Source organism: Myotis lucifugus, unplaced genomic scaffold, assembly GCF_000147115.1.
Source record: "Myotis lucifugus unplaced genomic scaffold, Myoluc2.0 scaffold_33, whole genome shotgun sequence".
NCBI lineage: Eukaryota > Metazoa > Chordata > Mammalia > Chiroptera > Vespertilionidae > Myotis > Myotis lucifugus.
In genome coordinates, this window is record NW_005871081.1 from 883,750 (window position 1) to 955,838 (window position 72,089).

Genomic DNA, 72,089 nt, shown 5'->3' on the forward strand with positions numbered 1-72,089 from the left:
CTATCTACAGAAGAAGGCATAGGAAGCAACCTGCTATAAGTCAGACCTGCAGGAAGCCAGCCCGCTATCTGTAAGTCAGATGTGTTTCAGAAGAAAGTTGACCCTATCTCTGGTAACAATGCAGAAAGTCAAACAACAACCCTGTAACAATTGCCCCCAAATGGCCAGGGCTTGATCAGTAACTGGCAGCTTCCCTAATTTTTGTCACTGCTTTTAACCCAGAATCAATCTGAGAAAGCTGAATATGCTCCTGTAACCAGTTACATAGTTATTTCTAGTTACATGCCCATTTCTAGTTAGCTTCCCCAGGCCAGCACTCTCCATCAGGGCACACTTGAGATGCCCCCTTTTCACCATGTGCTTTCCTGCTCCTCTGCCTGCCCTGAGTCTCTACTAAACAAAAGTGGTGGTGGCCAACTCCCTGCTATAGCAAGCTCCGAATAGACTTTGCTTGCTTTCATTTGGGTGGTCTTTGTTTATTTCCACAATACCATCAGTTGGCATAAGTTCCTTCTGCAAACTGTGCCTTAGGAGGCCAAAGGCAGACTGCTGAAGGCACCTGGATCTGGGGTCCAGTACAGCTCTGCCTCTCACTCCATGTAGCTCTAGGTGAGCAGCTCCAAAGAGAACTGGTTATAAGAATCCTACATGCCCCCATTTCAATCACATTGCTGGACAGAAACTGATTTATTCACCACTTAAAGTTTACAAAAGAGAAAGCTACCAGGGCTCAGGCTATAATCATTACACTTTAAATTAACATTATAACTTGACTAATTTCACCAGATACACAGACCTTTCTCCAACTTCTTTCTAGCTGATGAAACATTTTAGGGACTTGGAGGTTCAAGGAAACAACAACAATCCCAACCCCATGATTTTGACCAACACAACTATTCACTCTGCATGACAAGTAGACTCTGGACTATGACATTGCAGGCTCACAACTGTCACGAATACAATTTTGACATTTCAGATTCCCTGGGAAAATAGCAGTTATACATGCAAATTCAAATCTGCCACATCTGGATGTCTTTTATACCAGTAGAACTCCTCAGTGTTCCACCCTCATGTCAACTTTAATGACTGTATTACTCTACATGCATAGTAATGAAGCTCAACTATGGAATCATTCCACTTCAGTCATAAGAATCTCAGTTTCAGAGTGGAATGGAATTCTAGAGATCATCTTATCCAACCCACTCACTTCAGACAAGAAAGCTGAAGCCCTGAGGAAACAGCTACTTGGTGTCAGATCTGTGATCAGAGTCCCACCCACAGCCCTCTCAGCACCACAATAGCCGCTCATGAGTTCATTCAAAGTATTTATTTGACATTTCCCACCATGAATGTTTTCCTCTATTCCTTATTGCAATATTATTGGCAATCAAGACTCTTCAGTCCTTAGAGAACTTTGCCGCTAGAGCACTCTTGAACTCAACAATCATACACTGGTGTTCCCTCTATTGCCTTGAGACTCAAAGTGAGGTCCCCGGGTCAATGGCATTCACATCACCTGGAAGCTTGTTAAAAACGCAGAATCTTGGGAATCATCCCAGACCCACTGACCCAGAATTTGCATATTAAAAAATGCAGGAATTTCATGTGTGTATTAAAGTTTGAAGATGTGCTGATCTACAATTCCTTTCTTCCTTTTCTATCAGGTTGTAGGATTTTTGTCTACTTTTCCAAGCTGCTTAATATCCAGAAAGTCAGAGGAGTCTTTTTTTTAAAATCCTCATCCAAGGATATATGTTTTTTAAAATTGTTATTGATTTTTGAGAGAGAGAGAGACAGACAGACAGACAGACAGAGACATTGATGGGTTGCCTCCATATGCACCCCGATTGGGGATCGAACCTGCAACCTAGGTATGTGCCCTGACTGGGAATTGAACCTGCAACTTTTTGGTGTATGGGATGATGCTCCAACCACCTGAGCCACTGGCCAGGGTTTGTAGCAGATGAAGATTGAGAGGTAGAGATGCTGTAGGAATCTCCACTCAAAGAACAGACTTGACCAAGCATAAACCACTCCATGTGGGGTGTGTCTCACTTGATCAGTTCAATCAGAACACAGCATCTTCCTTCCTTCCTTTGTAATGCTTGAAGTTATTATCATCATGAAGGATTAAAAAATACGGAAACCCATGAGTAAGATTGAAAGCCACTTAATCCTTAACCCTGTCTCAAGTACATCTCTGTCCACAAACACAGCAACGGTTAATAATTTGGTGTTTTGGGAACAATCTTCAGACATGCACTATGGTTAAAAGCACTGAACAATGACTTGGTGTTGATTCTGCCCATAGTTAGAGAGCAAGAATCTGTGAGAAGGACTTAAACCCCACAGTGGGAATGGTGGAGGAATCCCATTGCGGTGGCTAATTTTATGTGTCACCTTGACTGGACATGGGTGCTCAGATTAAACATTATTTCTAGGTGTGTCTTGGGTGTGTCAGTGAGTGTATTTGCAGATGAGATTAGCATTTGAATTGGTTGACTCACTAAAGTAGACTGCGATTCCTAATGTGGGTGGGCATCATCCATTCCATCAGGGCTTGAATAAAATAAAGGCAGAGGGTGGGAGAATTTACCCCTTTCTGCCTGACTACTTGAGCTGAGACATTGATCTTCTTCACTTGAACAAGAAATTACTTCATCAGCTTTCCTGGTTCTTAGGCTTTCAGATTCAGACTGAACTCTATCACCAGCTTTCCCGGATCTCAATCTTACAGATCATGTGACTTCTCAGCCTCCATAATCCAAAGGGCAATTCCTCATAATAAATCTCTATCTATCTATCTATCTATCTATCTATCTATCTATCTATCTATCATCTATGCATCCATTTAGCTATCCACCCATTTATCTCTATATCAATATCTACCTATAAGATCTATCTATTTATTTATCATCTATCTAAGAGCTTTAGGTCTGTTGCTCTGTGCGTATATTGGGCCATAGAAAATTGTATAATTTACCTACATTAAGCAAGTGGTCAGAAGGACCTCTTAAAGGCTTGATTTTGGCAATGTCATGGGGATTGCCTATCTCACGGGTATTCTAGCTTAGCTCCACACCGATAATTCTGGGATACCTTTAGAAAACCTATTCATTCTGGGAACCATGCATAACTTTCAATGAACAATGTCTAATGATAACAGCAAAGTCCATAAAGTGAGGCTATTTCAGTGGGTGCCAGAAGCACAGGTGGAAGCTGAGTTCCTTGAGGTTCTAGGACTGATGTTCCCCTTTCCTTCAGCCTGTGAGCTGGGGACTGCCCTCAGCTCCTGGAGGCTGCCCTTGATGCCAGCATCAGGCCTCCACAACACAGCTCACTTCTCAAGGCCAGCAGAGGATCTCTGCTCAGATGGGGTCTTGAGTAACACAGTTAAACAGGGTGTGTTCAATACAGGGAAGAGTTCTTAGATTGCTGCCTAACTCAAGGTGGAATGAATACAAAGTATAATATAAGGAGCTAAGTACAAATTCAAGTATATCAGAAATTACAATGAAATACCAATACATCTAACTATAAGACGACAAAAGAGAAGATGTATCCTTTTCAGCTCTTCCCTTTTGCAGAAATTACTTTTGCTTATATATGTAACCCAAGTGCACAATCCATGTCCATATCTTGCATTGGTCATTTTACATGGCCATTAGTAATTTCCACATTGTCAAAATTGTTTCAAAAAATTCCAACATATCTTGCATCATAATTTATAAAATGATTCCCCTATTTCCTTCTTACCAATGTTTCTCTATTAGTAAATAAATTATCACACATTTTCATGTATGTTATTTAGCATTTTTTCTTAGGAAAAATTTCTGAGCATGGAATTAGTGTAGCAAAGATTATTTTGGTGACAGTCATTTTGGTGACTGTTAAAACACATGGCAAAATTCCTTTCTAAAAATATTCATAGTTTCTCAAACTTAATTCATTCCAGAAGGCTATTTGAAAATCAAATCAGTTTTTTCCTATTAGAAATAATGTAAATATATATATATATGAAATAAATAATGTAAATTGAATTAACTCATTCCAGACCCCCAAATTACTCCCTGTTTTAACCTTTCTTATATACAGTACATGTCTATTGTGCTGTTTAATCTATAAATAAGCCCTTTAAAAACAAAAGGACATGAAATGTAAATGAAAATTTAACAAAAAGGGAATGTACAGTAAAAAATGAAAATTTAATAATAATTATAAGCTGCAACAAAAGCAAAAAAACATGAAAATATTCACAGCACAATATCCTGAGATTTTAACACTGGTAAACTGACTCATAGTCATGAATTCTCTTTGTCACCTGAGAGATGAGTGACTGATCATACAGGTATCAGCATGAAAGGATTGTCATGTTGAAAGCGAATTGTTCCAGATGGGAGATGTTCTAGAATGAGGTTCTACTGTACCACTGTTACTGCAACCTTGAGTGCATTGGGAATTATCACTTTTACCAGAAAATAACTGTCACATATTTAAAAACAATATTTTATCAACTGAACAGAAATTCATAGAACTAGAAATATAATAAACAGTTCTCAAGACATGGGAGGTTTTACTCTCACTTTTAACTTTGGGAAAGTTTGCTATGGTGAGAGCTCCCAGAAAAGGGTGTGTGTGTGTGTGTGTGTATGAAGCCTGCATTTTCATGCTCTTCACAACCAGATGACACTAGAGGAGCCATGAAAACCAGCTGGGGATGGGCCTCACCCACAGCATTCATCTTTTACAAGTAAAACCCATTGATTGGTTAAATCTGTCATCTTTCCCCCTCTCACTTTCGGGGATCTGTTTGACACATTACCCAAGGCTGTACTGGCCAGTCCATGGATTTCATCCCCCTCCCCCTCCTCCCCCGCTGAGGCACAGTTCCTCTTATCCATGTCATTATTCTTTCCCAGATCAAAAACAAACACACAAATAAACAAACCCGATTAAAGCTTTTCACCCTATAATGAGATACTTTCTAAAAATCACTAGATTCAATTTTTAACTTTTCTTTTTTATGACCCAATTTTGCTAATTCCAAGGGTTCTTTTACTCATTTATTTCCAGCCTCCTCCCCCTCCTTTTTCTCACGAAACAACAACAAAAATGAGATTGCTATTCTCTTCTAGCAATTTGATTGCATGAACCTGAGCAAATCCATTCTGGATCTAGGGCCCCTTGCCTGAAAAATTATGAGCTTTAAAAGAATAGAAATAGCAGTAACATTCCCTGAATACTGGACATGAGTCCCCCACCCACCATGAACACATCATGATTGTCTTTCTGGAAGCAAACATTTTACGGAACCGTTGCAGGCATCCTGATGAACGCCCCCTTGCTCAGCAGGGCTAGGAAGCATGCATTTGTACTTACATGTCCCAGGACAAATCATGCAGGCAGGGCTGTGGTTGTCTGTTAATCCTCAGCTGCAGAGTAAAAGTCTTCTGAAACAGACTCCATCGCTTCATCTCTCAGATGATTGTAATTTGTAATCCAAATCCAAATCGAATTTAATTGATATGTTGTTGATCCTGAGTTAATGGTTCCTGGATTAACAGGATGATAAGAAAACCAGCAAAATTCAGCTGTCTATAGTCACTGGGATGTTTCTATTTTTTTTCCTATTTCTTCTGGATTTTAGCAGGAGAGAAAATCTGGATTTGATCCTCAAGGATAAGATTGTCTGAGAACCAGTGATCAGATCAGACCTTCTTCTGGGAGTGCACCTCAGTGTGTTCCCAAACCTCAAACCTGAAGAAATTAGCCTAGATAATGGGAGAAGAAATGGATTGCAAAATATGGTAGTGAATTCCCCCTTAAGAAAACATGGGCTTATGCAAAGAGTTGATGAAAAAAAGGGGAAGAGCACAGGAGTCTAGCTGACCAGGCCTCCCTCGCACTCCAAAACTGGCTCGTTGTGGGTGGGCACCTGGTGTCTCTTCATCATGTCCTCTACATTTCCATCCTTTCCTCACACCTCTGACCACCTTAGCAATGGTCAACACATTTTGATGGCACTTGTTCCTTTGAACAACTGTCCTTCCATTTTGTGCAAATAGGCCTTTGATCTGTTGTTATACAGCTAGTTCCAACTTGGTGTATCCTTAATTCCCTCATGGTCACTGTTTTTGGACAATACAGATCCAGAATGTCAGAATGTTCCAGGCAGGGTCTGTCTTCCACATCTGTTGTGCACCCACCTGTTGCTGAAAACTTCCTCACTGCTGTTGAGGTGCTTTGACTTAGGATGACTATACATCAGGGCCATTCTTCTGTCTTCAGGTGAGCTCTCCTTCTGCTCCACAATGTGCCCGTCCTTCTCCTTCCCACAGGACTTGCCCTAACAGCATTTAGGTAAAGTCTTTTTCCTCAATCTCTGTTCCCATGTTTGTTACAGGTTTTGCTCTTCTGAAGACTAGAAATTACACTGGTGGGAGAACCACTTCCTTACTAAAAAAAAATGCCCCCTATCACCTAATTATTCATAAGCATATCATTTTGTCCTAAAAAATAATAGGCATTTGTGGACATGATTTTAGAACTGGCATTTCATCCTGAAGGAGGCCAGGATGTTTCAGCAAACTGAACAGTCAGATGGTGAGCTAATTCCTCTCTCCCCCTCATATTTCCCATCATGTAAACAATGTCATAGTCAAGGTGCCTTCGGATGGATTCTGGGCGTCTGGGGAAACATGTGCCTACGAACTGCTTGGGTTCTCCAGGGAGGTGTATAAGGCGAGTCTCCTTCAGTAGGTTGGATGGTATCCTCTCTGTGGTTGCCACCCTGCTGCCTACAAAGTGCTTACAAATATTGACTGGATGAGCCCTTTGATTTGGTTTTGCTCTTTACCTATGAATGCCTTGCACGGCTGTGTCTGATCAGTCTTGTCTGTGCATTCCTAAATAAGCAATTCAAGAGAAAAGAAAAACACACCAGAAACTAAAAGATGGAAATAACCAGCCAGTAGTTTGCACTTGCATCTCAGGATAGTGTCTGCATGGAGCCCAGTACAATGAAAGGCCTTCCTGGGGCACGTGATTCGGTGTAGTGAACTTGCCGTGAAAAGCGAAAGAAGGCAGGATTCTTGGACATGAGCAACCTCACACTAAAATTGGTTGGAACCAGTATGTGTTGGTTATGAAATACTGGAAGAACCATGTGAGCTTTCATGATGTAATTGATAGGGGAGGGGAGAGGTGTCCTAGGACATTGGCTCATAGCACCGGCATCGCGTGTGCACTGATGAGGACCAAAGGCATCCAGAGGAAATGCTTGCATGTCTTGATGACGAAGACCTGACAGGTGGTGCCTGGCCCCTCATGTCTCCAAGACTGCAGCTTGTGTGAGTGGCTGAGAGGGCGGCTGGGCTGTACCTAGTTCAGGCCCTCTGTGATCGGGCAGCGCTGTGGCAGATGGCAGGGCCTGCAGAGCAAAGATAAAAAATGCAGTAAGTGTCAGGAAGTCGTTTTTGGTAGGTAAATTCATGTTTCTTCTTTAAAAGGAGATTACGTTGATAGTAATATCTTGCCATCCCCTCTTCCCCCACCGCCCCAGAGAAGAGGCCTTACAGAATAAGAGTAACTACCTGAATATCATTTGCTCAGGCCTAATGATGCATAAACGAACAGAAATCATTGATGCTTTCAGAGCAGCCACAGCTCCTAGTTTTATCTTTGACAAAGATTAACACATTTCGGGCAGGGCTGCAGGAATCTACAGCCAGAGAGGGAAGGATTTTGCTTAGGATTTTGCAGGATGTCCCCCAATCTATGAAGAGCAACAAGATAAAAAGATCACATAATTATCATTGTTTTAAAAAGGTCTGGGATGACTACACCACCAGGCAGTGGCCTAGAAGCAGAACATAAAAACACGTGTTGGAAGAAATACCAAAGAAGAGGCTCCATTTAATGGAGAAACAAGAATGATAAAATACATAGAAATAATTTACAAGAAAACTGTTAAATGTTCTTGAAAGCATAAAGTAAGCATGAGCAAATGAACAGCAAAGTACATTGTTTTAAACAGGATGATGCATAAATCACAGAGATGCACGTTTTTTCTGTTAATCTATAAATTTAATGTGATCCCAATAAGAACACTAACGGGTTCTCTGGGGAGGGAGGGTGAGAACAAGATAAGCTGATTCAAGTCCTAGTAGATAGTCAAACATATAAAAATGATATAACTAAATATTGCAGCACTAGTACCTAAATAGACAGATTTATGACAGTTTTGAAAAATCTAGAAATAGGCCTAAATACATATTGAAATTTAGTATATGCAAAAGGTGACATTTCAAGTAAGTGAGGGAATTATAATTTATTTAAAAAGTAGTGTTAAAACAACTGGGTAACCAGTGATTCCATCTTTTACCAGCTTAAATTTTACATAATCAAAATTTTAGACATACTAAATAAAATTATGATAATAGAATAAATCATAGTATTTTTAAAGAAGATAATATTGAAGTAAGAAGATATTTGCCACGAAGGAAAATTGCTAAAAGAGAAGATTGATCAACCTGGCTTTACAAATATATAATACTATATTTGTGAATGAAGCTCCTTTGCACCTTACAAAAAAAAAGGAAAGACAGAGGACCATTTGGGAACAATATTTGCAACTTATATCACAAAACAGTTTCCTTAAGATATAAAGAGCTCTTACAAATTAATAAAAATTTCAACTCAATGGGAAATGTTCAGAGTCACTAGATCAGTGGTTCTCAACCTTCTGGCCCTTTAAATGGCCCTCATGTTGTGACTCAACCATAAAATTATTTTCGTTGCTACCTCATAACTGTAATGTTGCTGATATGCAGAATCGTAATGTGAATATCTGATATGCAGGATGGTCTTAGGCAACCCCTGTGAAAGGGTCGTTCGACCGCCAAAGGGGTCGCGACCCACAGGTTGAGAACCACTGCACTAGGTGGTTAAGTCATAAAAAGAAAACATACATGGATCTTCAACATTTGAAAAGGTGTGCAGCCTCTCTCAGACACTCAGAGAAATGCTAATTACAGCTAAAATGATGTATCATTTTCATCCCTTGGGTTGGAAATGCATTGACCAGGTATAAAGAGACAAAAACGTTCATGTAATCTGGTGGGAGTGTTAACCAGTGCACCTTCCTTGGAGAACAATTTGGCAATATACCTTAAGATTTAATTCAAATGCTTGCAAACTTCTAACATCAATCTCATTCTTAGAAACTTGTGCCTCGGGTAATCTTGTGCTTATTATTTATTTTTTGTTATTTCAAAATGTTAAAAAATACTAATTCAACAATTGAGAATTGGTTAAACAAATTATATTGGTAAGTAACCTAGGTCATCATGAAAGAAAATGAAGTCTCTTAATGGATCTTGATATGGCTAGACTCTGAAATAAAAATTCAGGCAAGACCTATTTTATATGTAATATGCTACCACTTGTCCATAAAAATGAAGGAAAGGGTAAAAATATATTTGCTTGTATATGTTGTATATTCGTGAAATATTTCTGAAGGTGTAACATTGGATCTATCCAGGGAGAAGTGGTGGCTAGAACAGAAATAAGATACAAGAGACTTGTTTTTACCATCTACCATTAAAAAATAAGATTTCAAAGTAATAAAGGTGGTATTTAATATAAAATTGATGTTTACTTTGGACCTTGAAACTAGGTACTTCAACCCTACTCCCTCAAGATCTTTGTCTTTCTTCTCTTTCCATTTTCTTGTATTTGTTGAGTCTTTCTCATTCCACAAAATTATTTTTTGAGGAATGGAAATAAGTCTTACTGACCTTTGTGTGATTCCCATTTCTACAATGCCTGGAATGCAGACAGGCAAGTAGTTGGCTGATATCTAGTGAAATATTACTAGAAACAGGATTTAACTCTTCTTTCATTTTCTTGTTTTAAATGGCTTTTCAACTCAAATGAGTGTTCACAAAGGAGATGCCACTGGTCAAGGCTAGTACTTGGCAATATATCCTGAGCTAATGTGCTCCCCACAGGCACAGTGAGTTGCCACACGGCACTGAAGGAGATGACCAGTTAATATTTCTTCACCTGAATTAACCTTCTATACAACCTTAGTGATGATTTTGCCTGTATGGGGATTTAAAAAAATTTGGCAAAGTTTGCTCAGCATGTCTGAGAGCTTGGCCTTCTGTCAACAGCTGAGAAGTCCCATGGCCTATTTGCTGTCTTCTCCTGGGAACCATCACTCAACAGATATTCACTGGAGGGACAATAATAGCATGGCCATCCAGCCTCCAGGATCTTTCATGACTAATGTCACAGCATTGAAGTCACTCTGAGGTTCAGGGCAGAGTCAGTATCTGCAGTGGAAAATATTTCTTTAGAAATGACTTTCATAGACAAAGCTTTCATCTTTGACCTTGGTCTTATTCTCTGGCTGAATCAGCAGCCCAGGCTCAGCACCTTGCAGTGGTCAGTAATGCCTTGGGTCACGTCCTCCTGGATCTCATCTGGAGGAGTTAGGTGTGTCCACCAGATGGACTTGGCCAATGAGATGTGATGAAGTGATGGGCGCCACTTCCGGTCTGTGGAGCTGCTATGAATCAGCCCCTTCTCCTCACAGAGTGAGCCAGCTATGGTGGCTACGGACATTTGGGGAGGACTCTGCTGACCAGGTCCCTGAGGGATGAGGAGGCGGAGCAGAGTCCCCCAATCCAGCTGGACATGTAGCATGAACAAAATACAAACTTTTCTTGTCAGAAGCCACTGCTGGTGAGGTGGTTATCACAGAATTGTGTGTCCAATCCCAAACAGATTAAAAAGTTGATACCTTGAAGTGAGAGCTGCTGTTAGAGTAACCTGAGACAAGTGACATCACGTGGTGGCCTGGTAGCCATTGGTGAAGAATCTCTTATTAGAAACCCACAAGAGGGAGACCCAGGCAAGGCAGTGGTAAAATAATGGATAGCAACTTGGCAGGCAAATGGCGGACTGAATGAACTTGTAGCTTTGGGAGAAAAGACCAGGAAGAAGAATGTAACTCGTGACTTCTGGCTGACCTTGGTTGCTTTGGGGAAGACCTGACAAAATTTCCATCAGGCTGATGGAAATCAAAAGAGAGGAAGCATCCCACACTGTGTATCTCTCCACCTCCATGTTCCTGGACATCATGCTGGCAGCATGAAACCCACCATGGTAGGAGTACTTATATCATGGAAATTGGCAAACACTACAAAGCAGTGATCCCAGTCCTGGCTGGATTTTAAACTTGGCCCAGCACAGCACTGATGTAAATCTAACTGGGTTCCTTGATTTGTTCTGTTTTTCCCCACTGTGGCTCACATGCTTTTTCCTCTAGAAGAAATCAGACGGAATAAACTACCAGGTATGAGACCCTCCTGTCCCCCTCAGCACTCTTCCCCTCTCCTCTTCACAGATGGTCTCTAGACCTTTTTCTTTCTCCTCCTGCTCCCAGACTTCAAGCTCTGAGAGAGGCTGTTTAGTGCAGCTCACATCAAAAGGTCTGCATCATTAAACCTCAGTGGGAGCACTGGGTGGTGACAGTGAAAAGACCCAGAATTGAATAGAGAGATTCATCCTACTAAATTTAGACACGGGCTCTCTATATTTAGTCTGGATCTTAAAATAGGAAAAATTTCAGCCCGAAAATTTGTAGATTCAATAAGAAGTAGAACTGTTTGCTTTGTCCTTGTACTGAATTCAGGCTTCATCAACAGTACTCTGTATATAGTCTTCAGTAAATGCCTATTTAGGAGTCTTGGGCACTGTAATTCATAATCCCACTCCTTTCAGTGGACTTAATGTTTACAGTGGATGGCAATAATAATGAAGTATCAGCAACAATAACAGCAACTAATGTTTACTGAAGTAAGCATGGACCAATATCACAAAACTGCTGTAGAACAGTATAACTCCCACTTTACAGATGAGAACACCAGAGCACAGAGAGGTTAAATGACTTTCCTAAGGTCATACAGCAGCAGTGACAGGGCCAGGGCTGGAATCAGCCTCATGTCCTAATTGCTCTGCTTGACTGCCTGCGTATGCAGAGAACTCTCTCTGAATCCCCAGGAATTACATACGCTGGATCCTCAGTACTCATGAAGTCCATATTTACAAATTCGCCCACTTATTACAATTTGTTTGTAACCCCTAGATCAGTGGTTGGCAAACTGCGGCTTGCGACCCACATGCGGCTCTTTGGCCCCTTGCGTGTGGCTCTTCCACAAAATACCGACTTCTGCGCATGGGCCACGAAGTTTCAATCGCAGTGTATGTGCGCGCCCGCACGTGGTATTTTGTGGAAGAGCCACACTCAAGGGGCCAAAGAGCTGCATGTGGCTCGCGAGCCGCAGTTTGCCAACCACTGCCCTAGATCATTCACCACCATGCCTTTGCAGTCATGCACGGACACGTGCAGAGTGATGAAAACTTGGGTCACCTGATGGGCATGTTCCTTCCCAGCTGAGGTCTAACAGGGCAACACTCTGCCTTCCTATTTCATTCAGTAAACAAGTGTCCTTTGTGCAGTCGATTTGGCCCCATGTTTTTCACAATTTGTGTTTTTTATTAGTGATTTCACCGTGTTTTTTAAAATGTGTTTTTAAATTACAGCTGACATACAATATTATACCAATTTTAGGTGTACAACATAGTGATTAGACATTTATGTACGTTGTGAAGTGATTTCACTGTTTTAAGTGGCCCCCAACCATGGTGCCGAAGTCTGTCTACTGTTCCTAAGTTCAAGAAGGCCGTAATGTGCCTTAGGAAGAAAGTACGTGTATTAGATGAGCTCCCTTCAGGCACAAGTTTTATGGTGCTGTTGGCTATGAGTTCCATGTTAGTGGATCAACAACATATATTAAATAAGGTGTCTTTAAATAGAAACACGCATGAAGTAATTCCGGGTTTGCAGTGACTTTACAGAATATAACTATTGCAAATGATGAGAACTGCAGGTACTTTGCAGCATGTTTGCAGGGAAGCTGAAACCTTATTCTACTTTTGATTTCTACCTGCTTTCTTATCTCCTCTGCCCACAGCATGCAGGAGTCCATGGAAAGCTCTGCTTTTCCTTATAGGGAGTTATGAGATGACTAGGGCTCAGTCCTCACCTTCCACCCTGGCCTGTGAGCTGTGACTCAGGACCCATGATCTTTCCCATTTGCCCCATTAAGGAGTAGAGAATAAAGGGGGCTCAAGCTGGAGAGCAGAGTGAGGAGGATAGTAGCCATGGTTTCCAGGTGGCCTTGTGATTTTCCTTTATGTGTTGGGACTTTGTGGGATAGGAGGGTATTTTATATTGGACTGTAAACCAGGAAAACAATTTCCGAGCTAATAAGCAGTAAACCATCCTGTCTAGAGCAAACAAAAAAGGCGAGTGCAGGTAAACCACTTGTCATATAAGTCAGGAGTTACTCTGGATGCCACACACAGATCATTCACTTCTGAAGATGCAGGATACAGGGAGGTGTAGGGAGTGCTGAGTTGTTAGTAAGTGGATGCAGCTGAATCTTCCATTGCCAGATTCAGGGCTTCATCCTACTAAATGTAGATGCAATACATGTAGTAGGTACAGATTACCAAAGTATCTGCTAATGCCAGGTCTTGATAGGCAGGGTTTTATTTATAAAGTACCCAGCTTTTGTGCCCTCTTCCCTTGCTCTATCATCACTCCATGGCACGTGGGGAAATAGTTAGAAAGCACTGGACCATTAAGTTGGGATGGTTCTATCTGCTTAAATGAAGAATTTTTAGGGTAAATCTTCATCATCATTTTTGCTTTTTCACAAGGGAAACCTATGGGTGTGAAGTGACTGCTGAGAATTGCAGAGTTAAAGAACCACAGAACCAGGACTAGACAGAACCCAGCATCAGGACCACGGCCAGCACTCCTGCTGCCCTGCCATGCCTTCACACAGGAGAGAAATGAGGCCATCTTCACTGGGACCTTCCATGACATATTAATATGTTTAGAATTATTACGTAGTTTATTAGGTTATTAAAACTTTGTCTTTTACAGGTGTGTATAAATCATCTTCTTAACATTCTAATTTAGTTCCCCAAATGCATCATTCTTTTAGAAAACTTTATCTCAAATAATGCTCAGCATTTTTGGTTGGGTTTTCATGGACTGAAACAAGGAATAGTAATTGCTTCCCCTCCCCGCTTCTTCTCCAGAGTAGTTTGCTAGCTCTTGAGGTCAATTGGAAAAAATTTATTCTATTTTTTTTGCAAAGTCCATAAAACACACACACACACACACACACACACACACACACACACTCATTGTAGCATGAAGTGATGAATGTCTTACCCAGGAGCCAGGGGAACTAATGCACTTGGGGCCTAGAGGAAGTGGTGCTGCATCTGGCTTGGATGGACAGTGGGAAGTCTGTCATAGACTGGGCTTGAGAGTGGTGCTGAGAGCCCGGGCTGGGGCAAATGGAATAAAAGCCTATAAATATCTGAGTCAGTACATTGGGATGGTTCAAATTTGCCAAGAATTTCCCATGGCATTTTGGGGAAATAGGACAAGACAAGGTTTTATTCAAAATGAGGTTTGGTTTTCACATAAAGACAATAAATAAGTCCTTGTATGTAACAGAAGCAAAACATGGCTTAGGTGGGAGGAGGGAAAATCTGATACAGGATTCAGTTCACAACAGGCTGTTGGACTGAGAGCCTCAGTCCCAGGTCTGCTCTTCACTCCTGGCCCCATGAGCTTCTCTGTAAAACAACTCATAGCATGGAAGCTCGATTCATTCTAGTGAGCAAGAGAGGGAGGGGACGATGGAAGCCACAGTGCTTTGTGACCTATCTTGGGTCAATAACTCCCAATGCCTGCTGCCCCTGAGCCCTAGACTGTATTTATAACTGACCACTGGAGAGATCTCCTTGAATTTCCAATGAATATTTTCAATTCAACATAGTCAAAGCAGAACTCCAAACACCAAAGAGACTTCTGATTAACCCCGGAAGCCCTGATTCCTACCTATTTCCTTATGTAATAAGTGGAAGTCGTGTATACCTATGTAACATATACGGACAGTCAAACTATAAAACAAAAGAGTGAGGCGGGCAAAACTTCTTCAATGCTGGTCCCTTCTTGAACAAGGAGCAGGTATTTTGGAGTCAGGTAAAATGGGTTCAGATCCACACCCTGCCCTTCCTAGTTGTGTGCCATTGTGCCATTTATCAATTTACTAGTTCTTCCAGCCTCGGTCCCCCATCATTAACATGGGGACCATAAAGACCCACCTCCTAGGGCTACAATAAGGGAGGGAGGTGGGGTCATAGGTGTGCCCAAGCTGTGCATCACAGGGCTCCCAGAAAACGTCAATCCCCACTCCTTCCCCACCTGAGTACTCTCTTGGCCTCCTTTCCTCTCCTAAAGCTGCTCCCTGAAACAACGTGGGGATCTTTGCTTTCCTCCCTAAGCCTCACTTGCTCATCTGCAAAAACTCACTCTGAATCACAGGTCCTGGAGCATCCTTGCCTCACCCAACCACATGACAGGGCTGTCCCTAGACCACCACCCAGTGCCAAGGGCCTCCAGAGGGGTGTGGCCACCCAGGCTGGGACCCTAACACCTAAATGGTCTCTCAAGTCCCTTTCAGGTCCCATGAATTAACCAAAATTACGCTACACTCACGGCTGCCATGCTGGATGCCAGAAGTCTACTAGAGGGGCTGAAGCAAAGGTGGCCACTCTAACACAGACACCTATGAAACACCATGTGAAGTTTATAGTTGTTGTCGCAAAACCCCCGGAGTTGGTCGGTGTTTTTATTTCCGTGTTATAAATAAGAAGCCTGAAGCTTTGGGATGATTTACCCAATTGGGCAGTAAGTTATTGATAGGCTGATGCTTTTCTTCAAACAACATTTATGTATTTTTTCAGGGCTCTTTTTGTCTCTCCCATTTATTACACCCCTGGCTACACAGAGGCAGATACCCTCCTATAATAGTGGCCCTGACCCTCCGGAGCTTCCTTCTCTACCCAGAGGCTGTGCTGTTCAGAAGGCTCCCCCACGAGGAAGAATGAGCCCATTTCAAGAAGCAGGTAATTGCCGAGGCTTATAATTTATGGAGACAGGAGGGCTCTTTGCCCCTGTGGGTAAGTTACGGTCGCTGGGCAGTCTGCATGGAGTTAGCCCCAAATGTAAACAGAAGATCCAGCACCTTACTAATTCCCAGAAATGCTCCCACTTCACAGCCTCCCTGGGCCAAGTTCAACACCCCTGTGTCTGGGCTCCATCTGTTCTCTGCTAATGGAAATTGGAGTGTGGGTAGTGAAGATGTTTTTGAAAACACGTTTTTTTCCGGTGGGGTTGCCATTGATTAACCCCGCTTTATGTCTCAGCCTCTCTCCCCGGAGCCAGGTTGTGTGACTCATACCTGGCTGCATTGTGCGTGATATCTGTGAGGGCTCAAGTGCTATTTGGGATATGGGGCCCTATACTGTGCGGCTGTTGCAGAGAATACAGGAGGCTGAGCGCCGCCAGGCTATTTGTAAAGATAATTGTTGCCCGCAAGAGTTCTAGACATCCACTTGTCCACACCCCAGGAGGAGCGGGGCTCTTTGTCATGTCTGGACTTAATAAAGGATAAATAATGTGCGCTATATAGCTGGCTACAATGTGTCTCCTCCAGTCATCCTCTGTTTCAATTTTCTGCTTTGTATTGTGCACACAGAAAACAACCTCACGAAACAGCCTCAGAAAATGCTGCTCCAGTTTCCCCCTCGTGAGGACACGAGGGAAGGTTCACAAAGACACCTTTGGCTTGAATAGGGTGCAGAATGGGGCTGGGTTGCACCGTCTTCATGGCCCTGAGGGTTCAATCGGTGTTTGGGGAAAAAATGCTAATTTTATCAACATAAAAAAGAATGTTTCAAATGGTTTTCCTTCCAGTGTTTAAATGGCAACATGCCACACACAGCAAGGAAAAGTTGTCTCTAGGGCGGGGGTGGGGAATGTCTGGCCCGTGGACCATATAAGACCCATGAAATCATTTGGTCTGGTTCTGCCAAGGTATTAGGGATGAGTTAATTAAATGTTTGACCAATTATAGAAGGCTAATTTTTAAGTTGAAAATTTTGTATGTCCTGAGAATTTACACTAATAAAAGAGAAAGGTGCAAATTGACTGTACCTTCATGATGCCCACCAGCCAATCAGGAGTGAGTATGCAAATCAACCCAACAAAGATGGTGGGTTAATTTGCATACACAGGAGTTGAGCAGCTGGGGGCAGGGTGGGACCTTGTGTCATCACCATGGTAACAATGCAGGCGTTCTTCACCGCCCCAGCCGCTCCGGGCCTCTGGGCAGCGTGGGAAGGCAGAAAGGCGGCTCTGGCCCATTCTTGCACGAATCTTCATGCATCGGGCCTCTAGTGATGTTATAAATACCCAAATGGCCCTTGGCAGAAAGAGGTTTCCCCACCCCTGCTCTAGGGGATCACAAAGAGCTGCTCAGTTCCGGGAGGCAAAGCATCACCTCTGAATACCACCAGAGGAAACGGAGGCACAGGTGACCTTGGCAGTGATGTGATCCTGCTCAGGGGAAGGCGGGGCCCTCATATGCCCATCCTCAGTGCTGCCTTCTCCCTGGATTTTGACAGAATCAGGGTCCTGACCAGGCTGGTAGACCACAGGGTTGACCTGGGGACATTTACAGTCTACACAGTATTGAACTGTTGCATGTCTGAATAAAAGCACAGCTTTAAGCCCAAAAGTTGTCATTTTATTTTTTCTTTCAGGCAACTTTATATTTCAAACATCCAAGGATGGGTGTTTATCCCAGATCTTCCCAATTCAAGGGTTCGGCACAGGTTTCCTGTTCTGGGACCTTTTCTTTGTCATGGTGGCATTTCTTTCTGTGCCCCCTGGTTGTCCTGTTTCATCTGTGCTTCCCAGGGAGGGGAAGGACGATTCCTGCCCCATGGGAACCCTGTCTTGCTCCAGTCGCTGAATCCATGAACTCATCACCTCCTTGGCTTGGCCCTGGCAATGGGAACACCACAGTCCTTTTCTCTAAGGATGCTGAATCTGCACAGAGAAGCCCTGAGAGCTGGTGTCGGTGGAGCAGGATAGCAAACCTGCTGACTGCCATTGCCTATGCTCCATTCACTGGGATGCAGCCAGCACCAGAGAGAGCGTTCCCTTCTGGGAGTACAGTAAAGTCTAGGTCCTGTGGGCCAGGTGGGTTGTAGTGATCCCAAAGAAAGCAGGAGCTAACTCCAGTTGACAATGGATTGGGGTCAGTGGAACTAGAAGGGGGTATAGGATGCAATCCATGAGGCATGGGGACGCCAGCATTGGGATGGGGGTTGAGGCAGGCCATGGTCAATATCCTGATTTTGATCAAATACCCAAGAGGAAGACAGGGTTCCATCTGGTCAGGACAAAGCATGGTGTCTACCCCACAGAGATAGGCGTCAAGAGCTTGTTAAAATGCCCAGCATAGAGTAGGAAATGTTAGCCCATTCTCTACTGCTGCTGTAATAAAATGGAAGACTTTTCAAGAATACCTCATGACAAGATCCAGGTTCCATGGTCAATGTTATCATCATGAAATCCTGGCACTAAGTTAAACATGTTTGTGCAAGATGCCAGGCTCAAAAAATAGATTATGTAAATGTAAGCCTGTTAGTTAGCAACTTGCAAACCACACCAGTGACATTGGTGTGCAAAATGTACCCAGGGTAAAAACAAAGAACAGAACTGTGTACCAAGCAACCCATGATTAAATATTGGCTATTCACTGGTGTGGGTGAGGGAGCTTTGGTGGCTGGAAGAGAGAAAAGGCTCCCGGGCAACCTCATTACGTTATCCAGAAAATAAATAGCAGAAGTGAGCTTGATGCATATTTTAATATCAGTTCCCAAGATACTAGACATATAAAGACCAGTGTTAAAGAAATTAGACAAATGTGACAAAGCCAAAGACGGGAGGGGGTGTCCGCCCTTCCTCAGCCCCACTTGCATTTAATAAATGGCTCTCGCTGCCCTTCGGGGCAGCTGGCCCGGACAACCTCGTGGATGGCCAGGGGAGGCAGCCCATTTCACCCCCTACAGAATCAGGCACTTAGGATCCGATTTTCAAATTGCCCTCCCTTTTGCATCTGCCTTGATGTTTTGCATTTGTTTGAGGCTTGCATCTGCTTCCAAACAATGCGCAGTAATTTTAAACCTGTTTAGCACGCATTTAACCCAGATACTTCTTTTGTGACCATTTCACTGGCATCTGGGGTTCAGTGCAAAGAGGTTGTGAGGAACAAAGCAAGAGCAAAATGGTATCAGCCAGCAGCTGCACGGGAGGGAGAGCAGCACACCCCCAGCGAACCCACGCACAGGGCACACTCTCTGGTCTCAAAGGCACCCCCATTGAGTAGCATGTTCCTGTACTGCAGGGTGAAGGCTGCTTCCTATGACTGATTCTTATGATTTGAGGTTGCAAGTAGGCCATGAATTCCACCACCACCACCAGACCGCCCCCTTCCCCCCCCCCCCACCCGGGGCTGCTGTGGCAGGAAGGAAATTGCCTCGATGAGTAAGTGGAGGAGACCTGCTTGCCTGCTGACTGCCCCCTGGTGATAGTAGGCACTTCTCACCAGTGTTGATGAATAACTTTCCTGGCAGGATAGATAAAGGCCTTCTGTGGCTGCCAACCAACGGCTCAGAGGCCTGCAGGTTAAATTAGAAACTTGGAGGTCCAAGAGGGAGCTGGCCATCTGTTGACTGGGACAATTCTTCATTTCTCACCCACTATCCTTAAACACACACACACACACACACACACACACACACACACACACACACATCTTCTTTAACCATTCATCCACCTGAGGAATGGATGTTTACATCTCTTGGTTATTGTAAATAATGATGCAATGAACATGGGAGTGCAGACAGCTTTTTGATACTCTATTTCTCTCTCCTTTGGATATATACCCAGAAATAGAATACTATTCAGCCACAAAAAAGGAAGTCCTGCCATTTATGACACCATGAAGGGAACTTGAGGGCATTATGCTAAATGAGATAAATCAGGCAAGAGAAAGATGAATACTGTATGATCTCACCTATGCATGGAATCTAACAAAGCTGAACTCACAGAAACAGAGTAGAATGGTGGTTACCAGGGGCTGGGCAGGGGGAATTGGGGAGACATTGGTGAAAGAGTACAAACTTGCAACTAGAAGATGAGTAAGTCCTGAAGAGCTAACACACAGCCTATGATTATAGTCAACAATACTGTATCATAAACCTCAAAGTTGCTAAGGGACTAGATCTTAAATGTTCTCACCACAAAATGAAATAATAATTCTCTGACCTGATGGAGGTGTTAGATGATGCTACGGTCACAATCATACATACATAAATGTATCCAATCAATGCATGGCACACCTTAAATTTAAACAATGTTATATGTCAATTATCTCAATTAAAAAAAGAAAGGGCAAAACACACACAATGCCAGGTCAACTTCTTGGTTTGTTATTAATCTTGGTGTTTCCTAAAAGAAGGGAACTGAAGGAAAACCTTGTAACTGAAGGAAAGTTTGGCTTTCTTGCTTTTGATTCTGTGTGCCATTCTAATGCGATCACACCGTAACCACCTGAGACAGCGGGGGGCCTCCGGATGGCCCACAGGATTTTGACTCACTTGAATGACAAAGTTTTTGGTTCTAAGCTTGTTGCAATGCCAGAGTTCAAGGAGGTAGGATCCTCATTAAGATCCCTCCCCTCACGGGGCTTGGGTCTGTCCAGCTCTGTGTACATGTCTTTATCCCATAGATACCACTTGGGAACTCCCTTTGATCCCAGAACACGTTCGTGAGGTCTGGGGACCTCTGAACATTTCCCAAAGTCAGAGTACTTTGTAAAGCCAGATTTGAAAACGTGTCCATATAAAATCTGATTGTTCTCTATCAAGGCATCAAAAATGACAAACTTTTTACAATCACAAAAATCATGTCACATTGTTTGATATGGCAATGTGCTCCTTACTCACAATGACTGACTAAATGAATGGTTAGAAATTTATAATGGACCCTTATTTTGTTGCTGGATGACAATTAGAAACATGGGGATTTATCATGATGCTGGCAACAGAATTCTATGTGATGATGGAATATACATCTGCCCTGTGCGATATTATGATGGTCACTAACCAGGCATGGTTACTGAATGCATGAAATGTTGTGAGTTCGAATGAAGAATTGAGTTTTTAATTTTATCTAATTAATAATTTATATCCAAATTTAAAGTTTAAAAGCTATACATGGCCAGTGGCTACCATATTGGATAGCATTGATTAGGTTCTTTTCTTTGTCATTTATTGTTCCATACATATCTCCTCACTTCATACTCATAAAAACATGTAGAAATAGCATGAAAACTAATCCTAGAAACTTGGAATAAAAGAAACAAAATTCATCATTATCAATTCACTACTTCTCCCTGAGGGAGGGTTTTAAATTTAGATGTTTCTCTTAAAATGCTATCCTTTAGGACAATTATACATGCCTCCATCCCCTGCTCTCAAAGCCACAGGTCAATATAAAGGCAATTAACAATATTTTTATCCTTTAAAAATGTAAAACATAAACTAGTTTTTTGAAAAAATAATTTTTGAAAAATAAACATTAAAATTAAAATAAATAAAATTTATTTGAATTTTGGCATATGTTAAAATAACCAAATACTATAGTAAATTGTGTTTATTATTAAAAAATCAGTGGTTTTGCTCACCACTTTATCCACAGCCCTTGACATGAAAACAACTCATAAATGTTTGCTGTGATCCTGTAGCATTGTTTGCATGTTGACGTTGACACTTTCATCTATTGCAATTGTTTGCTAATGTACCACTTCCTGCATCTGAAGAATGAAAGTTATCATAGGACTTTCTCATTGGGTGATTGCAAGATTAGATGAGTTAATAGATATAAAGCAAATGGATGCTGATATTGTGGATATTGCCTCCTTGCCTAGAATGCAGGATTCTCCAGGGCTGGGGTTGTGGGCTATTCATTTTTGAATTCTCATATATTTATTTGTAAATAACTAAATGGACGCAGGAACAAATGAGTGAGTAATGGGCAGATGAGGAGAAAGGTAATGAGTGGGATGTTACAGGGAAGGTTAGGTTTTGTGGAGGCCTTTGGACAGGAAGTGGTTAGGTCTGGATTTTTTTGGTCGGCAGTATATCCAGTTTGACTGGATAAGGCTTTGCTGTGGGGCTAGTCTATACATTGTGGGGTGTCGGCAGCACCTCTGGCCTCCACTCACTCAATGCCAGTAGCATCCTGAGTCCTAACAACCAAAAATATCTCCAGATATTGCTAAAGGTTCCAATCAGGAACGTTCAGATTATACCATTTTTGTTAAGGCCCTAGTTACAAAGTTCCATAGATTTTGAGAGTCTGCCCCAACCCATTTTTTATTTTGCCAAACTAAGCATTTTTAGGAGCTCTATGATGTTTATGGTAGAAATGTCTAATCTGATGACCACATTAACAAAGATTTCCATCAGGGAACGAGATTAAGGAAATTTCCTTTTTTTTCTCAGGGGTTTTATATATATTCCAAATGTTCTAAAAAAAAACACACAAAACTCCATAAAATTTTATTTAACTACCAAAAAATGTACATAAAATATGTTTAATTTATTTAAAAACTTACATTGAGAAATAATTCTCTTCTCCCTGTTCTAATGCTTTAAATATAGTCACTAACCCAGTCTGACCTAGTTCATGGGGTCATAAGGATGTCACTGTAAAGTGAAAATAATTATGCTATAAATATAAAAAATGGAAGCAAATGCCACCTGCTCATCTAAAATGATGCATCATTCCCCGGACTCTTCATCCTGCAGGAAATGGTTCTCCCACTAGACTCTGCTTTTGCTTTGGTGAAGTGCACTTCTATGTGGATGCCTCATTCCACATCCACAGGGTTTTTGCTTGTTTGTTTTTTTAATGTGGTTGTTGAATGAATGCATAATTTTGCCCGGTACTAGAGTGCAGAAGGGGGGGACCAGCTTCATGCTGGATTGCTCTGTGCTCATTGGAAGATTAGTAGATATTGATTAGTGTGAGATGAAGTTCAGGCTCATTCCCACACCTGTAGTGTGGAGTTGAAGCACAGTAGCCATGGACTTCATGGAATCAGGCAAATGTAAACGCTCATGCAATGTTGCGACATGCTTGGGAGCCAGAGGACACGCTCAGATTTTGACCCTTCTTCCAGTTTGTCAATGAGGATTATTTTAAGAGGCACAAGGATCGAACCCACCAAATATGAGGTTCCAACCATGTCACAGAAACCTGAGGACAGATCACACTGGAGAGTCACATTGGGCAAAGATGGAACCGGCTTTTAGCAGATCACATTCAGATCAACTATTTTAATATCCAAGATACTATTTTTTCCCTCGTGCTCTTAGACAACAATTATTCCTTAAAACTGAAGAATAGGTTTCTTAAGAACAGTGTACAAGACAAAGAGGCTCTTCTAGGAAACGTTGCTCAATAACAAGATAAGAAAATGCTTGAGTGCCAGTGTCATCTAAGGCTGATAATAACGTCTCTCGTACTTCCCTTATTTTATTTTCTTATAGGCCAGATCAATTAAATTAAACCAGCACTTTGCTCAACAGCTTGAGATGTGTTGTTAATAATAGCTCTGCTCTCCGTCAGTGGAATGACTGGCTCAAGAGTGAATGCGTGTGGAGTTTTCCTTCAGGAGTTGGGTGTGCGCCGTGGGAAAGAGCTAAGAAGAGATAGGTAGCATGGAGAAAAGAGGAGAAGCTGTTCATTTTGGAGGAATGTTGGGAATGCTGGCGATGCCTAAACAGTAAACAGCAAATGAGCCTGGAGTAAGGGTGCATATGACCCTGGACATGCCCGGGCCAGCTGGGCGTGATGCTGCAGCCAAGATGTCACAGCCCTGAGGATGCCTCTGTCCCCAATTTTAACACCAGCTACACAGCACTTGTGTGCAGCCCGGCCAAGACTTCAAGTTAACAAACTGTTTAAAAACATCCTCACTTCTCATTGGTAAACACCATGAGTACTAATATATATTGAGAAAATTAGTGTTTTCATGCAGTGTTTTCTGGTACATTACCTAAACTCAATGCACAACTCACACTTGGCGTTTCATTGCTAGCTAGCATTGGATCGCAATGTTTCACCACCAACTATGGGTGTCGCAGCAATAATTTGACAGGTGATAAAAAAAGAATAAGCTCTTTGGTGCAATTTTTATAGTCTATTCTCCACAGTCTCAGTCATTGGAGTGGAAGAAATGAAGACATACAATTTAACCAGTATGTTTACATGCATCCAATAGATACTTTTCTTTGGAGATTAATTGAATTACACCTATAAAATACTTATATTGTATACTGATCAGTCCTGAGATGGTTTTGAACAATTAGGGAAATATGTTTTCATTAGTAATAAAAAATAACTACACAGCTGAGCAACATTGAATGATATCCTGAACGCTCTCCAATAATTTTTGCAAACACACTCTTTTGTGAGACTTTATATAAATCATAACTTTACTGAAGTACTTAACTCTTAAAATCTCAAATTCTAAATGGAAAGCAATCTTGTCTCAAAACCATACACAGTATGTACAGCCATGGTAGGACATAAATATAGTAGAGAAAGCAGTGAATTTGGTAGGGTGAAATTGGCCTGGTTTTTTGTTGTTTGTTTTTTAGTTTTGTTGTTATAAGTTGTGTTATCAGTTCCTAGTCTCTCCAAATCTTAATTTCTCCATCTGTCACTTGTGTGTTAGGGTCAGAAAGGGACTGAACCTGAGCAGGGAATCCCCACAGAAAATAATACTTGGATGTAAATTTGGTTTAGGTGGAATTCAGGTGGAGGTGTGCTGGTTAAATGTTCAACAACTGGCTCCAAAAGAAAGGAAGAAAGAAGGAAGAAAGAAAGAAAGGAAGGAAGGAAGGAAGGAAGGAAGGAAGGAAGGAAGGAAGGAAGGAAAGAAGATAGGAAGGAAGGAAGGAAGGAAGGAAAGAAGGTAGGAAGGAAAGGAAGAGAAAAAGAAGTCCAGACTTGCAGTGTTTGTCAATTTCTCCAGTATAAATTCTCCCATGATGGCTGGTTTCAAGAAAGCAATGTGGCCCTAACCGGTTTGGCTCAGTGGATGGAGCGTTAGCCTGTGGACTGAAGGGTCCCAGGTTCGATTCCGGTCAAGGGCATGTACCTTGGTTGCGGGCACGTCCCCAGGGCGGGGTGTGCAGGAAGCAGCTGATCGATGTTTCTCTCTCATTGATGTTTCTAACTCTCTATCCCTCTCCCTTCCTCTCTGTAAAAAATCAATAAAAAATATATTAAAAAAAAAGAAAGCAAGCAATGTGACATCCTTGACCACGGAGCTGGGAAAAACACACAGGGCTGGATCTCCTGAACTAGTGCCCCCTGAGTGGAGTGTGGTGTTACAGCCCCACCCCACCATTAACAATGTTGGAGCAATTAATGCAGTTGGTGTTGTTTTTCATGTTCCAGTCAAATCAGGGACATTAATTGCACATAATATTATGGCTTAACATTGATTCACGTTTTACAGTATCATAGAAGTAACACATTAATATTTATAGCTATTAGTGCAATCATCACTTTGGCGTTTAGATCCACAAGCACTAGATTTACTCTCAATAGCACTTGTTTATGTCCCTTAAAAAGTATTTTTGTGAAAAGTGTTTTTTTGTTTTTATTGTGGTGCACTCATGATATATTGTCGTTGGGATATAATCTCAGGGAGTTGAGAAGCCCTAGACCAGAGATTCCTAAGTTTCCTTACATGACGAGTATTTATAGGTTAAATTTCATGAGTGATGCTGATATACACAGGCTACTTCTCCACTAAATGCCTAGCCACCCCAACCCCCAAGGCCAGCAGGGCCAGTCGTGACTCAGGGTACAGCTAGTGCCTGACCTTCCCCTGCTTTTTCTCACTCTTCCTGCCGCATGCACTAGGAATCAGCTGACTTGGTTTTAGGTTCTGTGGGTAGACATCCCCCCCCACTCCGCTCTCCCCACAACTGACACGGAGACAAACAGTGTTTCCTACCTGCTAATGTCAAACAACATCAATAGCACTAGCAACAGTATATGGTTAATAATTGTTATAGAAGTACATATATCAATATGTGGCACACATATATATAAATGCTGAGTTTATACTGACGGGTAACTGGTGAATTAAGTCTGAGAGTTGAAGCAATGTATCAGACAGGCTGTTGGTTAAGTATCTACTCTGTGTTGGAGTGGAAAGATAAATTCATTCACTGAGCACATCTCTGGAGACCTATGTGTGCCCCCATTTTGCAGGCCCTTGGTTTACAGATGCCTCACACGCTAGTGAGAGGGGACCGGCAGTGAGTCAGTCAATCAATGCTCAGGTCTATGTGCAGTACATCAAAAGGTGACAAGCACTCCAGAGAACCCTCCCGGCCCTTCATTTATGCATTCACCCAACAAATGCTAATTAAGCCTTCCCACATGCAGGAGGGAGAGAGGACAGTTCCTGCCCTTGGGTTGCTCACAACTTAGTGGCTGAGCCTAGTGACCCCACTGCATGGGAGAGCAGGTGCCGGCCCATGTGGCTACAACTCTAGTAGAGATGGAGATGGGGCCAAGCGCCTTCCCTGGGGAGGACACAGGTGGAGCCTGGAGGACTAGGAGTTCATGCTAGGAGATCCTGCTGGAGACAAGATGTCCAGAGTCTGAATTGAAAGTCTGAGATAGGGCACTTTACTCTGGAATAGCATGGCTCAACTGGGAATGGGTGTACTCTGCCACTGAGGGGAACCCTCCACCCCTTGGGGTGAAGATAGGTAGTAGGCAGGCTATGTGCTAGCCCTGACAATTGCCAGCCTGTGGTTGGGAAGCCTGAGTGAGTTGGCCCCAGCTTCCAGCAGCTCTCAGGTATCTCTGGGGGAGAGAAAGGAAATAAGGGGCAGCCTGGGTACATCTAACAGACTATCCTGGGGTGCAACAAACATCTATTGAGCACCTGCAGTATGCCAGGTTCTATTATAGGCCTTGGGAATATAATTGTGAATGAAATACAAATACCAAGTAAGTGGCCCTAAGTGACAGACATAATCCCCTTCAGACAGGAACCTGACATTCTTTGAGAAAAGTCGGGGAGGGGGTGGGGAGGCTCCTTGAGCACAATGGACTGATGTGGTTAGCCTCAGGGGACAAAACCTTGGAGGAGGCGGGCCTAGGCCAGCCCAAGACAGTCACACTTGGGGGATGGCTCCCGCTGCCTGTGACAGTCATCCAGGCTGATTCCCATGTTGGTCTGATTTCAACAGCCTGCAGCCCACCACAGGGCAAATCCTCACTGGGGTACCCCGGCCCTGCAACTGCTGGCTTTGGGGTTCTCACTCCCATGACCCGGAATGGCGGCCACACAGGATTTTCCAGCGGCAGCTGAGAAGTCAAGGTTTCCTTTGTGCCCAGGGCTCAGGGAAAGGCATTTGCTGTGAAGATGGTTTTATCTAATAATCACATGAAAACAGTCCACACCGTTTCTTCTAAATGCCTTTGCAGTCCCTTTCTCATTCTGAAGTGCCCTCACAGATCACTGAAATGGGTGAACCAGGAAGATGTCGGAAGGATGGGGAAGTCGAGCAATTTACTAGAAGTTCAGCTAAAACCTCCAGCAGCAAGACAGACACAAGTGTCACGGCAGTGGCTGGTCTTCCACCTCCCTCTTGGTGCTGAGGCTGGCCTTTCGAGCAGGAAGAGCCGAGCTGTGTTTCTTAGCAAAGAATGTGACCCTGCTCATTGAGATCATTCTCTGCAACACAAGGAGATGTTTATAAAGCATGTACAGTGAGCTGCCTGACGGTGAATTCCCAGGTCAAGAGCCCAATAAATGGGCAAATTCATGCACACGTGACCATGGGACTCAGACTCTGATGGCCAGGGAGGGAGGCCAGGGCCTCACTTAGGGTCAGGGGTGTGGGGTTCTCAGAGGGCTAGAGCCTGGGTTTTGAAGGGCTCTGAGGACTGCAAGGGGCCTGAAAACCCAGCAGGACATGCCCAACAGTGGCTTCCTCCAAAGAGAAAGGGCCACTGCGGGACCCACTTAAGCTGTGGCAGTTTTCAGAAGAAAAGGCTGTGGTGCAGACCTGGTCATGTCTGAGACAAAGCTCCAGGGTCTGTGGATGAGAGGTCAGAGCCAGGTACTTGGGCAGCATGGAGGGCCAGGGGGTCTGGGGCTCACGCATATATAACCTCAGGGAACTCAAGAAGCAGTGCCCCTTCCCTGAGGCCTCTTCCCAAAGTGGACAGATAGGAGCCAAACTGCAGGGAGCAGGCTGGAGTCACAGAGTCACGAGCTTTCATGGCCTCTGTATAAGACAGCGCAGATCCCCAGTGTGGAGGAAGGGGTTGGCTCAGGGAACACAGAACTCTTTAATCCACAAATTCCTTCGTCACTCTGGATGTATGGAAACTTTATTTTCCCAATTTTTTTTAAGATGCATGCATTTGTCTTCTCTTTAGTAAACTGGGGCTCCCAGGGGCATACTGTGACCCTAGAGTGAAGGTGTCTCCTCGGGCATTTCCCTTCAAGGTCAGGCCACAAAAACCACCCTATGTCCTTACAGGAAAACTGCCATGGTCCTTAATAAAACTTAGAGAATAAAGACAGGATCTGGCCATGGGGTGAGGCAGCACCTACACTTTCTCCCACTGCTCCCTAGGGCTGGGCTTAGAGAACATTGCCCAGTTCCTGCTTCAATCAGGGTGGGCGCAGGGCCTTTGCTCTATGGCTGTAGAAAGTGGAGGGGTGGGTGTTGCAGTGAGCAAGGCTCTCTCCCGTCTCTGCTGGCCTGATGCTGCTTTCCTTCAGGTTGCAACTAAAATGCCATTTGCCCAGGGAACCTCTCCTGGTTCCCCTGGACAGGGAGGGATCCACAGCACCCTGTGGCAGCATTGTAGTGCTGCGATTCTCAAGTCATCATTTGGGTAAACTAGAGGCCCAGTGCATGAATTTGTGCACAAGTGGGGTCCAGCTGGCCTGCCCCGATGGAAGCTGATCAGGCCAGGCCCCAGGGGGGCGGGGGGGGGGGCGGGGAGAGGACACAGGAGGTTGGCCAGCTAGTCCTGCCTCTGATTGGGGTGTGGTGGGAGCCGAACAGGGGCCGGGCCAGCCAGGAGGAGGGGCCGTCCCTCATCAGTTCATTGGCTGGCCACAGTGCGCATCATAGCAACCGGTTGTTCAGGTTGTTCCAGTTGTTCTGGTCGTTCTGGCATTCTGGTCACTTGGCTTTTATATATATAGATGTTTGTGTGATGAGTGAACCACTAAAGTGGAAATGCCGTGAGATAGAGAGACACCTTTCTCACTCATTGTTGCCTCTCTATGCTCACTGTGGTTAGTGCCAATAGCCGTGTGCAAGAAATAACTGCTGAGTGACTGCATGAGTGAATGTGGAAAAATGAAACATGGGCCAGAAAGGCAAGGCTTCAGTGTGAAACTTGCCTGTGAGCTTATGGGCATAGCTGTGACAATAGGAGGTCAGTATCTGGAGCGAGTGGTCACCAGCTCTGTGTGAGTATCTTTTTTAGGCTCTGGCCGGCGGAGCAGGTTCAGAATTATTCCTATAGTGACACATACCACTACTGTTGGACACAGCCACTGCAGAGACTGGTGATGCTGACATCTGGGTCCCTCACAGGAGCCCGGAGATGGGCCTCCCATGAGGCTGCCTGGGTGACTGCTCCTGCACAGAAAGCCTGGCTTTAATCGAAAACCACATTCTTTACAAAGGTCCAGATGACCCAATGCCAGGCCACTGAGGCTGCACATTCAGAGGACGGTGCAAGGGAGGGTCAAGCAGAGGCAAAGATTCTACTTTCTGACCATGTGGATGGGAGGGGTGGGGGGTGGGGGGCAGGGCCCAGGTTCTAACTCTGTTTACCATGAGGAGTGAAAATAAAAGCTAAAATGCTTTGAGGCCATTTATGAACACTGTGTCTCAGCCTCCTGTCCCCATCCCTGTGTAAGCAGAGACAGTATCTGTGATTTCCAGGGTTCCTTCCACCTGTAGCATCTATGACCTCCCACTACCCACCCTGTAGGCAGGGCTCTCTCTTCTGTCACCCCCAAGAATGTCTGGGGCCACATACTACCAGCAAAGCAGGGAGGGCCCAGGAAAAGGCCAGTCGGGACTGCCTGGGAAGGAAGCCCAGGTGTCCTGGGGTCCTGGTGACCCAGCTGACCCCCTGGAGAACCAAACCTCCAGATGGGGTAGGCTGGATCCCAAAGCCTCCCTGCACCGGTCACTGGATGCCTATCTATGTTCACCCAAGGTTGGGCCCGTGTAGACACTGGGAACAGAGAAGGTGAGCCCTTATCTCACTAATGAGACTGATTCAAGCCCCAGTCAGGCTAACGGATGCATGCAGCCCCCCACCCATTTTCCCTCAATAGAAGGCATAGGACAGGGTCAGGGTCCCCATTTGATTTTGAACCATGTCCAGCAGACATTGCAAATTCCACCCACACAGAATCCAAATATGTCTCTACATTAAAAACAAACACCGAGGACATGCAGCTAGTTTAACAACCACACCAGCAATAATAAAACCACAAGAAGGAGCTACGCATTGTCCCCTTTTGTGCCCGGCTGTTCTAAGGGCTTCACAGGACTGTTTCACCGAGTCCTTGCAGAAAACTAGCACAGTCACCCCTGGGAACATTCAAGGGGGCAGGTGAGGCACCACAAAGGTAACAGGGTGATCAGCACAGCCAGGATGGACCAAGAAGCACATACCTCACAGTCCCTGGGAAGAGGACTCCAACCCCCTATCAGTAAGAGCTGATACAAGGTTGGCCGTCCACCTTCCTCCCCCAACTTACTGTGTGAGCTGTTTGGCCACTGGTAAGAAGACAACTCAGAAAGGGCAAAGCACACAGCAAAATCTGCAACCAAACAAGATGATTTCTGTGGGGCGCCCACAATTCCCTGTGTTCTTTTGAGGCGGCAACTCTAGGATGAAGGACTCAAACACTGTCACTTTCTTTGCATGTGCGAAGATGAGGTAAAGGAAGGCAAAATCAACTTTCTTTCTGTTTAAATATATGTTCCACACAGCTTTAAATTGAGCGTGAATGCAATAAAACTATCCAAGTGGAACTTTACTTCGATATGTAGTTCAGAACACGGCTCAGAGAATGAAGTGCTTGCTCAGGGAAGACGCAGCTTTCCCCGTGGCCCGGTTAAAACCAGAAATAGCACTACTAACTGTTACGACTAAATCTTGACATTTTTCTATCTCATCTTTTGCCACTTCTCACAATTATTACAAATACCACACAGATAATTAAGGGATAGGGAATAATTAGATAATGAGGTGAAAAATCAATTATTTTTTTTCAGCTAATTGCAAAAATATAACCATTTCTGGTCCCGAATTATTCACACTAGCCAACTGCACGAATGCCAGGAAGTGCCAGAAACTCAGCAGTGATTGTATCGTGCTCACCAAACCACGTACAAGAACCCCGGTGTCCTCTCATTCTCCCTCTAAACTTCAAGAAAATATTTTTATCAATGACACATACATAGTCTGAAAACTCAATTTAGCTTATGACAAAAACAGTGTGTCCTGTGTCTAAGTTCCCTATCACCCATTACATTCCCCTGCTCATATTTATCTTCACATAAGAGGCCCAGTGCATGACATTTGTGCACTGGGGGGTGGGGGAGGAGGTGTCCCTCAGCCCGGCCTATGCCCTCTTGCAGTCTGGGACCCCTCAGGGGATGTCTGCCTGCTGAGGGGTCCTTAGCACTGCAGTCTGGGACCCCTCAGGGGATGTCTGCCTGCTGAGGGGTCCTTAGCACTGCTGCGGGGGCAGGAGAGGTGGCGAGTGCAGCTTCTGGCTGAGCGGCGCTCCCCATGTGGGAGTGCACTGATCACCAGGGAGGCAGCTCCTGCATTGAGTGTCTGCCCCCTGGTGGTCAGTGCACATCATAGTGACCGGTCATTCCACCGTTCAGTCGATTTGCATATTAGCCTTTTATTATATAGGATTTCTAAATAACATACTTTCACTAGTCTTTCTTGATTTTTTTAACTTGAGTTTTAGCTGACTTCCTATTATGGGGAATTATGGAGGATCTACTTCTTTCCATATTACCCCCCTTCACATACACACCTTATATAGGCCTTTCCTCCCCTTATAAACCCAATATGGTGCAGGACTTGAGCAGGTCAATATTTGAATAGAGGAAGTTACATTTCATGACACCGTAACTATCATTCACAGCAGAGCCATGTGGTACCAAGCCTTCTTTTCCTTCCTTATGCAACTTTTTTGTTTTTCCAGGCTTAATCTATTTGCTATTTCATTGCATTAGTTTTTGCATATGTATCACTAAGTTATTCCTAAACTCTGTGAGAAGTGGGAATCTCCTCTCATCATGCAAAAGGCATCAGGAGATCTGTCATTGTCCCCTTTTCTGGAAGACACCTGTTTTGCAGCCTTCCTTCCTCCCCCTCCGTGCTTATGTCCCCGACTTCTCTCACTCTCACTCACTCTGGAAGTCCCTTTGCCTCCCTCCCTTTGGAGTCCCAGTTTCCTGAACTCCATATCTCTGTCTCTCTTAGCTTTTCCCTCATTGATAAGGCATATCTCCCAGTAGCCCACTGATATTGTGGGTGGTAGATATAGTTACTGAGCAATTATCTGTTTGAAAATATAGTCAGTCTTGATAGTTTGTTTGGGTTAAAATTCTAGGGAGAAAATCATTTGTCCCATAAAATTGTGAAGGCAAATTTCCATTGTGCTGAGCCCACACAGGGAGGAAGATGGAGCCAGTGTAACGTAGCCGGGGGTTTGGGGCCCAGAAGGGACATTCAGTGTGCTGGGACACAGCCTAAGCCATGGAGCAGAGATGATAAGGGTTCAGGTACCAAGAGTCACTGCAGAAATTAGATTCAAAATCTAGCCAGGGACTGCAGATATGGGAAGCAACACCAGACAAATGAGATGAAAGGAATGTCTCAGGAAGCTGGTTGCACTAGGGTTGCATGGGCAGATGGGGAATAAGGAGGGCCACAAACCACAGGTTGGGGGTGGGCATCCGAACATCCATGCATGTCAAGGAGTGCCTGCACCTGCCCTGCAAGGCAAAGCTAGCACTGTATGCCAGGTGTAATCTGAAGGGCCAGAAGGCTGATCTGTGCAACTGTGGCTTCTCGCTGTTCCTGCCAAGGGGGCAGCCTGCAGATAACCAGGTGCTAGTTAGGCAGGGGTTAGGGTTTCGCTGGGGACAGGTGGACCAAGTTGTATGGCCATCAGATTTTCTCGTTAACTCAAAAACGTCATGGCTCCTCTGAGGGTGGTGACTTTCTGCTCTTTTGTGCCCCCTGCAGGCAGACATTGGAGCAGACTATTCTGGCATGTACAGAGCACGCCAGGGCAACAGGATCAGAGACCAGGAGAATGAGCTGGGCTGCAGACCAGGATGGAATGTGAATTGACAGGTGGCCCCATCACAGCAACATGACACTTTAAAAAAATACTTAGTAAGCTAATGTGCAAAGATTTGCCAAAATACAGTTGTCACGATAAAAAATGGTAAGAAGGACTTGAGACCCATTTCTTGACATTTCACACATCTCTGAAGCCCTGCTTTAATTGAGTGAGTGTGTTCCCATTTAAAACTTCAAGGTTTAATGACCCAAAGAATAGAAATTGATGAGGAAAGACATGCCACCCCTAATTTTAAAATATATTTGTCATCACAATCATTAATTTTTCTAAGATTTTCTTCCTCAGGGAGGAAAAGCAGAATTTAAAAAATAGCAGTTCTTCATCCTGGCCTTTCAGCCCTCACGCACTCATTCAAGTGTTAATTGGCTTCATAAGCAGCTATGTGCCTGGTGGGGACGAGAGTTGGGGGACACACGGGCCCTCTCCTTCATGAATCCCTAGCTCAGGATGGGTCTGCAGGAAGCCACAGTGCACACTGATAAAGTGTGGGGAGTGTCAGCACAGAGCAGGTGTCAGGGGCAAAGCCTGGCTGGACAGGGGACAACACCTGGATCTTTGATTGACCTTCTCTCACCCCAACCCCTTCTTTTCACAAAGGGTCCCCCAGGGCCTGTCGGTACTGTCCATAGGGCCAAGCGCCCTTTGCTCAGCCCGCCTTCCCAGAACTCACACTCTTTAAGTTCTGACCTCCTTCTTGTTTCTTTGTTCCCCTGGAGCCCACCTGCTGGCTCCTTCTCTCAGCTCAGCAGCCCCTTTCTGTTCTCTGGGGTCCTGCAGGATCCCACCTTCTGGTGTACTAGGATTGTACTGGAGATCATGTCAAAGATGCTCATTTGAGGACTGGCCTTGGCCTTCTGGCCAGGTTTCCAAGTTCCTAACCTCTCTGGGATCAGCTCAGTCCACATTTCCTCTGCCCAATCCAGAATCAGTGGGATGGCTGAGCTCATGCCCCCACATCTCCATGCTACCTTTCAGCTGGTCCTGTACTCAAGGACAAAGCCAGCAATTAGATAGATGTCAATAAAAGGAATGCTTCTCATCAATGAGGGATTGAAGGGAAGGTCTTCTGCTCTCTCATTGGCATAGATTGAGAGCCCACTGTGCACCAGTTCCTATGGCGGTGTAGGTCCAACCATAATGGAGAAGAAAAGGCCTCCCCCACATGGACTCACTGTCCAGGTGAAAGACAGATATCAGATGACTAGACATGCAGATGAAGAGATCCCACAACATGTCAAAGTGCTATGAAAAGTATCAGACTTTGGACCCAGGGACCCAACTTTGCCACTTACCTCCTGGGCATCTCCGGGCAATTTCACTTCTTGACACTTCCATTTTCTTATCTGAAAAGTAAAAACAACAAAGTCACGTTCACTGAGTATCATGAGGATTAAATGAAAGAGTGGAGTTAAAACAATGGTTACACAGAACCCAGACACGGTAAGTACTCAAAAACGCTATAAATGTTTTTACTAATAGCTATAATTAATAATCAAGTGCATATCTGCCCGCTCTGTGCCTCCTAATTCAAAAAGGGATTATGAAGTTAAATGAAAATTCTGAGATGCAACTGACTGCTTCTGAGAGGACTCCTGCAAATATCCTCAATGTCGCTGTGCTAATTAACACAAGTGCATGGAGACAGAGGGTTTGGTGTAGATGCTGTGAGACAGGATTCTGGAAGATGGGTGTGGGCGTCTCTCCCTGCTGCAGCCGTCTACTTCACCACCGGCAGTCCTGGGGGTCTTGGCCCTGTTGGGGTCTAGAAACAGATATAAGACTTTCTTGCTAGCCTCTCTGGGCTGAACAGGAATCGGCATTGAGGACTCTGCAATGTTCAGAGACGTGAGGGTCTGGAGAGAGGTCCCCGGATGAAGCCCCACAGAGCCTGGCAGGTGGTTGGGTTCTCTTGGCCCAAGGAGCTAAGGAAAAAGTCAAAGCTGGTGTTCTCCACTCCTGAGAGAGTGTGAGGGGTCAGGGCACAGAAGGTTCTCCTGGGTTGGACAGGCTACTGCTCAAGGCCAGAGGTGACCCTTGAGCTGCTCCCTAACAGGTTGTCCATGGCTGTACCAAGCAGCATAGCAAATAACAATCCTGGGGGGACAGGGGAAAGACCTTCACCAGAGCATAGGTGGGAGCACCTGGAATGGTGTCTGAGCAAACATCTGTCAGAGATTTAAGTCCAACACAATAATTATTTCTTATAGCAAATACGCCATTTCCTGCTTAAAATAAAAGTACTAGCTAAATTGGAGTAGAGAGTGGTCACTGCTAAGAACCAAATTAGTGCCCTGGTAGATGGAGAAAAAAAGATATTTCAAAGCACAGGGCAAGGAAACATTGAGAAAAGAGAGTAGAGGGTAGATCCAAGGGAATCTCCAGCTGAAAAGTAAGAGTCGCAGATAGAAAATGAAAAAAACAGATGGAGAAGAGACCATTGACAAACAAAGAGTGCAAAAACTAAAGAGAGACTAGAGTCTACAGACTTAGGAAGCTATGCTGAATAAAGACACATGCCAGGAATAGTTAGGGATTATTCCCTACATGATAAGAATAAAGAGAAAAATCTACAAGCCTTCAGATGTAGATTGAAGGAAGAAGAATCGTACTGGAATCAATTTCTTATCTGGAGCATTGAAAGCCAGAAGATGATAGAATTATGGACTCTGTGAGGGATGCAAGAATACTACAGCACTGTGGTGTTGAGGTGAAGGAAAGATAGTTTCAAATATTTGGGTCACTTTCCTTGGGAAATACTCAAGGAGCATTGGTGAGCAGTGAATCTTGAGATAAGCAAGCAAACAAACAGATAAACACACATAGATGCATATAAATGGTGATGAGAACTTATCTGGGAATGACAAATACAAGTGCTAAGTAAATATTTTTGAAATTGAAGAGACATATAATAGTCCAGAAGTAAAAGTATTAAATCTACAAATCTAAGCATGAGTATGATGGGGACAGGGAATAGAAGTCATGTCATCTGAGGGAGCCTATGACCTACAGAAAACAGGCATGAAGTGCTCCCCTGCTCTCCTCTGACTGAGATGATCCAGGTGTTGGAGGCCCACAGGAATGGGTGTCTCAGTGGGAAAATACCTGGGATCTTGTTGTCATAGTATAAGAAGCAGTATATGACAGATTATGCATACCACAAAGGAAGGACAACATTAATAATGCTACCAAGGAGCTAGCCAGATAGTAGGAGGCACAGAAGCAATACCTAGTCAAACCAGCAAAAAGAGAATGGGAAAAATAAATAACAACAACAAAAAAATACATGTTTATATGGAAGAAATAAAACCAAGTAGTTAGCCATTCCACTAAATACAACAGACTTACTCTATTAAAAGACAGATTCTCAGATTGGATTAGCAAACAATCCCTAGGGTATATTCTGGGCCCAAGAAACATACCTGAAATAATATAGTAAAGAAAGATTTAAAATAAAAGAATGCGTAGAAATGCTGGGTAAATGAAAGACAAAAAAGAAGGAAGAAAGAAAGAAAAATAAAGGAAAGGAGATTGGAATGAGTTTCCATATCAGGTAAGGAGAAACATAAGGTGAAGTATAACATTAAGTAAGAAAGGGGCTGACAATATATCATAAAAGGTATCATTCACAAAAAAGATACAAAAATGTATCAGTGACCCTTCTGCTCACACCCAAAGTGCATAGGTTGGAGGGTGGGCAGGTCCAATCACAGGGACTTGAGCCTTCTCTCTGCATGTCACAGAGCTGAAAGTGCCAACGGATTATTTTCTGGCTGGAGTGAATAAATAGTTTCTGATGAAGATCATTAAAGTTCAGGTACTTTTCTACCAAAAGATGAGCAGATTGGAGGGTAGCATTGCTCTTCCATGGGGGAGAAAGGAGTTTATGACTTGTTTCATCATTAGGAAATGTCCTTCAGAATCACTAAAGTCACCTCACTGATGTCTGTATGATGTCAAGCAGCTGACCAATTCATTCATGCCAGTGAAAAAGTTACTAAAAGCAGGATTTCTTTGTGTGTGTGGCATAGCTTCTTATTGGTTGGTTGATTCAGTGTTTATTTTTTCACCAATATTTCTGCCTAGGTTGTGCTGGAGCTATTAGGTCTGACTCCACGATTGCCCTGTCACCCTCTCCGAGGCAGCACGTCCCAGGGGTTTAAAGCAATGGACCTGGAGCCAGGCTGCCTGGGACACAATGCCCAGGAGCTGTGGGAACTGGGGCACGTCACTCCATTTCCTCATCTGTGAAATGGGAATAACAGTGGGGTCTACTTCATAAGGTGGTTGAGAGTTAGTGATGGATAACTGAAGAGCTATCATAAAAGGCACATTCGCAAAGCATGGTCCTGGCAGGTCGCGATAAATATTGGCTGTTATCAAATAGCACATTAGCAGGTGAGCTGTAATGAAGGCGGTGGTTGCTGTGTGGCCGTGACTTGTTTGTGCCCGTGTTTTCCCAGCTGTAGTGGAGCCTTTAGAGATGAACAATTAGTGAGTGGAATTATCTTATTGACTCACACCCTCAGGTCAGAATGGCATGTATGTGTACAGAAGCACAGCCTGTCTTTATTCTAGATGGCTCCATGGTCCACAGAACAAGAACAAAGGGTTATATTTCAAAGATGAGTTTTTCTAAGAGACATATAAGCCTTCTAATCCACCTGCTTTTTTAATTGTGAACAGGCAGCATCAAACCATATGTATGAAGCAAAATAAATATTAAATGTGCATCCCTCTTCCATGTTGTCAACAAAGGACCTGGGAGGACCAACAAAAAGAGATGAGGTTGGAGTGGCTGCAAGTGGGAAAAGGGAGAGTAAGACAGAGACATGGTGGGGGAGCCGGCTGACCTCTCAGGCCCTGGGGTCATCTTCCCAGGGAGGCAGCCAGGATTAGACTTGCCCCAAGGGCAGGAGGGCTCCTGTCATCATGCTGACCTGAGTTTGCTATTGGCCCTGGAAACCTGTATGGTCCTACAAGGGTATTGAAAGGTGGTGAGCTTTCATTTCCTCTAATAAAATAACAGTAACTATTTCCCAGGCTTGGGTGAAGATCAACTGTGTTAATTCAGATGCGATGCTTAGCACAGGACATACTCAATAGATGGTGATAATGATGATAATGGCAACATCGGTGACAATGGTGATGGCCACGACTACTATTAATACAGAGCAGATGGATGGACCCCAGACTACTGCTCTTTGCACTGGACAATAGTTTTTTCTCTTGAGAGGGAGTAGGATAGAGATGAGTGAGAAAAGCTCTGAAGGTGGGGAGAAGTCACAGGTGTGGGGGCTCAGTACCTGGCCACCTGCTCCCTGGTGACAGCTGGCCCCATCCTACCCTCACATGGTGCAGTTCCTGGACACTGTCCCTGCAGAAGGCCTTGTGGCCAGAAGACCTCTGCCCCCTCTTCCACCTGAGAAACAGCACGGTGGTGCCTGGGGCTACCTCCCTGTCCCATGGTCAAATGATATTTCCCTCCCATGAGGGAAAGGGCCCTGCTTGCTAGTCAGGAAAAACTGGCTACCACGCAGAAATGACCATTTCTTTAAAGGTAAAGGATGGCGGACCAAGGCTCTTTTATTCTACTGAAAACTCTTTAATGCTACATGGGCATAAAGATATAAAAGCCGATCTCTGCACAGTTCCCGAGAGCCCCTTTTAAAACTGATTTCTCTGGAGGCCTTGACTTGTCTCCTACTGCACGCAGAGTGCAAGGGCATTCAGAAGAGCACGCTTCACAGAGAATGAGGTGCAATATTTATAAGTTACACAGCAGTTCGCCTGGTGGGGCGGCTGACTTGCCTCCATCTTTTCTGACCTCTGTTTTCTTCCTTCTTTCAATACTGTTCTTTAAAACAAACTAAAGCCAAGACCAGAACTCCTGCTCCCAAAACAAAGCCAACAAAATTAAAATGAAAAGCAATCCTTCTATCTGAGGAGCCAAGATCAGAGAGCGCCCTGCCCTTCCCTTGGTTTCCTTGCTGTGCCACACAGCACAGGAGGTCCCGGTGCTAATAAGCAGTCCCACGTGACAGCATGGCAGTCCTCAGAATGAAGGCTCCCTTCAGAAACAACCATCCTGGCCACAATTTCTGAATTGCCTCCACCATGCTGCAGGAGACATTTGAGCTTCAGGTTGGACTGGTGGCATCTTCGAGGGAGCCTGCGGGGATAAGAGCAGACACACAGAGAGAAGAAACAGAGAAAGGCACCTGCCAGGCTGGCCAGGGGAAGGCCCAGCAGGTGTGGGAGCTGGTTGTGCAGGGGGCAGTGAGAAACTGAAAAATGCTGACAGCTCAAAATTTATTATTTGGCCTTAAGACTATTTTTTGCAGCCAGCTTATCATCCTTTGGACATGATGTGACTAGGCCATGAAACAATTATAAATATCGCTTTTTCCCCCCAGCCAGAATCTATCTCCCCTCTTTCTAGTTGTCAGCAAACGAAGGCCTGATTTCTCTAATTTGGCATCTGTCTCTTCATCAAACTCATGAATGAGGTTCAGTCCCTTCAACCCACAAGACATTTTGTCTGCCCACACCCAGTACCTGTGCTACAGTACTTGTAATTGTGTCTCTCTGTGTGGGATAAAAGTGCCCAAGCATATTCTCTGTACATGCGACATTAATTCTACCACCACATCATGCCTGCAATACTATGATCATCCAAAGACTCTAGTGAATGGGGCTGATCAACTTTGGCTCTGGAGCAGGATGTGATTTTATGTAATGACTGCTAGAAATAGAAATAGAAATACTACATGTCTACTCGAGTGTGTGAGCAAATAATTCAAGAAAAATCACACTTCTCTGAACAGAACTTCATGACTATCTCCACTGGTGTGTACAGACTCTGAGCGAAGTTGGGCTTCCTTCCCTTTTCCAGAAGTGAAAAGGCTGAACAAGAGGCATAAAAGTGTTGGTCAGCATTAGCATGAAAGCAGATAAGGACCAGAATTTGGGTTGGGTGGACTTCTCTGTTCCCTACGCCTGCTGGCCTATTCCCCATCATGGCTCTACTCTGGATCCCAGGGGCTACATTTCCCAGGCTCCCTTGTGTTCCCACCTGGGGATGGGGGCCACCTAAACAGTGACTGTACCCGAGGATTAGGGATTCTGCTTCTGTTGAGAGTCCAGATTCTGGGCTTAGGTAATGCCACATGCCCTCTATTACGGGTTGAGTTGTGTCTCCCAAACAGACATATTGAAGTCCTAATCTCTCCCACAGCCTCACCTCAGAATGTAACCTTGTTTGAAAATAGGTCAGTAGAGCCGATGTAGTGAGTTAGATGAGGTCATTAGGGTGGGCCCCAATCCAATGACTGGTGTTCTTCTGATAAGAAGAGAAGAGACACAGAGGCACAGGTAGAGAGGGAAGACGCCATGTGACAACAGAGGCAGAGACCAGGGTGATGCACCTACAAGTCAAGAACACCAAGGATTGCCACCAACACCAGAAGCGGGAGGGAGGCTCCATCTCAGCCTCAGGAGGAACCAGCACTGAGTACCCCTCAATCTCAGGCTCTGGCCTGGAGACTGTGAGACTATATATTTCTGTTGTTTAAGCCGCACGGTCGGTGGTACTTTGTTTTGGTAACCCCCGGAAACTACTAGAGTGGTAGTTTGGGCTTGTGAGCCGTTTGATCCACATTAATTCCTCTGTCCACACTGAGTGTACTAGGTAAGGACACAGGACAGGAGTCACAGACAGTGCATGAACCTGAGCCGATTCCTAACCTACTCTTTGTCTTGTTTTGTTTTTTTTTTTGTTTTTTTCTGCTTGCTGATTTTTTAATCTTTATTTTTTATTAGCACAAAGGGATAACAAGGCTGCATGAAGCCTGACTGCAGTTGTCAGTGTGACGTGCTTGTCATAGGGCGCTAGGGAAGTGGTGGGCTTCCACGGTGGCCCCGCCCAACAACCTGGGCGTCACCTGGGAGCCTCGGGGTTCTGTAGACGCTATGAATCAGAAACCCCAGGCGCACACAGCAATCTGCCTTAACACAGCCCCTGGGAAACTCTGAGGCAGCCAAAGTTTGGGGGAACTGGTTAAAATAGCTTCTCAATTAGGTGGGCGACTCCAATAAATGCTAGATGTACATCATTGTTTCAAGACCCCTAAGAAGTCAGAGTCTCCATTCTTAGGAGATCCACCCGCGCTGCTGGGGGCCAGGGAGGGTGGATGCTGGGTGCTGAGGCCCCGCCTCCTCAGACCCCTCTTCTAGGTGGGCCAGGAGGTGCCCAGGCTGCACTACAGGGTCCCCCAGGACTGCTTCCCACCCAGCAGCATGGAACCCTGTGCATCACATGGGCCTCAGAATTCCAACCCGTGTAATCTGCAGAAGGACAGAGACAAAGGTTGTCCAGCAGGAGTCCAGCCTGCACGTGGACTGACCAGAGGTGATATTTAGAGGAGCCTCCCGGCATCTGGCTGCCGGAACTTCAAAAACCACAGTCAGCCGGAGACGCTGCTCTCAGACACTCTGGAGCACACCGAGACTTTCAAATGTCATCCACCCAGAATCCAAGGCCCATCCCCGTGATGTATTTACATAGACCTTCAGGCTTTCGATGAAAGCGTTTGATATACCATCCGAACCGCCATGCAATCAAAGCAGCAAGCACTCCTTCTGAATTAGCCGTTTTGGTGTATTATCCTAATAGAGTATTATTTTTAAACTACCACAATATTTTAATTACGTTCTCAGCAGGAATCATTATGTACCTTAGTGAGAAAGCACTTCTGGCTATAATTGCACGCCGGAGTCCCATGATATAGTCGAGGAATGTAAATCCTGAAGTGGATTGACAGACGGACTGCTGCTCACAGCTGCTCCCCACCAGCCCCTCTGTGAGGTGTAGCCTGCGTTTTCCCCTGGCCCGCCTCCTCTTCCTCCCCGCCCCCCTCCTTGTCTCCATTCCACCATCTTTATGAAGCACCCAGCACATGCCAGTGATTCTCCTCATCTCCAGGGACACCAACAAAACGCCCTGTCCTCACGGGGCCTGCGTTCTAGCACAGGAAGTGCATCTGGCCCATAAAGAAGTACCACCCTGCACAGCCTGCCGAATGGTGAAAGGTGCTACACAGAAACCGAAGCCAAGAGGAGTGGGGCCCTGGGATCGTGGGGGTCTGGGAGAAGAGCTAAGATTTGAAGGCAGGCCACCGGGAGTGGGGCTGACGGAGGGGATGCTGGAGCAGGCATCTGGGCTCAGAGCCGACCCTCGCTCCCCCTCGTGTATCGGGAGCGTGGCGGGCCTGCTTCCCTGAGCCGGCTCACCCCCACAGACCCAGGGCTCGCTAGGACTGCTCTGTCAAAAGGCACTTGAGTGAATTTTCAAACACATGGGACGAGAACAGAACGGCTCTCTCCTGTATCATTATCCATTTCCCATTGCATTTATGGTGGATATTAAGGCACTTAAGGGACAAGAAAATAGAGGCTACCATGTCTGTGCACGAAACGGTCAATGGCAGTTCAAACAGCCAGGCTGTAACTCCTGTGGTCTCTGGCGGTCATTCCAGCCAAATTACCTGACATTTCCTGCGGTAGATCCCGCCCGACACTCCAGCCAGACTCTCATGTGTTCCCAGAGTCACGCCAGGCCCATCAGGAGACTAGGGGGCTGCAGACAGTGCTTTCTGGGCTGTTGCTTCAATGCAGCAACCAAAGTGGCAAGGCCTGTTCCTCGGAGGAAGGCTCACTCTTGTCCACAGCACTGGGTTCCTGCCTCCTGGTGGGTTTTAAACCCAGACAGGCCCCAGGGACACAGACGGAGGTCACCCAGCAGCACCTGTCACCCCCTGTGCTCCATGAGCAACCACGTGTTAGACTAGCAGCTCCTTAAGGCCGGTCAATATTATGGAGTATCTCCATTTCTGGGGCGGGGGGCAGAGAGATGGAGAGAGAGAGAGCGCGCATGAGTGATGATGGTTGGACCATTTGTTAAGTTCCACATCACGGGGCAGTCTATAGCATTAAAAGCAAATGTGATCAAAAGTGTGACAGGAATCGTGCCAGCCACCAAAATCACCAGGCTTCTAGGCTGGGATGCTTCTGTGCTATCTGGGAGGACAAGCTGCATTCTAAGTGGTGATTGCAGGGTGCAGACACCCCGACCTTTTCCTCTCGCCTCCCCCCTTCTCCATGGAGCTTTCTGTAACTGGGGTTATCAGAGTGTGTGGGGGTGACATTAGCACAGCCCCTAAGTAGAAATGATGTGTCATGCCTCATTAATTAGAACAGCGCCATGGTGGGATTTCCTGAGACGTGTCAGCAATTCCAAGAAATAGAAATATCTGGTTTTGTTCCTCTCCAGCCCTTTTTCTTCCCTTTTCTTCTTTTTAGTTTTCCATATTCAGGAGGACCACTTCCGGGAACTGCTAAGCTTTGACAAGGTTGAGCTGTGCCCCTTCGGTCTTTTGTATCGACAGTGCCCCCTCACCTACCCTGCAGGTTCCACAGTGTGGAGGGAGGTACACCTGGTCTCCCACCCTCTTCTGCACGCTCTCTCCACTTTTCCCCTGACAGTTGGGACCAGGAGATCCACTCTAGTCCCTGCCTTCTCCATCTAACCCCTAGTTTTAGGCAAACAGCTAACTCACTTTCCTACGTTATTTTGCTGACCGTGCTTACTAGATCCCCTTCCATTTACAAAGTCCATCTGCAAGTGGAAGAAGAGTTGGAAGCACCGAGGCACGTTGGGTCTCTGAGTGGCCACTGTCTTGTGCTTTATTATGACTAATCTAATAGGTGAGGGCCAGCCTGCCCCTCTCTCTGACTCCCGGGGAAATCCCACCTCTGAGCTAAGAATCCTTCTGCTTCCCTGCCCTTTCAGGCTGGGAACCTTGCATATTTTTGTGTTAAATGGATGGTAACAGATGGACAGTGTCTTGAGGGTGTGGGCCCTGCAGCCAAAATACCGGGGCTGAAATCCTGACTCGACCACTCCTTACTGCCTGGCTTTTAGGTTACTTCACCTTTTCACGCCGTTTCCTCATCTGCACAATGAGGAGAACAACAGTGCTGCTCACAGAATTGCTGGGATATTCGATGAGCTGGGCAGGAGGCCTGACCAGTAGTAAGCCTTGATAATTATTGGCTGTTATTAGTTTTATAAATAAGCGGGGCATTAGGGGCCCAGCAGAAAGCCCTGAGCTCCGTCCTTTGGGCCTAGTGTGAGTTTTATCACCCCTCACAGCCCTCGTTGTAAGGTTTCAAACAGGAACTGTGGCTGGGACAGCAGCCCAGGGGGCCAAGAATTGAAAAAGAACACGGGTTTGGGGGAGGAATGGGATGTGTGGCCCTGGAGCAGGCCAGCTTGTTTCCTGGAGCACCTCAGTGTCCTGGTGCCTGGGCCTGGGTCTGGGTGCACCTGCTATTCTCCATCCCCGGAGCCCAGGCCTCCTTCTGCGCTTGCCTGGAGAGACTTGTGTGAGGCCTGGGATCCTAGAGTAGCTGAGACTCAGGGAGGTCAAGTCACAGGCTCAGTGACGTGGGTAGTCAGCAACAGGGCTGGATCTGGAAATCAAGACTGCACATGGTCAGTTTGCTCCAACTTTTTTTTTTCTTAATCCTCACCCGAGGATATGTTTTTACTCATTTAAGAAAGAATGAGAGAGAGAAAGAGAGAGAGAGAGAGAGAGAGAGAGAGAGAGAGAGAGAGAGAGAAGAGAGAGAGAGAAAGGAACATCAAGAAACGTTGATTGGTTGCCTTCCGTATGTGCCCCAACCAGGGATCAAACCCACAACCTTTCGGTGTACAGGACCACACTCCAACTAACTAAGCCACCTGACCAGGGCTGGTTAGCTCCATCTTATCTTTAAATTTCTACAAGACAACTTGGCTCTTAAAATATTTATTTAATTTAAAAAAAAAACACTAAATGATTTATATGAATAAAATTGCAATGCTACTGGAGGGCATAAAATAAGACAAATAGAAGGAAAGGATTTCAGGATAAGTAGATTCTATGATAGGAGACTCAAGAGCAGAAAGCTGTCACTTCTCCGTAAGATGCTCTGTATCATTTAATACACTTAACACAATGCCACCTTTCAAAGAGCACAGGAGGATTTTCTGAACTAAATATATCAAGTCTGAATTTCATATGAAAAAGTAACTAAGCAAGAATAGTCAGAGAGTTTTTAAAAATTAAATGTAATAAAGAAATCACTAGGCTTTCCATGTTAAACATTGAAATATTTTGAAAGCTACACTAATCAAAGCAGTATGATATTGATACAAAAATAGACAAAGGATCAAAAAAACTCCAGAAACAAAACCAAATATAGTCAGGACTTACTATATGATAAAGACAGCATTTCAAGTGTAGAAGGATCAGTTTTTGCAGTGAACGACTTGGCCTAGTTGGGGGGAAAAAAGGTTGGATTTCTCCTTCACCCTATACACCCATTCAAATTCAAGATGGAATGATATACAGAATCCATAAAAAGATTTCCCCTACATATAATTTCCCCCCTTTTACAAACAATTTGTTGAAATTATTTAATATACAATAAACCCACATAAATAAAGTGTACAATATGATAGCTTTAACACTCATGTACACCTATGAAACCATCACCACAATCAAGACAATACACATCCATCACATTCACGTCCAATGTTTCCTCATGCCCTTTGTCATCCATCCCTCTAACCTCTCCCGTCTCTCTTCTCAACCCTCCCCAGCAACCGCTGACCTGCCTTCTGTCACTAGACTAGTTTGCATTTTCTAGAATGTTGTGTAAATGGAACAACATAGTATATACTCTATTTGTCCGGTTTCTTTCACTCAGTATAATTATTTTGAGATGTCCATATTGTTGTGTGCATCCTAAGTTTGTTCCTTTGTGTTCCTGAATAATATCCTACTGTATAGGTGTACCAAAATGTTATCCCTTCATCTGTTGATAGCCATGTGGGTGCTTTTCCATGTGGGGCTATAAGATGAAGCTGCTATGAACATCGTGGGCAAGGTATTGTGTGAACATATGTTTCATTTCTCCTGGTAGATACCTAGGAGTGAAATGGCTGGGTCATATTGTAAGTTGTTTAACCTTTAAAGGACTCGCCAAAGTGTTTTTCAAAGTGGCTGCCCTATTTACATTCCCACCAGAAATTTGTGAGGATTCCAATTTCTCCACATCCTCATCAACCCTTGTTATTGTCAATCTATGTGATGATGGCTATCTTGGTGTGAGGTGGTGTCTCGTTGTGGTTTTGATTTGCATTTTTTTGATGACTAATGATATTATACATCTTTTCATGTGCTCACTGGCCATTTATCTCTTCTTTGGTGAAAAATCTTTTCAAGGCTTTTGCCCATTTTAAGAACTGGGTTATTTGTCCTTTTATTATTGAGTTCCGAAAGTTCCTCATATATTCTGGATGCAAGTTCTTTATCATATACATGATTTGCAAATATTTTCTCCCAATCTGTGGCTTGTCTTTTCATTGTCTTAAGTGTCCTTTGAAATTCAGAAGTTCTTAATTTTGATTATGTTCAATTTATCATTTTTTCTTTTATGGATCATCCTTAAGAAGTCTTTATATCACTTTTGATAAAAATTTTGAAAAAATTTGAATTACAAAAAGGAATAGGAACAAAGAGAAAAGACAAATGACTAACTAGATAAAAACATTTGAACTCATAAAGTACTAATCTATCTAATAGATAAAGAACTTCTACAAATCAATAAGCAAAAGACCAGCAATGTGACAGAATAAAGGGCCATGGGATATAAGGAGACAGTTCACAGGAAATGAAATACAAATTCCTCTTACACATAAAGCTCCCAACTTTACTCATAAAAATAAAAACACAAATTAAAACTATAGTGAGACACCACAGCTTCCCTCTCAGGTTGGCAAAGATTGGAATGTTGGATAAAGCCTGGGTTGAGAAGGATGTCGGATGGGGGAAATGGCATTCTCTGACCAGGCCTAAGGGAGTACAAATTGGGCAGAATCTACAGAGAGCAATTTGGAAAGTTCCCACCAAAAAATGCACATTCAAAAAACATTTATATATTTTTATTAATATCAGAGAGGAAGGGAAGAGAGAGAGACAGAAACATCAATGATGAGAGAGAATCATTGATCTGCTGCCTCATGCACACCCCATACTAGGGATTGAGCCCACAACTCCGGCATGTGCCCTGTCCAGGAATGGAACCGTGACCTCCTGGTTCATAGGTTGACACTCAACCAACTGAGCCACGCCGGCCAGGCCACATTCCTTTTGATGCAGAAATATCACTTCAGGAAATTTTTCTTTTATATATGCTGACTCATGTGCAGACTATATGTGTTCAAAGATATCCATTGCAGCATTGACTACAATGTAAATTATTAAAAATAATCAACAAAGAGCAGGCTGATTAGGTAATTTGTGGTAATCCATACACTCAAACAATGGAGTATCGTTGGTGGGGAGGGTCTTCCTATTTCCTGGGTTTATAGTTCAATATAGAGTGAGTCCCATTCCTGGGTCCCACCCCAGAATGTAAAGAGAAAGGGTATCTTTTGAGTTTTGTGCATGTATTGCCCATTCAAAAAATAAATAAAGCAAAGAAAGAAGAGAAAAGAATGGAAATCAGCATTCAGGTAGTTCTTTCACTGTGAGCTAGCTAATTAAAAATATGTACAATTTATTGAATACCTACTTAGGCCAGGCACTTTCTTTTAAGCCTTACAACAACTCTGAGATAAGTGTTTATTCTTATACATAGTGCTGAGAGCCCAGGTTCAGAGAGGTAAAACATTTGTTCAAAGTGGCACAGGCAGGAGGAACTTGGCATACAATCTCTGTTTTCCCACACTGACCCCTTCCCAGGAAGTTTCAGTCTGAAATGCAATTGCTCAGAAATGAATGATTGATGGAGTCATCTTATTGTGTAAGTCGCCAACTATGAGAGATGTCCTTTCTAATAACTCCCTAGTCTTATGAATACATCAGAAGGCGTTATGATAAAGCTCCCAAACGTATTAATTACAAATTGTCCAACTGGAGGATTTGTCTGAATTGGTCTAAAACCCTTCCATAGCAAAAGAAATATAACTTGAAGTCAGGATGAGTATAGATGGTCCTGCAGGTGAGTAGACTCCCCAGGAACAGTCTACTTGCTGGGTGGCACACACAGGTTAGATTGCAGCGTTTATTTGTTTTGGTGGGATCTGTTATAATGAAATCTTTTAATACCCACTTCTGTGCCCTGGTTCATGTGGCGATTAAGAAAAAGCTTTTGCATTAGCCAGTGTGGCTCAGTTGGTTAAGTATTGTCTCATGCACCCAAAGGACGCCAGTTAGATTCCCAATCAGGGCCCATGCCCAGGTTTGGGATTTGATCCCTGGTCGGGGTGCATGCAGGAGGCACCTGATCAATGTTTTCTTCTCATATTAATGTTTCTCTCTCACTCTTCCTTTCCCTCTCCCTTCCTCTCTCAAAAGTCAATTAAAAAAACATTAAAAAAAGAAAGAAAAAGCTTTTCACTGTTCATTATTTAAATTAGCAGGTGGTAGGCGGCAGGAAGACAGTGTCGACCCACAAGCAAAGAACAATGCCACTGAGAGTTCACACCACATTCCTCCTGGTCACCTGACTCTCTCCTGCAGAAGGGGGTCTGAGATCAAAGTATGACCAACTTTGGGGGGTCTGCATACCACCTCGGGGGTGCTTCTCAGTGCAGGCATGATCTTCTCACTTGGAGTCTCCCCTTTCAAGCAGGGAGAGGAGGAATCAGAAGGGCACTTTTATGCACAATTCAAACTTCATGTTTCTCTTATTCAGTGAAGAACACCTATTGATTGGAAATGTTTGCTTGGCTCAGAAACCTACAACTGCACCTCCCCAGCACCCACCCCACTCCTGACCCTTCTAGCTACTATTGATGAGTTACTACATTTTTGTCGCTGAGGTGAAAGTGTCACGCACTGATGTAGAATTCTAATCCTCACCCCACCCCTGCCCCCACCCCGGCCCCATTGAGCACCCACCATGCACCGCCTTCCTCCCTCACCTCCTACTCTTGTTGCCGTGCCTCATCTCAAGTAATTATACTGCACATGAATCATTTTTTAATGTTTGGTTTAATACATACAGATTCTTTAAACAATAAAAAAAATCAGCAAACAGCATCACAATCTGGAAATCTCTTTCTTAACATAGAAAAAGGTTTCTTAATGGCACAGGGGGAGAACTCAACAGCAAGCTTGACAACATAATTAGAAGATTGTTACTGGGAAGGGAAAAGCATTCTTTATACGGCTCTTACTACTCTCAATAAGATTATTCTCCCTGAATAGCTAATCAGCTTTTTCCAGCTTCCCAAATCCGTGTGCTTGTAGCTGCTCTCGCAGTTCTTCTGACTAAATGGCACACAGTGACACCTCCGAAAGGGAAATGTAAAGTGTTAACCGAATGTGAGCAAACAGCGCGCTGGAGGCTGCAGATAGATCTCTGGCAGATTAGTGGCAATTTAGGAAGATGGTGCTGTCACACCTGGGTTGACAGGGCTGACAGGGTTTGTTGATCTCTGCTCCCTTCTCAAATTTGAGTGTCACGTTTCAACAGAAATGAGAGGAATATAAAAACCCCACACAACCCCTTTCAAGAGTCGATGTTGGCTTAATGGCAAGTTTATGGCACCTGAAACAAAGGGAGGTGGGGCACACAGGCTTGTGTCAGAGTCACTGCCTCCCACTGGCCTGTCCCTACAGGGTCTCTGGGCTGAGCGGGAAGGTGAAGGGAGAAAGTCCAAAACTGAGCGTCAGGTTGGCCAACCCTTTTCCTGGGGTTATTATGCTCCTGAAGCCTTGACCCTATTGTGAAAGGAAGCACCTGCTTCCAGCTGTCCCCTGCTCAGGTGGTGGCACCACTGCTTTCTCAGGGAGGCTGCTCTTCAAGATAAAAGATGCAAAGACTCCCAGAGGAGGACCTGGCAGAACAAGGTCATCTGCAAAGCCTCGAGGGCGAGAAGGCCATGTGGAGAGGCTGGGGCTGACCCGGAGCTCGCCTGAGGCCAGGCTCACAGTGCACACATGCTGCGCCCTGGGGGTGGCAGGTGGGGAGGCCTTGTTTGTAGGACAACTAACTACTAACCCCACTATGTCAGCTGATGAGCCATCAGGCCCATGGAGGGTAACAGAAGACGGAAGCCATCTCTGCCCTGAAGAAGCTTGAACCCCGCTTGGAGACATGAGACTATGAAGAGAGTAGATTCTTGTTCTGTCCAGCTCATTAAAGACTTGAAAATGCATCATTCTGTGGCTCCTCCAGCTCCAGTTCACAGCTGAGGACATGGCTTGGGAGAGATGTTCTGTGCATAACCCCACAATCAGAGAGAGTGGACGTGGAGCCAACCTCAGGGGTCCTTCTCACAATCCTTGCTCCCCAAACTCCACAGCCTTCATCCACACAGAAGAGCACACAAAAGCTAAACTGAGTCCTACTGATGTTTGAAGTGGGAGATGGGGAGGAAGCGAAGTCTACGGGCTGGAGCATGGGTAGGGGAGGCGCAGACAGGCCCCATCCTTACCCCCTCCACCTTCCTGCCTTATCTGTGCTTTGCTGAGTATAAGAGGCAGTAAGCTTCTTTTCCATAGAAAACAGTTGGCAGTTAGCCAGGCTGCTTATGTGGAGAATACTGCATGTGCCCATGTTTGGAAGATTGACAGGAAGCTGGCACCTCAGGCTTATTTCTGAGATGGGAGCCCAGTTCTTTCTCCGAGTAAAAATGCCCTTGGAGAGGGCCATGCCATGTTCAAAGTCATTGCCGTGTGTTCAAACCCCCACCTTGTCACAGTCATTGTTAGGTGCCCTGCAGCTGCAGAGATGAGTCAGGTTAGGAGTAGTAACACATACCCATGTCTGGACATACTCAGTGAATGGTGAATGCATGCACTCACGTCATTAAATGAATGACCCTTGGGGCAGAAAGATGTGTGTGTAATTAGTGCTACTTCATTGTGAAGTGTTACTGGGGTTTGTGCCTGGCAACAGGTCCTGGGTGTAAGACTGACTCATGACCGAGGTTAGGGGTAGCTACCTGTATGGATTTCCTTACCGAATGAGCTCAGGGAGGTGCTGAACCTTAACGTCATTTCCAAGGAACACTTGGGAGCCATTCTTTGAAGATTTTTATGAAATACCAGGCAACCTTTCTGGGAGGTTTTCCAACCCACCTTTATTCCAGTGTCAGCCCTGCCCCAGCGTGGGTTCAATAGAAACTTACAACAAACATACCTTGATCAAGGGATAATGAAAAACAAATATTTTATTTTAGTCAAGATGGGTTCACTAATGCTGTTGTGACATCCAACATTAAAAGCATCAGTGGTTAAGACAACCTTATGTCTCAGTACTCCTGAGCTCAGTTGTTGATCAGGGATCCTCTGCAGAGCTGTTCTCCATGTGCTGGCTCAGCATCCTGGAAGCTTCTATCTGATGCCCATACTTCCACAATCACGGCGGGGGGGTGGGGGGGTGGGGGGGATGGATCATGGAGACTCTCACCACTCTCCAATGCATCCACTCAGCAGTGACATATACCCATAATCCATTAACCTAAATGAGCCACCCAGCCAAGTCTTACTTAAAATTATTCTGTGTGTCCAGGAGAGAAGGACCACCATGAATTCCAAGCAGTACTAACATCTGCCCTGTTTTGAAATGTAATACTTCCCGAAAGCTCATGGCATGGAAGGCCCTAGGTATAGACAGGGAGTTTGATATATATGTGCCTCTCTTCAGTTCTGTGTTGATTCATTCACCCAATAGTTGTTTATGGAGGGTGTGCAGGGCACCGTGCATTCCCGGGAAAGTACCAGAGTTTGTAAGCCCCCAGCACCTCTCCAACCCCTCCCAGTGCCCACAGTCCCAGAGCCAGAGAGAACAGACAAAGTCTCCAACCCTAAAGTGGAACATGAAGGCCAGCTGGTGTTGACCTTCAAAGACTGGCTTGATTTTACTAGAAAGACTACCATTTAGAAATAAACTTAAATTCTAGGCCTCTGGATGCAAGAGCTGATCCTTCTCTCCTGTTTACCCCAAGGGTCCTGAAGAGGAACAAAGAATTCATCCAATAAGGGGTTTTCAAGTGCTCATTAGTATTAGAACAAGCAAATGAAAACACCTTCTCTCCATTCCATGAACTTAAGTTTGATCACTGCCTGCCTCCCTACATTCTCAAGTTTAATTTTAAACACAAATCTCTTGATATTTTCCAATTGTTTCACCTTTCCTTTTAAGCTCTAGGCTCTCATATGTCATCCAGGATTCTCTACTATATTGCTTAGTTTTCCATTGATCCCTCTTACATCAAGATCCTTCTCACTTCCAGGCTGAATGGGCCACAATGTGCTGAGGGCCACCACCCTGAAGTAGTCTTCTCTCTGGTTGTTCCAGGAGCTGCATCTCAGCTCTCTGACCATGCGCCTCCATCCTACAAAGGTTTCACTAGCCCTTTGTCTACAAAAACACATTACAGCCCCACATACTAGTTCCACATCTGGTTCTCCCTATAATTAACTTTCCCTCCTCTCCTTTGTCACTCCTCTGAAGTGAGACCCAATATTTTTCTTAACTAAATCTTTTCTTCTCCCATTCCTGGACACAGCTCTTTACCATATTCCAGTGTTTTCTCATGCTATTCCCAAAGGGTTAAAAAGCCTCCAGTTTCTTAGAATTCTCTATTCTAATTCAACATTACCTCCAATTATATTCTATATAAAGATTACCAAGAATGCCCTTAGCATAAGTGATGCAAATTAAACATCCTCATCCATGAAATATTTACCTGGAAATCCCAAGGAATAGTCTTTCAATTCTTTTAGGATGTTACCTTTTTCCATCAAATAAAGATCTTTGTTAGAATATGATAATTTGCATTTATTTTGGGTCATTAGAAAGGGAAAGTGCCTGGGTTGAAATCTTAAATGACACCCATAGCTCAGGAAACAAAATTTAGGTACAACTACAGTTGCCAATCTGAGAAACAACATTCTTCTTTCCAAGCATGTCCTCTAAACATACTCTTATAATTTCTTCTTCATTTTTAAATCTACACTAATAAAATAGAAACATGCAAATTAACCATCACTCCACTACACCCACCAGCCAATCAGGAGCGAGTATGCAAATTAACCCAACTAAGATGGCGGCAGCCACGGAGCTGGAGTGAGCAGGAGGCTTGGGTTGCCCCCAGCAATGGAGGAAGCCAAGCTTTACGCCTGCCCTGGCTGGCCCTGGGCTCCACTCAAGGCTACAAAGTTTCAATTATAGAAGATAAATAAATCCCAGATACTTGCTTCCAGCCCACCCTGGCCTCTGATCAAGGAGGCGCTGAAAAAAATAAAAAAGGAAAAAGAGGAGAGGCTGGGAGCTTGGGTCACCGGGGGGGGGCATGGCCAGCCTGAAAACGGCCCTCAGCCCTTCACCCAGGCTGGCCAGGCACCCCAGCGGGACCCCCACCCTGATCCGGGACACCCTTCAGGGCAAACCAGCCAGCCCCCACCTGTGCACTAGGCCTCTATCCATACTAATAAAAGGGTAATATGCTAATTAGACTGGGAGACCTTCCAGGAGACTTTCCAGATGTTCTTCTGGACAAAGCCATGGTGGCGGGGCCGAGGTAGAGGTGGTTAGAGGCCAAGAGGGGAGGGCAGTTGTGGGTGATCAGGCTGATGGGGGTGGGGCCATTGGGGGTAAGCAGACCAGCAGGGGGGCCAGTAGGGGGCGAGCAGGCCATCAGTGGGGGTCAGTTGGAGGTGATCAGGACAGTGGGGGGGGGGGCAATTTGGAGTGAGCAGGCCAGGAGGGGTGCAGTTGGGGGTGAGTAGGCCGGCAGGGGGGGCATTTTGGGGCAAGCACACTGGCACGGGGGGCAGTTGGGGGTGATCAGGCTGGCAGGGGGGCATTTGGGGACTAGGAGGCTGGTGGTGGGGGGCAGTTGGGAGAGAGCAGGCCGGCAGGCAGAGTGGTTAGGGGCAATCAAGCAGGCAGGCAGGCAGGTGAGTGGTTAGGAGCCAGCAGTCCTGGATTGTGAGAGGGATGTCCAACTGCCGGTTTAGGCCCGATCCCTGTAAACTGGCAGTAGGACATCCTTCAAGGGGTCCCAGATTGGAGAGGGTGCAGGCCGGGCTGAGGGACAAACACCCGCCCCCCCTTCACGAATTTCGTGCACCGGGCCACTAGTATATATATATTTATTTTAGAGAGAGAGGGAGAGAGAGAGAAACATCGATCGGTTGCCTTCTATATGAGCCCCAACTAGGGACAGACCCATCACCCAGATATATGCCCTGACCAAGAATTGAACCTGCAACCTTTCAGTGCACAGTATGGTGTTCAACCAACTGAACCACTCTGACCAGGCCCATTTTCTTTTATACTAACCAAAATCACATTTCTCAAGGGAGGAAGAATTTGTGAGATTATTAGGTTATACTTAGAAGTACATAGAAAGTATCTTATTTTGCATGACAAGGCATGTCCAACATCTTGGTCTATCTAACCAGTCTCCCTGTACTTGGGCCAAATGCTAAAGAAAACAAATTTTTCAAGTTATAGCAACCTAACTGAACCCAAACCACTCATTGGTAGTCAACTATTGATAATGTAATAATTTTAACTAAGATTCATAAACTGAGGCAAGAGGCAATCACACACCCAAGCTGGAGATAGCTATTAAATTTAGATTTTAACTAGATTACGGTTGGTAAAGTCATCATTGTTCTTACATGCAGATTGTTGAGAAAAATAGGGTAGTGTGACAAGTTTTAATTTTCTGTTTATATTGTCTTTATCAGTTTGACCGTTGACCTCAATAATAAAAGACATTCCAAGGGCTGGAGAGGGTCCATACCCTATGACTCCTACACTTAGTATCATCCTTTGGCTGGTGAACAAAAGGTTTTTAAGGCTGGTTAAAGCATCTTAGACTTCGTCATCAAGTGAAAGCAAGTTTATGATGACCTGGTCATGTGTGGAGAAACCATTCACTCAGATGACCAACATTTGGGCTCATTTCCAAACTGATCAACTAAGTGGTCCTTAGTAGATATAGCACCATCAGTTTCCTTTTCACACCTAACAGAAATGTTTTCCTCATTCAAAAATGAAAACATAATGGCTAAATATAGAGCCAATTCCTGCTTATATCTCCTGCAAAACTAGAATAAATGACTGAAAGTGACAGATAATCTAAGAAAACAAACTTTAACAAATACAGATTGTCAATATGTTCCAAGGAAAACATCACAAGTATCCAGATTGAGAAGTTTCAGTGTCTGTTTCTTGTCTATAGTGCAAAGGAAGTAACCAAGAGAAAGAGTCCAATGTTAACCTCAAACATGAGAAGGCTGTGGTCAGTTCTCAGGGGAAACCTACTCACTATGTAAATGTATCTAATTTCTCTCAGCCTCAGATGTCAATATAACCACTCTTGATGAAGGCGGAGAACAAATAATTGAATATAAAGTCAAGCAATGCATTTTAAAAGCACCTTTCAATACAAAAATAAGGGATTAGTTCTCATTATTTACAGTGATGTAATAAGGATAAATGAAAACCTAGATAATCCACCAACTGGATAATCTGACCTTTAGATAACCAAGATTGACTAATCCTCTGCAAGTTAATTGTTAGGCAGGAAATATTTTGTCCGCTGTGAGAGTAGCTCAGTTACAACACAAAAGGATGGCTTGATTTTGTGCACTTAACACAAATCACCAGGCAAAATGCATCTCATCAACTGGCTTCTCCAATTTTAATCAATTGCTTATTATTTTCCCCCACACCAACTTATTTCCATGATTTCTGCCATGTGAAATAATCATGAAATTCTCAAATGAGCATGGCCTGGCAGGAAAAGAAGCCACCATCATTGACCCTGTGTAGACAAGCTGGTGGAGTCCTTCAGAGGGTTTATTTCCCTGGGACCTGTACTCATGCCCAGCAATAGCATGAGGTATATGTGACCTGTTTTAGCTCAATTAAGAGTGGCTTATCCATCAAATTACAGGAAAATTGTTAGCCTAGTGGAAAGAATTTTAACTTCTGAATTTTTGATTCATAGCAATTCATGTGTTTTAAACTAGAAATGAAATATTACCAATCAATAAGCTTGGTTGTAGGCTTGTAGAATGTAGGCTTGCTCCGTTTCCAAGCCACTGCTCTCACTTTCTTAGGCTGGCTAAGACCAACATTTGGATAACTACCTAGAGAGCTTTGACTCATGACAGGCATGGCTATGTACCCTCTGGGCTTCTGCCTAGCTTTCTATCATTCTGTGCCAGAGAAATGAATTTTGGGAATTACCTATTTTAGGCTAAACTATGGAGAATAAAGGTTGAAAAGGTGGAGTTTCCTAGGAAGTGTGTTGGAAAGAGACGGAGGCAATGATGGGTGCTACCTTTCTTGGGAGAACATGCTTTTGTCTAATCTGAGTTCACTGTGGACAGACTATGCAATTTCTTGGGCAATGGAAAGGTCCTTTTTTTGTAAAAAGTGATCTATCCTTACAGATTATTGATATTCTCTCACTAGAGATCTATACCCTTGACTTAAGTTAAATAAGATTTTTGTTCTTGTTCAAAACTCTAACCTCTCTTTCCCTGAGGAGAATCATGAAGACATTAACCTGAAAGAATTTCAGAACCCTTCTGGAAGGTAGACTTTCTTAAAGGAAAAGAAAGATGAAACCAGAAAATTCAAGGTTCCTAAGATTTGGGAGTGAAGGTGGGCAGAAGGTGGGAATAATTGTATCTCCAAAATTATTTTTTTTTAAAAAGAGAGAAAAAGAAAAGGCGGGCCACCTCTAGTTACACATGCCTTAGCAAGGATTTGCCTTGTTCTTGAACAACGTAAGGGAAAATTCTGAAGGACCATGACAAGTGGCCAATTCTAACCTTGTAGCAAGGCCAGAGCTTCTTGCAGCTGAACAAACACTTCTTCTGCGATTTCACGATGCACAGTGAGAGGGGAGAACCACTCTCCATGCTTTTGTCAATTCCCTGGACAACCTTCAAATGCCACTTTGAGCACAACTTCAATCACCTCTCCTACTCAGTTTTTCCAGTTCTCTCTCATTAGAGCCCATGTCCCTGAAGCCCCTAAGGGTACCTTGTCTGTTTTTCTGCCTGGAAGGTTAACTCCCTTTTCTTTATGTTTGGGTATCCCTAGGCAGGAGGGTCCTCTCTCAAATTTTGCATCCCCTCCAATATCTACTACTGTATAGCAGAGACTCCATAGATGTTTGTTGAATTGCCTTATTGTATTCATTGATGAAATTGATGGATGGTAATGCTGACTTAATGTTCAGCAGTAAAAATAATAATTACTAACTTTATGGTTAGATACTGGGCCAATACAATTAAATAATAATTACCTCATTTGTATGAGTACCACAATTAAAGGATAAACTCTGCATCAGCAAATAGAGTGTTTTCCGCCCAAGTCAATTTTCGGCCTATGACAAGCCTGAGTAAATTCATTGAGATATCACAGGAGTGGGTTTGCAGAAGAATAACAAATCCCTCCATTCATAGAAGGCAGCAGATTTTGAAATATTGATTCCTTTTAATCTTCCGTTTCCTAATATGTAAAATGGATACAATGCCACCTATTTTCATTGATCCTGGAGGACTGAATGAAGTAACTCATGGGAAGTTAGTCCACCACAGGGAGCATATACATGGGTGTCTTGGTGTCCTGGGGCTGCCCTAACACAGTACCACAAAATGAGTTGCCTAAAACAACAGATACTTATTGTCTCAATGTTACAAAGGCCAGTCCAAAATTTAGGTATCAGTAGGGCTGTGTTCCCTTGAGGCTCTAGAAGAGAATTCTTTTCTCTTTTTTTTTTTAACATATTTTAAAATTAATTTTTAGAAAGAGAAAAAGGGAGAGGGAGAGGGGAAGGGAGAGAGAGAGAGAGGAGAGAGAGAGGAAGAAGTGAGAGAGTCTCCCGCTGGGGATTGAACCCACAACCTGGGTATGTGCCCTGACCAGGAATCAAACTGGCAACCATTGGTGCACAGGACCACACTCAACGAAGTGAGCCACACTGGCCAGGATGGAGGAGAATTCTTCCTTGACTCTTCTAGCTTCTGGCATTTGCCAGCAATCCCTGGACTTCCTTGGTTTTTAGATGCATCAGTCTAGCCAAGACCAATTTTCTCCCTGTGTCTTCACATCATCTTTCCTCTTTATGTGTCCATCTCCAAATTGCTCCGTTTTTATAAGTACACCAGTCATATTGGATTAGGAGCACCCTATTGATTACTTCTGTAATGACCCTATTTCCAAATAAGGCCATATTCTAAGGTACTGTGAGTTAGGACTTGAGCATATATTTTTGGGGGACACAATACAGCCTACAATCAGTTACATGATCAACTTTAATGCATTCTCCCTCTCCCCAACTCATCACCCCCCCACTACTGTGTACAATGAGGTCAGATTAGATCAACCATTCTCACCATTTTTGCTCTTAATACACCTTCACAGTATTAAAAGGCATTGAAAAACTAAAAGAACTTTATTTCTGTGCAGTACGTCTATTGATATTTACCATGCTAGAAAATAAAAGTAGGAAAATGTTCACATATTTATTTTACTTTATTTAAAATAACTATAACAAAACTATTACATATTAATACAAGTAACTTAATTTTATGGAAATAACTATATTTTCCAAAAAAATGAGGAAAGTGGCATCGTTTTACATTTTTGCAAATTTCTTTGATGTCTTGCAGAATGAGGACAGCTGAATTCTCATACTCCTCTTGTTTCCAACTACGTATCTGTGTGAGACTGGATTCCCTTCACATATTTCAACCAGAACAAGCACACAGCAACAGACTAATATAGAAGAAGTATGGGAACTTGGCTGTCCTCATTCAGCAAGACAGCAAAGAAATTTGCAAAAATGTAAAACAAGGCCATTTTCCTCATGGATATTTCTTTGGGGGAAATATATGTATTTTTTTAAACATATGTTATTTGTATTAATACGCAATGTTTTTATTATAGTCAGCTTTAAATGAATTAAAATAAACATGTGAACATTTCCCTAGTTTTAGTTTCTAGCATGGTAAACATCAATAGATATCATCTGCAGAAACAGGGCATGCACAGCAGGGGGAAGGGACTTGCCATCCTAGAACTCTGCCCACCACACTTATCTAAGTAGGGTCACCAGGACCAGCTATGCAGTTTGCAGAGTCTAGTGCAAAATAAAAATGTGGAGCCCCTTGTTTAGACATTATGAGGAATTTCAAGACTGTAACTTTAGATCATTGGACCAAGCATGGGACCCTTCTGAGCACAGGCCCATGAAGCCAGCCCTGACTGTTGTGCAAAAAGTTCTCATCTTATGGACACTATGTAAGGTCTTGGAGCTCCTCAGCAGTATGCAGACCATACTATGAGAACTTCTGAATACAAGCATCTCAACTGTTGCTTCTGAGGAAATTTGTCTGACCCTAGTCATGTAGGAAGTCTAAGAATTTTCCAGCAGGAGTGGCGCATCATTGGTTTCTTCCTTTTCCAGAAGCCCTGCATTATTTTTCCCTACAGTTCTGAACAGTTTCCCTGTGAGACCACATATGCTCAAGTTATTCATTGACATAGGCAGTCAAAGTTTATATCTCTCATTGATAGATTCTAGAAACCTGCCTCTGTTTCAACATTGCCACCTCTAGGACAACTTACATCCTAGGCCTGCCACTGCCTGTGACCCCCAGAGATGGGGAATGACAAGAACTGCTGTGCTAGTGGGAATTTTAATGTGAAACTGATCTAGGAAGTCTGCGTGGATTTTAGGAAAGATGTAGTTCTTAGGGAAAGAAGTTATTCCATCTTCCGAGAAAGTCATTATGTGCTAGGAACCGACTCTTCCCCACAGAATCTCAGATCTCTGAGGAGCATTCTATCCTCTCCTGGCAGCCAGAGGCCCCCCACACCTCCTTCACGCTGAGGGTGCAGTTGGAAGAAGCTCAGGGCCCACCTCACCTGCCCAATGGAGGGTCATGGCCCACTTTCCAAATTCAGTGAGTTTGTTTTCTATAGTAAAAAACTTGGATCCTTTTGTTGATTCTGGTACACACACAGAGTTCTCAGGCTTTGTCCTCAAGTGCTGCATTTGGCTATATAGTATGGGCTACATTTTCTGTATTTCTAATCTTTCTCTTGTTCACTTGAACATGGCAACACTTGAGAGCTACCTGTATCTACCTGCCTGAGTATGATTTAGATACTGATGTAGGTAATGGGGGGCCAATCACCAACTGTGATTCTGGGGCTTCTTCCCAGGAGTTCACCTAATTCTTAAAGAAGGGATACTTTTGCCTGGGAGCCTGAAAACTCATTTTGCAGCCAACATTCCCACTGTAACCACAGCTATCTCTTCAGCCTCCAGGAATAGCTGCCAACAGAATTTTGATAAAATCCCACCTGGTCATCCTTAGAGTCCTGGCTACCCTTCAAAGCATTCGCCTCACACCGGCAATGCTCTTTTAATAAAGCAAATGTTACCATGTCACTCTCCTGCCTCAAATCCCTCAATGGTTCTCTATGGCATGATTTCCACAAATATTTACTGAGAGGCATGCACTGTTCCAGCCACTGGGGCAACATCTCAGAACCAAAGAGAGAAAACCTCCTACCTTATGGAGACTACAGTCTGAGGGGAAGTCAGTGTCCAAACAAAACAAGGATATAGACAGCATGTTAGGAAATAAGGACACTGGGAAAGTAGTTCAGGCAGGATATGGGAATCGGGAGTCTAGGGGGTGGCAAATGGCTCCAGAAGCAGGGTGGTGGCTCACTGAGAGGTGGCATTTGCACAGGGACAAAGGAGGTGAAGGAGTGAGCCCCATGGGTGTCTGGAGAGGCAACCCAGGCATGGGGATGGCAGGTGCAAAGCAAAGGTGGAGCCCACTTGTTTTACAGCAGAAGTGGGGAACCTTTTTTCTGCCATGGGCCATTTAGATATTTAAGTATAACATCACTCATGGGCCATATAAAATTATCAACTTAAAAATCAGCCTGCTATATTTGGTCAAACATTTAATTAATTCACTCCTAATGCCTTAGCAGGGTCAACACAAATGATTTTGCCAGCTACAGCCTGTGGGCTAGACGTTCCCCACCCCAGTATTAGAAGAACACATTTGGGCAGAGTGAGCGTGGAGCAGTGAGAGGAGATGTGTCAAAGGGGCCATGAGGAGCTGACCACTTAGGGCAGTGGTTCTCAACCTTCTGGCCCTTTAACTAGTTCTCATGTTGTGACCCCCAACCATAAAATTATTTTCGTTGCTACTTCATAAATGTAATTTTGCTACTGTTATGAATCGTAATGTAAATATCTGATATGCAGGATGGTCTTAGGCGACCCCTGTGAAAGGGTCGTTCGACCGCCAAAGGGGTCGCGACCCACAGGTTGAGAACCGCTGACTTAGGGCTTTACACTTGGACTGAAGGGATGTTGCCTCAGCTTCAGCACCTGCCACTTTCCTTCTCCTTTCTATTCTCTACCATCAAGGCCTTTCAGTTCCTCAAAAGTGAAAAGCTTCCCACAAGTGGTTTCCTCCTTTCTGGAACTTTCTTGCCCTCTTGTCTGGCTCACATTTAGTGCCACTTCTTAAAGAGAGCTTTTCTTACCCCACTTGCTAAGGTTGGGTCCCCTGCACTACACAGACAGTATCTCCAATACATTTTCTCCTCAGCTCTTTGTCCATTTACATCTGCTGAATGAATGAATGTGCTAATTTGTTTAATATTTGTCTCCTTTGTGATACTCTAAGCTCCAGGTGGGGAAGGGCTCCTCCAGAACCTGAAGTGCTTGAGACTCAGAACATGGAAATCAGTTGGTACTAATATGTGTTGATTGATCAATTTGTGTTGGTTGATGGTGGGATTCAATAAATGAAGAGCTTCAAGTAGAGTCCTGGTCACTCAGATTGGACAACAGTTGGGTAAATTTGGGTTTTTAAACTTCCTTCCCTGTTAGGGATTGAGAGGGAGCAGCTATCTGTCAAGGTCCCATTATCTCCCCATTACCAACATGGTCACCACTATTTCCACCACAGTCCCTGATAACAATATGCCTTCCATTTGATTGAGACTCGTAGCACTTTCCCAGATGAGCCTGAAAGAAATTAGATGGAGCTTTAATAATTCAGGCTTTGTAAATGTTGGGAAATTTGAAATAGTGAAGCTGGAGTCTTAAAATCTAAATTTGATTCCCATTTGTATCACTTACTAGCTCAGATCATCGGACAGGCTACTTAATGCCTCTCATCCTAAAATATCTCATCTGTGAAGTGAAGCTGAGAAATCATCCCTTAATCATCCCTCTTCCGCAGGGTTAGTGATAAAATGTGATAAGGTCTATGAATAGTTCTGTAGACTCTAAAAATCTCTATCTCTTCTCAGCCTTTGGCTAAGATCAAGTATAAAAATCTGCTAGCTGTTATCTATAATAATAAAAGCATAATATGCTAATTAGACCAGACAGCATTCCGGACATCATTCCAGATGTCCTTTTGGATGAAGCCACAGTGGTGGGGGCTGAGGCAGAGGTGGTTAGGGGTGATCAGGCAGGCAGGCAGTCAGTCAGGCATGCAGTTAGGGGCAATCTGGCAGGCAGGCGAGTGGTGAGGGGCAATCAAGCAGGCAGGCAGGCCAGCGGTTAGGAGCCAGAGATCCTAGATTGCGAGAGGGATGTCCGACTGCCCTGAGGGGTCCCGGATTGCAAGAGGGTGCAGGCTGGGGTGAGGGGACCCCTCCCCTATGCACAAATTTCATGCACCAGGCCTCTAGTATAAGTATAAAATATCTATGGCATTTGTATTCTCTTTATACCCACAAATTATGTGCATTTATACAATTGCTCTTATGAAGAAATTATATATTGATACCTGCTACTGTGACTCAAGAGTGAAATTAACATGACAGCACAAACATCTCAGAAAAACCCTCCCTTATGTGCATCAAAATGAATGTCCCACTCACTGTGCTCTTGTTACTCTGTTCTGCTTTGTTAAAATATGTTTTTATTGATTTGAGAGAGAGAGAGGAGGAGGAGGGGAGAGAGATATATCAATTGGCTGCCTGCATGCCCCCCTATTGGGGATGGAGCACGCAACCCATACATGTGCTCTGACTGGGAATCGAACCAAGACGACCAACACTCAACCAACTGAGACACACTGGCTGTTCTGCTTTCTTAATGGTACTTGTTTCCTTTGAAAATGACTTTCTTTCCTTACTCATGCATGCCTGGGTTGCTGGTCCACCTGGACTGGAATGTGGGTTTCCCAAGGAAACACAATTGTCCAATTTGATCATTCCTCGATTCCCAGAAGTGAGAACTCATTAAAACAGGTGGGATAAACGGATTGCTAATTAGAATAATATAAAGTTTTGCAGATTTAGCTTGATTTAAATAATTGTAAAGGCCCAACATGAGTGATTAAGTTATATGTCAGAAAAAAGGGTAAATATCAAGGAAATATCCCCAAGATTAGTTTTAATGATGTGTGTAAATAAATTAGTAGGCAAGCTAAAATGAGATTATGGAAACAGATACATGGTATTAACTGTATATCATTTCATTCCAGAAGGTACTTACAGATTAATATGTAGGTATGTTTGAGAAATATCCCCTAGACTCCTGCTTATGTTTTAGTGAATGAAAGATCATTTTAGAGTGTGAGATATGTACCTCATAAGTGCCATTCATGGTGTTAGTTCTTTAAAAGGATGAAATCACAAGCAAATGATTCCCATATCCATGAGTCCATGCTAATATAAATACATAATTGAATAAGTTAATAAAATGTGGAAACAAGCTAAATTTCCCATGCAGAGGAATTCCGAATAATTTATAAATTTACTTCACCTTTAAGAAAGGGGAGCATAATGCCCCTCCCTGAGTTTGGGCTGTGCATACCGGCTTCCTTACAAAGAAGACAGTGTGGAAAGCGGGGATACACCCCACCAGGTGATTCAAGTCAGCATCAACAGTGGTTAAGTCAGTTCGAGAGTCTCTACGCTGATATGTGATGAACATGAGGGGGATTTGAGTATTCACTTTTTAAGGACAAAATAAAAGTAGAATTTGGGGAGGATTGGGATATGAAATAGACCCTGCATGTCTCTAAGCCCCTAGCCCAACTTCAGGGACTTGGGGTCTACCTTCACAGCAATCCTTCTCATCATTCTAATACTGACCACACAGGCCTGTCATTTGAAAGTTTAATCCTATTGACTAAATAGGCAGAAAGATAAGACCCAATCTATTTAAATGAGAAAAAAAAACATGTTTTCTTATATTCTGGATAATTTACCTTTAAAAAAAATTACACACTGAGGTTATATTAAAGGCAAGTTTTTTATCTCAGATAAAGATGTGCAAAATGATTTGTTATGTATAATTGGTTCCAAATTGTCCCTCCCGTGACAAGTTTTAGAAAATGTCTCGTGTAATAGCCTGTTCATATCCTGATCGAGTGTAAAGAAAAAGGCTAAACAATAATCAGGTTTTATTTGAATGTGAGTGGAGTCCTTTCCAGCTTGTTCATTCAAAACTGGCCTAATACAAGCCAACTAAAGAAAATATGAATATGCACTAAGGAGATTACTACAATGTAGTCTTCACTCTTTATGCCTCAGCTAACCTGAAATTAAGAGCTTTCTGGGGAGACTTTGGAATCATTGCACTATACGCAGGTTCGGTGTTAAAGGGTTTAAATGCCATTATTTTTTTTCATGTACTGGACCTTACATATTAATATTCAGGCCAGGAACAGTTTAAAATTGCAGAGAACAAGAACATTCACCAATAGCTCAGTGGGAGGCTGAGTGTAAGTAGCTGCCAATCACCAGAAATGGGCCATTGTGAGCCCAGACAGCCCTAACAACACCCTGATGGAGTCTCCATCTCTCAGTTGTTCTGCTAGGGCTCAGAGCAAGTGTGGGTGGAGGGAGGGGTAGCCGGGCACCCAAAAATGGAGCAAGCAAAGGTGGAACCCAGAGCTCCGAGCTGTGGCCAGCAGGAGGAAGGGAGCCAGGCGGCAGGTGGGAGGCGCCTGGAAATGCCTGTGGCTTCAGCAGCAGGTGCCACCTCCTTTATTATCTTCCCAGGCTGTGTGCCCGGAGACTTGGTATTTGGAGGCCGCGAACAGGGTGGTCCATTACAGGCAGGTGTGGCTTGGAGAATCGGCACACGGAGAGGCCTCTTTATCTAGGGGCAGCGTGTGGCTAATTTTCTTGCAGGGTGGCCAGCCATCCCCAGGGCCGAGGCTGGTTGATGTGAGGCCAGCCGTTCACTTCACACATTTGAGTCTGTGTATTCGCTGGTTCATCAGGGACGTGCTATTTATCCAGCTCCCCTGGCAATTTTCATTTGGAACTTAGGACTGCCCAACTTGCTTAGAAAGGAACCGGCAGGGTTGTGAGACTGAGGCAGCTGGCCATTTCGAGTGATGGCCATGTACTGGCCCTTCTCTGTGTCCATCATTAACACAGATTTAGTAACCCCCCTCACATGTCTGCATGGTGCACACCATTATTCCTGCCCTTCCCACTGTGCAGGTGAGAAGTGTGCCACCCAGGTGGGCAACTTCGGCCCTGCCTCTGTTCCACAGAATTGCCTGCTATGGCCCAAAAGACACCCAGACAAACGAGGCACCTTATCTCAAAGGATAATCAGAATTAATTTTTTCTCTGTGACAACATTGGCAATGACAGTGGTACATAGCTCAAAATGACAGCTATGCTCTTAGCTGCCACATCCTAAGTGGATGTCGAAGAAATGAGAAAAACCTGAAGAGAGGGAAGAAAAAGTTTGGGGAGACTGAAGGAGGTAAGTGGTCTAGAGAGCCTGTGGCCGTCTCTGAGCAAAACAGCAAGGTGGTGTGTGGGAGAAGTGGAAGCTGAGAAGCCGGAAGAGGAAAGAGCAGGAAAGGGCCAGCAGAGTGTGGCCACGGGCCCCATTCCAGCTCTGAGATGCCAGGGGACTGACAGCAGGGCCAGGCAGATCCATGACAAATGAGGTGAAATACCACACAAGTCTGCTTCTCCTCCTGGGTAAACATTTGAAGGAACCATCACCCCCAAGAAATTGTGTGGATAACAAAGGTATATATGGATCCTGAAAAGCTTTGGGAAATTTATTAGTGACAATTATCATATGCCACCAAAACCAACAATAACTAAAATAATCCTTTCCATTGAGGCAATCTCTTTGTCTAGAAAGTATATGTTCAATACTGGAAAGGTCCTCTCGGGGCTGACAGCTCAGTGACTTCTGCAAGTTGCTGTAGCCCCTGACCTTTGAGTGTCCCACTCCTTCAGTTGACAAACACGTCGTGAGGCATCTTCTGTGCTGGATATACAGAGGTGGGTGGAAACCAAGTACCATCCTCACGGCGCTTCCATTCCAGAGCTACGCTGGCCATTTGGCAGCCATAGCCATAACTTTAAATTGGAATTAAGTAAAGTTCAATTAGATGAAAACTTCACCCCCCATTTCCATGAACTCACTTTAAGAGACTGCCAGTAGGTAACATATTTGGGCAGCATAGATAGGGAATATTTCCATAAGCACAGGACGTTCTATTGGATGTATGTGTGCATGTATGTGTGCACATGTGTGTTGGTGTGTGCTAATGTAGGTGTGCCTGTGAGTTGGTGCCATGTACATGTTTTTGTGTGTGTGTATATATATATGTGTGTGTGTGTGTGTGTGTGTGTGTGTGTGTGTGTGTTGATATGTGTGTGTGAGCAAAAGCAGAAAATCAGTGATTTGGGTTGAGCACAGAGAAGGAAGAAATATGCTATCTTTTGAAGAACGGGAAAGTAGGCAAATGTACAGCAGTTTGTTCTCTCTCACCCCAATCATTTCTCTCATCATTTTAGCACCATAATTTAATTAACTTAGAAGGTGCAGCCTGGCCAGTTACATTTTCTGGACATTCATATCATGTGTGGGTGACCTATAAAGCCAATGCCATTCCAGATGTTGGAATTTATAGTGAAAAGCCTCATCAATGGAGCAGCCAGCATTGTAGATTTAGGTTCACACACTCTAGGTCAAGGACCCCTCTCATAGGTAACATTGCTTGTCATCAACACTCCAGAGGAGGGGCTCACACAGGTTTCACAGGCAGCGTCCCTTGTTGTGTGGTACAGTGTTAAACAATAATGATGTAGGTCTGTGTCATATTGTTTATTCTGGGATATAAAGTAACAACTTAACATAACTGTGACGCCTCCGAAACAAGAAATGCGCTGTCTCTCATTTTATCAGATACCTACTAATTAATCTAGCTGCAGAAGCTGCACCAGTTGCTGAACCAGGAGGCAGGAACAGAGAGATGTCTATTCTAACTGCCAGCTGGCAGTATACCAACTACAGCTCAACTTTCAGCAACAAGGAAAGCAATCAGAGAAATCTCCCTGCACTGCGAATGTTCTTTCTCCCCTGCCCCCAGGACAGCCATTTGCTGTGATCACACTTTATTGTTAAGTACCAACCAAACACACACGTACCAGCAACTTCCCAAATCCACACACAACACATGCCCACAGATGCCTGTCACCACTGAAAAAGTGCAGTTTAATTTATATAGAGTCATCCATTCATTGCTTTTATGCCTCAAATGTGGCTCTGGGAAAACTTATCTGTACTAGCAGAACGGTTCATGATTCTAAAATAATAATCCTGGGAAAAAATGGCACATACAGTCTTGAACAGTTCAGTGCAATTTCCATCTCCCTCTTTGCCCTCAGCATATGTCGTGCGTCCCTCTTGCTTTGGTGTTAAGGAGTGTTTGTTCTTCTATGGTTGCATCTAAGACATGCACATGTCTTGTCTTCCTAGAGGGACTGCATATGGTGTAGATGTTAACATCCTAGTGGGGAATTGTGTTTGCACCGGAACCAGAGGACTTTGGTTTAAACCCTGACTGTCATTCACTAACTGTGTGACCTTTGAAAAAGGTTACTTCACCTCTTTGAACCTCAGCTTCTTCATCTGTTGATCAGGGATGATGATGATGATGATGATGATGATGATGATAATGGTGATGATGAGGATGATGATGGTGATGGTGGTGATGATGATTATGCATATTTCTTAGAGTTGCAATGAGGACTAAGTGAGCCAATACATGTAAAGCAATAGTTCTTCACATACAGTAATCACTCAATAAATTATGCTTATTACTATTATTTAAGATAGACTTGATCTTTTTTATATCATTAAGGTTGCTTAGAAGTCATACTAAAATTAATATCATTGCTTTTTATTGACATTTTTAACCCTCCACCTGAGGATATGGTGTTTTTAAAAATAATTTTAGAGAAAGAAGGAGGGAGAGAGAAAAATAAAACCTTGATGTGAGAGAGAAACATCAATTGGCTGCCTCCTATATGTACACTGACTGGGGATTAAACCTGCACCTTTTGGTGTATGGGACAATATTCTAACTAACTGATCAACCCAGCCAAGGCATAAAAATTGCTTTAAAAAGTAAGTTAATAAGAATTGGCATCAAAAGGGAGGAATTAAAAACCTGCAGAAGGAACCCATCTGATGGGGAAAGATTGTGCATGAATTGTTTGCTACTTAGTTATTCCCTCAAACATTAGTGAGCATTTATGGTTCGGACCCTTTGTTTAGTATAGGGTACATGAAGGAACTAGGAGAAAGCCTGGCTGCTGCCCTCATAAGAACCACAGTCTATTCTAATACTTTACAAAGGTCTTTAACCTCTTATCTACATTTCTGGATCCAAGACATTCTGAAAACTGAAGTTTTGCCATTATTGTTGTTGTTATTACTCATTTTGTGGCAGGTGACAGGGTATGAGATCCTGAAACAATGGAACTTTGGCTGAACTATTTGAGGCTACTTATGGTCTTTATTTCACTAAGTATAATATTCATACATTTTAATGTAGAAACATTAATGTGTCTGACTACAGAATGCTGCCCAGATCTGTGCAATATCCTATATAATAAAGAGGTAATATGCAAATTAACCCTCACACTCTCACAAGATGGCTGCCTCCAACCAGTCCGGCAGGGGGGTTAGTGAGGAACGACCGAACGACTGAACAGCAGGCTGTGTAGGGCAATCAGTCTGGCAGGGGGGTTAGTGAGGAACGACCGAACGACTGAACAGCAGGCTGTGTAGGGCAATCAGTCTGGCAGGGGGTTAGTGGGAGACAACCAAATAAATGAACAAGCAGGCTGAGTGAGGCGACCAGGCCGTCAGGGGGGTTAGAGAGGGATGACCAAATGACTGAACAGCAGGCTGTGTGGGGCGACCAGGCCAGCAGGGGGGGTGCAGTTGGGGGCAACCAGGCTGTCAGGGGGCAGTTGGGGGCAATTAGGCTGGCAGGGAGGGGCAGTGAGGAATTACTAGGCTGGCAGGGGGGGCAATTGGGGGTGACCAGGCCAGCAGGGGGGCAGTTAGGGGCAACCAGGCTGGCAGGGGGGTAGTTAGGGGTGATCAGGCCAGCACATAGAGGCAGTGAGTGGCGATCAGGCCGGCGGGCGGGTGGGGGGGGAGTTAGGGGTGACCAGGCAGGCAGGCAGGTGAGCAATTAGGAGCCAGCTGTCCAGGATTGTGAGAGAGATGTCCGACTGCCGGTTTAGGCCCAATCCCCAGGGGGACCACCCCCCCCCCATACATGAATTTTGTGCACCGGGCCTCTAGTATACAGTATCAAACATGTTGATGGACCTGGAGTTAAGTCACGTTTGCGGAATAACTACCATGGACATCAGAGTGTGAACTGAGTCCAATAGAGATGAGAGGTGAGATGTCTCCAGGAAAATAAAGGTAATAGGAATAATAGAATAGTAACACAATATTAAAAGATAGTTGCAACCTAAGGGACTATGTTTTCAAACACTTTGGCTGGGCTGTGAAACAGAGTGGTTTATAGAAACCACTGCAGTTTTTCTCCTCCCTGAATGCTCAGTTCTTGTCTGTGTGACTGGCAGCTCTTCCCATCAAGAGGTTGAATCCATGTCCCCTCTTTGAACATGGATTGGCCTTGGCATTGACCTGGGCAGAAGTCACCCTGAGCAAGTCCCAGGACCCCAGTGCCCTGTGTGTTTCCCCTCTCACTCTTGACCTTATGCCCACCAGCCAGACCAGCTGACTGGAGGTTGAGAAGACAGGGGACCAAGGCCATGTCAACCTATGTGCCCAAGCCAAGCTTCTGGGAATAAGAGAGAGCAAGTTGACTACAGAGAACCACAGACACGTGAAAGAGCTCAGTCAAGACCAGAGAACCTCCTGCCCATGCCCACCTACACTGCTAAATTGCAGAATTATCAGCTAAATAAATGATTATAGTTTTAAGCTACTAAATTTGGGGGTCTTTACTAAGTTTGAGGTACCTTCTTTGTGCTAACATATCCAAGGGGATCTAGGAAAAGGGCTGCCAAAGAAAAAAATCTGTTGTGGTATTTTCAGCCCTGCCCTGGACAAGGTTACCTTCCATCCAGGTATAAAAATACCTCCACTGGCCCAGCATAGCTGAACACAGAGAGCTATTTGCTTGTCGCAGCCCATTATTTCATTGTTACTCAGCTCTGTGGTCTAATATGGTTGCCATTCATGGGAGGAGAATGCCTTGAGATTCCTCTGAGAGACATGAAACGAGGGCTTTTTCTATGTATCTGATTACCAGGGTTAATCAGGAAGGAAAAAGTGAATGGTTGTAAATTGTCCCAGAAGAAAACGTTCCCAGGCAGTGAGGTCACCTGGCCTAGGGGAAGGTAGACAGATCTTGGAAAGAGACACATACTGCTTTGTTTCAATCCTGAATCTTCTTCTGTGTTGTAGTCTAAAACGGCCAATTCACTGGAAACCTTTCCTTCTTATCACATTGCAGTGTGTGTTGCCTCATATAAGACACAAGTGAAGTAGGTTGAATAAAACTGTGTGCCTCAAAGTGCTTATTCAGACTCCTGGGTCATCCAGTACCACTTTTAGGACAAAGGTCCGAGACTAAGGCTAATGGGATGTTCACTTCTATTTCCTATGTTCCTACAAGAAGGCCAATGGGTAGCTCACTTCTACCTTCTGTGTCTCTGCAATAAGACTGGTGGTTCACTGATACTCCTTGTATCCCTATAATAAGACTTGTGCTAGTGGGAAGTTCACTTCCATTTCCTGTGTCCCTGTAAAAAGGCCCATGGGATGTTCTCGCCCATTTCCTATGTCCCTACAATAAGATCCGTAGGTAGTTTACATCCACTTCCAGTGTTCCTGGTAGGTATCTTCTTTTGTCATTGTTAATCCTCCTCTAAGGACATTTTTTCCATTGCGTGGAAGGGAGGGAGGAGGGGGAGGAAGGGAGAAACATTGACGTGTGAGAGACAAATTGATTGGTTGCCTCTGGCACGCAGTTTGGCTGGGGCTGGAGATGGAATCTGCAACCCAGGTATGTACCCCTGACTGGAAATTGAACCCGAGACCCTTTG